The following is a 71,573-nucleotide window of genomic DNA, read 5'->3' as shown; positions in this document are numbered from 1 at the left end:
CCCGGCCCCTGCCCAGGCTGCTGGAGAGGCTGGGTTCTCTGGGCACTCTGCCTCTGACTGGGTTGGGTAAACTCCATTCCTGGCATGAACTAAAGGAAGATCCTTTTGGGGCTTGTCTGCCATGCTGTGGCTCTAATTCGCCTTTGCCTGTATGGAATTAGACAGTACATTTACCTCCCAGCCGCAGAGTCTACTTCCTTCCTGGTTCAGAGTTGGGCGGGAGAGTGTGAGTCACACACTTTTGAAACCCCAGCAACCACGTGGAATTCACTCACCACTGTCCTCTGCAACCTGCCACACCTGCAGGGAGCCACCTGGAGGGCCACTGGTCACCAGCAACCTGTTTGGAATGTACAGAAAATCTCAGTCCCCTCGGTGCGGAGCTCGCCCACACAGCCCAACAACTTTCCGGGATCTGTCTTGGGATCTGTCCATTCCCCATACCATGAAATCATAGTGCAGGATCAAGACCAGCTGCTGCCATTTAACAGATGAGCAGGCCCACAGCTCAGAGAGGACCGCAGGCCTGAGACTAGGTTTCCAGGTACCATGACCGTCACCCCACGGGGACGTGGCGGGGAGCCTACGCACAGCCTGATCCAGGCGCTTGGCTCCTCCCGAGTGGTGTCAGCAGAGTGTCTACCGCCAGCTCTCTGAGCGATTAAGGATGGCCTATCCTGAATCTTGTCCCTGGAACAACTCCAGGGACCCATTGGTTATATTAATGAAAACAAATATGGAGACCATGGATTTCTTAGTGGTATCGGGAATGCAACCCAGGGAGGCTCTGCCAAAATGAGCTACACAACCCAGCCCTATTTTAGAGATTTATTTATTCCCCCCACCAGCTTATTTATTTATTTATTTTATTTATTTGGTGGTACTGGGGTTCCTGGAAACCCTTCTACCTCCGAGCTACACTCCCAGACCTATTTTTATACTTTATTTGGAAACAGGGTTTCTTAAGCCAGCGCAGCTGGCTTCGAACCTGCGCGATCCTTCTGTCTCCGCCTCCCAAGCACGGGGATTACAAGTGAGCGCCACCACGCCCGGCTGCATTTTTTATTTTAAAACAAGGTATTACTAAGTTACCACCCAGGCCTGTAATCTGAGATCGTCCTGTCTCAGCCTCCCAAATAATGGGATTACCGGAGTGCACCATGGTGCTCTGTAAATGGTTTTATATTCTAAATGTGTATGTGTGTGTGTGTGTGTACACTCACATATGTCTGTGTGCTGAGGGAAGGGAGTAGTGACAAAGAGGCAGGGCACCGCCCTGAGTGGGAGGTCTGGCTCAAAATTGTAGAATTGGGCTGGGTGTGGTGACACAGTCTTGTAATCCCAGCACTCAGGAGGTGGAGATTGGAGGATCATGGTTCGTGGACAGCCTCAGCTACTTAGCGAGGCCTTTTGCAACTCAAGTGAGACCCTGTTTCAAAAAAAATTAAGAGAGCCGGGCATGGTGGCGCATGCCTGCAATCCCCACGCTTAGAAGGCAGAGACAGGAGGATCACACAGGCTTAAGAGACCTTGTTTCCAAATAAAATATAAAAAATAGGTCTGGGAGTGTAGCACGGAGGTAGAAGAAGGGTTCTATCCCCAATACCACCAAAAAAAAAAAAAAAAAAGAAAAGAGAAACTATAAAAAATAGGACTGGGGGTGTAACTCAGAGGTAGAATGCCCCTGGGTTCCATCATTAGTACTGCAAAAAAAAAAAAAAAAAAAATCTGAAAATTGTAGAATTGGCCATACCTGGTGTCTGGCACATGCTTTAGAGCAAAGACAGGTCTGTCTGAAAATCCTCCATGGCGCACTTTGAAATCTCTTTCTGGGAATAAGCCCTAAAATAGAAACAGGTAGCAAATCAGATAGAGCCAGATAGTTAATTATTTATTTATTTGCTTAGTTATTTATTTTCGGTAGTGGGGATTGAACCCAGAGCCATTCTACCTCTGAGCTACATCCCAGCCCTATATTTTTATTCTCTATTTTGAAACAGGGGCTGAGCTGCAGAGGCTAGCCATGAACCTGCGATCCTCCTGTCTCAGGCTCCCCAACACTGGGATTACAGGCGTGCGCCACCGCGCCTGGCTCCTCTTCATCTTCATACACTACACACTCATTCTGTGTGACCGGAACCATTCTAAAGGCTTCAACAACCCTCACACCCTAATGGTTCCCTAAATCTTTTTTTTTTTTTTTGGTCCTGGGGATTGAGTCTAGAGGCATTCTACCTCCAAGCTACATCCCCATCACCCAATATTATTTATTTGAAAACAGGGTATCACCAAGTTGCTGAGAGCCTAAGTTACCAAGGCTGGCTTTGAACTGGCCATCCTCCTGTCTCCGCCTCCCAAATACTGGGATTACAGGTGTGCGCCACCACATGCAGCTAAGTCTATTTTTAATAAAGAAAAGTATTTTTAATCAAAGAATGCTGACCTCTTCTGCTAGTAGTCCTCTGAAAATCACAAAATGTTCTACAGCATTTATTTCTATGCATACCTGCCTTCCTGTTAGACTCTAAGGACACGCTCAGTGCATCTCTCTCTATATCCAGGATAATACCTGGTAGGTAACAGGAACTCTCATTTTTTATTTTACCCTGGTACTGGAGATTGAACCCAGAGACATTCTACCTTAGAGCTACATCCCCAGCCCTATTTTATTTTTATTTTGAAACAGGGTCTTGCTAAGTTGATGAGAGTCTTACTATTGCTGAGGCTGTCTCTGAACCTGCCACCCTCCTGTCTCAGCCTCCAAAGTACTGGGATTACAGGTGTGTGCCACCAGGCCTGGCTCTCAAAAATTTTTTTTTTTTTTGGTTCTGGGGATGGAACCCAGATGCTTTCTACCTTTGGGCTACACTCCCAGACCTATTCTCTATTTTATTTGCAAATGGTCTCACTAAGTTGCTGAGAGCCTCACTACGTAGCTGAGGCTGGCTTCGAACCTGCACAAACCTCCTGTGTCGGCCTCCCAAGTACTGGGATTACAAGCATGTACTACCACGCCTGGCTTCAAATGTTTAATAAACAAAAGTCAACACATATACTCAGCAATAAAAAAATTACCTGGTTTTCCTTTGCAGAAAGTCTGACAGGTAGTTCCAGATGGAGAATCTCATTTTTTTTCTGGCTTTCAGAGCCAGCAACAAAGACTCCTGGGGCGGGGGGAAGCAGCTGTGACTATTCCTTAGAAAGACTGTTGATCATGGCTAGATTTATTAACTCCTGTCAAATCCCCCAAAGCATGCAGCACTATATGGCTTGCATCAGGGGATAGGACATCTTTTTTTTTTTTTTTTTTTTTTTTTTTTGAGGGTTTGGGGATGGAACCCAGGGGCATTCGACCTCCGAGCTACACCCTCTGCCCTATTTTTTATTCTTTATTTTGAAACAAGGTCTCACTAAGTTACAGAGTGGCTAAGTAGCTGAGGCTGTCTGCAAACCGCCATCCTCCTGTCTCAGCCTCTGGAATGCTGGGATTACAAGCATGGGTCACCATGCCCAGCTGGGACAGGGCATCTTAATAAAAGGAATATAAGTACTGACAGGGCACCAGATTGCAAAAGTGACCAGGAGGTCCGTAGGTTCCCAGAAGAGCAGGCCGGGATCCTCTAGGCTGAGCCCCTGACACCCAGCCTGAGGACAGGGATTCCATCACTTTTCGGGTCAAGAGAACGCATCACCTTTGTCACCAATCCATTCAAGGACTCGAGTGGCTTCTGAGAGGTCAAACGCATGGAAATCCTGGTACCTGCACGATAGGGACACAAAACCACTCAGTGCCCGGCACCACACAAACGGACAGGGTTCGGTGACTAGGGGCCCGGGTGCTGGAGTCAGGCAGACACAGGACTGAGGCTTGGTTCACATTTTGTGTCTGGGACTAAGACAATAACCAGGCCTGAGTTCCGGCTTTTGTCTGTAGAACTCCCAAAGTATCTAGGTTTCCCTAAGTTGATGTGAGGAATTCTCATCTCATCTGAGCTCAGGGTTTAACTTTGTGTGTGTGGTACTGGGCATAGAACCCAGAGGCATTCTACCTCCGAGATACACCCCCAGCCCCATTTTATTTTGAAATACTGTTAAACTAAGTTGGGAGGGCCTAAGTTGACTATCGCGAACCTGTGATCCTACTGCCTCGGCCTCCCACAAGCACTAGGCCTCCCAAGTACCACGTCTGGCCAGGCTAGGTTTGAATCTCCCTACATTGCTGAGGGTGTCCTCAAACCTGAGATCCTTCTGCTTCAGCCTCCTAAGCACTGGCTTTACAGGCGTGCGCCACCACGCCCAGCTGAGGGTTAACTTGAGGCTGGCGCCAAATAACGGGTCACTTTTGTCACTGTTATCTTTACCAGCATGGCTCTCGTCCTTTGCACGCGTAGGGACAAGCCACTCACGGAAGGGGAGGCCGAGGCCCAGCCCCATTCTCCGCCCCGGCCAGCGCACACCGGGCCTCCCCACTGCCCCGCGGCCCTCTGCCCACCAGGCCCGCTCCCCGTGGGCCCCGCAGCCCAGCCCCCGCACGATTTACAAGCGTAAGGACTCCACCAGCCAGTCCTCGGCAGGCTCCATGGCAACGGTCGCTTCCGGTCCCGCACTTCCGCTTTCGAGCTTTCCTGAGCGGAAGCGGCTTCTCGCGAGGAGTGGGCGTGGCCACGCGAGGGCGGGGCTAGCGGTTCTGGGTCCCGAGCTGGCGGGTCCGAGGTTCCAAAAACTCAGGAAAGAGACAGAAAGTCAGGAATTCTCCCCGGGCTTAGAGACCTGCCGCTGCAGGACCAGCGATTTGCAGCCCAAGAAAGGGCGGTCAGTGTCCCGACTAGACACGGTGAACCGGTTAAACTGAAATCGCAGATAAACAATGAATAACTTTTTTTTTTTGGTATGACTATATGAAATTTTAGAAAGTGTCCTTTTTTTTCTTTTTTGCGGTACTGGGGATGGAACCCAGGGGCATTCTGCCCCCGAGCCACACCCCAGCCCTATTTTTTATTCTTTATTTTGAAACTGGGTATTACTGAGTTGCAAAGGGCCTAAGTAGTAGCTGAGGCTGTCCGGGAACCACGATCCTCCTGTATCAGCCTCCGAAATGCTGGGATTACAAGTGTGAGCCACCATGCATGGCTGAAAGTTTTTTTGTTTTTTTTTTCTTTTTGTGGAACTGGGGATTGAACCCTGTGGCATTCTATCTCTGAACTACACCTCCAGCCCTATTTTATTTTTGAAACGGTCTTACTATGTTGTGGAGGGTCTCGCTAAACTGTTGAGGCTGGCGGTGAACATGAGCTCCTCTTGCCTCGGTCTCCCAAATACTGGGATTACAGGCTTGTGCCACCATGCCTGGCTCGCATGCAGTTATTTAGGGGTATTTTATATGAAAAAATACTGTTTATCTGAAATCCGAATTCAGCCGTGTTTTATTTGCTGATTCTGGCAACATTACATAAGTCCCAAAAGATAGTGAACGGACAGTGGGGTCTGGATGCCCGCGCAGCGGTCCCCTGTAAGCGCCAGGCACTCTCCTGGAAGCGGGGTTTAGAGGTGCAATGACATGAGGTGAGTAAACCCTCTAGTGTAGGCGCCGTTACGGGAGGAAGCTTGGCCAGACTGTGCCAGCAGGTGGCAGAGGGGAGAGCAGGGCCCTGCACCTGGCAGGGGACCCCGTGTCTGGAAGGCATCGGGCGCCTACTTGCTGAATGCAGAGTAAGAGTTGAGAGTCAGTGCCAGGCTGGTGCCACCTCAGGGAATATTCCAGGCTTTCTGGGACCTGCCCCATCTCCCTTTTCTCCCCACTCTCCAACAGCCTTTCTTGGCTCTTTTCCTAAAGCACAGCTGAAAGGAGAGGACCAGACAGAGATTCTATGTAAAGAGCAGGGTTTTATTCACAACTTCACCAGGGAAGCAAGAAATACAGCAGGAACATATGTGTGTCTGCATCCACACCATTCCTGGTGATCCAACCAGAAACCACAGTGATGGAGTAACAGATCTGAGCTCAGGATTTACACCCAGACGGGGCTGCGACTCGGGTTCCCTCCGGCAACTTTCCTGGGTGGGCACGATCGAGGCCACGTTGGGTCCATCCGGTTTCAGGCCTCGCTTCTGCAGTGTTTGCACCAGCAGCCTCCGGTACCGAAGGACTGACCTGGGGAGTGGGGGAGAAGGGCAGGCCTGGGTGGGAGGACGGGATGCTGCCATCCTAAGTGCTAGGTGTCTGCAGCCCAGGCAGCCCCCCCCCTCCCTGGACATCCTGGGAAGAGTCAGGGGCAGGGGCGTTCTCAGGACGCAGCAGCTCCAACTGCAGTGCAGTTAGGACAATCAAAGGGGATCGCGAAGTCGAGTACAAGTACTGGGCCAGCATCCGTTTCCTTGCTTCCCCTCCTCAGTCCTGCCCTCACCTCACCCTGTCTCCCTGACCGCAGGGAGGCACTGTGTCCTCAGATTCTCTAGTTAGTCTGCAAGCTCCAGGCCTTTTGTCTCCTTTCAGACTCAGCAGCCCAAGCTCCTATCCCTGACACCGGAGGTCCTGGGGGCTAGGGATCATCAAGGATGTTGGCTGAGGCTCGGGCTGAAACTGCTCTAGGGAATGCCCCGCTTCTTACAGCGTGCACACACTACGTGCTAGGCACAGCAGGATACAACAGCAACAGGTACTGTCCAGGAGCCCTGCTTACTGAGGACTTTCAGTGCCCAGCACCGTGCTGCTCATGGTCTCATGTAGTGGGGGAAGGGCCTGTTATCACTTCCCCTTCATGGATGAGGAAGATGAGGCCTGGAGTGGTGAGGCGACATTTCTAGGGCCACAGAGCTACTGAGTAACTGGGTCCTAAGCCCAGCACTGTCACCAGAGCCCACACTCTCCCACATCACATGGCCACAGTGCAGGGAGGGTGGTGTGCGGGGGACCAGCCCCAGGAGCAGGAGGTGGTGGGAGAGCCGCCACCAACCAGGCGACACTAAGGCTGGCTCAGCTCCAGCTTGACGGCCCCGAGCCCTGCAGGCCAGTGGTTTACAACCAGGAGTGATGTGCGCCTCCCCCAAGACATCTGGTGATATCTAGGGGCATTTTCTTGCTTTTAGAGACAAGGCCTTGCTATGTCGCTCAGGCTGGCCTCAAACTCCTGGATCTTCCTGCTTCAGCCTCCCGAGTAGCTGGGAGGTGAGTGAGTCATCATGCCTGACTTGAAGGCAATTCTGGTTGTCACAACTTGGGGAGGAGAGGGAAGACGCTACCGGCATCTCCTGGTAGAAACCAGGATACTGCTAAACATCCTACAATGCACAGGACACCCCACAACAACGACCCAGCCTCGACTGTCCAGAGGGCTGAGGCTGATGAATGCTGCCACTGGTCAGGGAGGCAGAGGGGGAATGGAAAGAGCACTGGCAAGCTGAGCGAGGTCCGGGCTCTCTCGACCGCCGACTTCTCTTCCCTCCCCCTGGTTCTCAGCATCACAACTGGTGCCACAAGCTCACTCAGGACGCAGCAGAGGTGGACCTGGCTAATGCAGTGGGGGCCGGCAGGGTGGACGGGCTGTGTGGACTAGGGGAGAAAGGACCTGCTGTAATGGGCCAGGTGATCCTAGCGGAGACTTTAGACTGGGAGATGGGGAACCTCTTTCCCTACTTCTTGCTCCACTGGGTCTGCTAGGAAGGTCACCTTCCTTTCTTTTGAGTTCTTCCTCTGAGCCCTGGGACACAAGGAGGGCCTGGAGTCTTGATTTTCTGAGGTCCACACCCATTATGCCCAGGTGGGCGGTCACACCTAAACCCAATGTTGGGTGGTAATTTGTCCATGCTGGACTCAAGCTGGCATTAGCTAAGCCCTCCTGGTACAGGGGTAGGGACCAGCTCACCTGGGTGTGGGGTGCTGGGCCACTGAGGCTCATGCCCAGAGCTTTCTTCAGCAGGAGGCTCCTGAGCAGATCATGACTCAGCTGCAGTCTCTGGTCCCTCAGGGAAGTGCCGGGAGCTGTCCCCAGTGGGGACGGGCTGAGGGGCTCCAGACTCTTCTTGCCCATGAAGTGACCTAGAAAGGAGGTGCCAAAGCACATGGAAGTCAGAGTGAGGATCCTGCCAGGCAGGAAGTGCCCCATTTCTCCCACCTTTCAGTTCTCAGGGAAGGAGGCTGACATCTCCCTCCTCACCAAGGAGCCACAGGGATTTTGGGTGGTGACAGAGCCTGCCACCCCGGCTCTCAGAACAGGTGGAGGGGCGACAGAACGGCTGGAAGGAGGGTGGGGCAGCCTGGGGCCAGGGAGAAACTCTGCCAGTCATGCCGCCTGCTGGATGAGGAGCAGGGAAGAAGTGGGGACGCAGGGGTGCCTGGGAGATGGACCCGCAAGGAGGTTAGAAGATTGGGCAGTCTTGCCTAAGGGAAGGGCAATTCGGTCCCAGCGCTGCCTCAAACGTGCTAAGCGATCTTAGTCAAGTCCCCATCTATTAAGCAGGATGAGCCCTGGGTTCCCCACGTGTTCGGACACTAGGGGCAAGCAGGAAACCTGGGTCCGCTTAGAAAGACTTACCGGTGGCCCAGAGGTTGCCCCGAGGGTGCACCCGGATCTTGCTGGCACGGCTGCGGGGCTCCGAGAGGTCCCAGCTGAGCGGGGCGACGCGGGCGGCGAGCAGCGCGCAGAGCAGGAGGCCGCCGAGCAGCCGCGCGCCCCCCACGCGCAGGGCCATGGCCAGGCCAGTCCTCTCGCTCCGGCTGAGCTCGCGGCGCCCGCCTTCCCTCCTTTAAACCCGCGCCCGGGGCGGGGCTTCGGCCGGAGGCCCCGCCCCACGCAAGGCCCCGCCCCGTGCAAGGTGGAGACCCGCCCGAGCCGCACCGGAGACCCCGCTGGCCCTCGCAGCCGCAGAGTAGCCGCTTCAGCCCGACCCTCTTCAGGAGGCTGAAAGCCGGCGAGGAAATCCTCCTCCTGCAGACGCGCACCCCCCGGTGCCCAGCCGCGTGCAGGGCGAATCCCGCACCCTCCCGCGGGGCGCCTGGCTCGGCCTGGTCCTCAGTGCCCACCACAGCTCGAGAGGGGACCCGGAGTGCGGAGGGCGGGCCCCGCAGGAGGGCTCGGCAGACCTCGGCGGCCCGGAGGTCCCTCCCACACAAGCGGTCTGACCTCCCTGAACCTCACTGTCTTCAAGGGTGAGAAGTGGAAATAAACACGTGGTCTTATCTAAATATTTGCATTTTCAAGCCCCACTGTTTGGTGGCAGGGAGCAGCAGTCTTACAGGACCCGCTCTCCCACACAGCACTGTCCTCCTAGAGCTGTCCCCGCTCGTCTTGAGAGGAACTCCTGGATCAGGGGCCTCGCGGCAATGAGCAGACACTGCTGCACGATAACCCTCTTGTTTTTGCTTAAACCTTTCCTAGTAACACCCGCATCAGACTCCGATGGGAGCAGCAGCAGCAGGGGTGACGTTTCCTGCACCAGCGGGGCTGATGGAGGAGTGGGGGCTGATGGAGGAGTGGGGGGCACAGCCCACCCCGCCCCCGCCCCAGAGCAAACCTCCTCCAGTCCGGCCCAGTAATGGCACCTGCTATTATTACTCTTGCCCCGGCATTCACACCTCTTTGCTTCTTGTCACAGCTACCCAAGAGCCTACAGACAAGGCTCTTACCACCTCCCATAATAATCATTCCCTCTGGGACCTCCCCCACCTCTGCATCTATCACGCTGCCATCCTCTCTTTTCTGGTCCATGGATGTAGAAACTAGTGGGAACCAGCATTTAGTGAGTGCTGCCCCACTTAAATGCTTAAAAGAACTTGTTTTTGTAAGTTTCCCTCCCCCCATTTTATTGGAGGAAAGAGGCTGACATCTCACTGAAACCAGGCATCTGGTCCGTGGGTATCAGGTCCCAAAGCAGTGAGGGCAGATACTGCTCTCCTAAACCGCACCTGCCCCACTCTACCATCCCATTTCAAAACCAAGTTAGGTTTCTATTTCTTTCTTTTCTTCTTTTTAAAAAAATTTTTTGGTACTGGGGATTGAGCTCAGAGGCATACCTCTGAGTCATACCCCCAGCCTTATTTTATTCTTTTATTTTAAAACAGGGTCTAAGTTGTGGAGGCTGGCCGTAAACCTGTGATCCTCCCGTCTCTGCCTCCCAAGTATTGGGATTACAGGATTGTGCCCACCATGCCTGGGTTATTTTTTGTTTTTGAAACAAGGTCTTGCTAGGTTGCCGAGAGTCTAAGTTGCTGAAACTGTCCTTGGAACCTGTGATTCTCCTGTCTCAACCTCCCTAGTACTGGGATTACAGGTGTCTGCACCACACTTACATTAAGTTGAAATATTTCAAGTCATGCCTTTTCATAAGCCGGTCTTTTTGTGTGTGTGTGCACTACTAAAGGTTGACCCTGTGGGTCCTGCTCTTTAGTTCTAGGATTGAGAAGAGGTGATAAGATCAGGAAGAGAGCAGGACCTTTAAGGAAGAGGAAAGGAAAACTGAGTTTATCTGGAAACCCTGAAGTGAGCAGGAGTTGAGAGGGATTACAGCTGTAGCATTAGCATGAGGGGGATCTTTTAAGTTGGACGTCCACATGCCTACACCCTCGCCGCTTGGAGGCTCAGGCAGGAGGACTGCATGTTTGAGGCCAGCCTAGGCAACCTAGCCAGACTCTGTCTCAAAATAAAAAATAAAAAAAGGCTGGGCGTGGTGGCGCACCCCTATAATCCCAGCATTTGGGAGGCTGAGACCGGAGGATCGCGGTTCATGGACAGCCTCAGCTACTGAGTCTCAAAATAAAGAATAAAAAATACGGCAGGAGGTGTAGCTCGGAGGTCAAATGCCCCTGGGTTCCATCCCCAGACCCACACACACAAAATAAAATAAAATAAAATAAAAATAAAAAAATAAAAAAGGAATGGGAATGTAGCTCAGTGGTAGTGCTCCCCTGGGTTCAATTCCCAGTATGAGGGGGAGATAGTTCAGAAACTGAAACTGCCAGAATACAAAAATGTCTTGTCTTAATGGCAAGAAGACAAGAAAGGAAGAGATCTAAATCTGATGAAAAGAAGCTAAGAAGCTGCGGCTCAGCTAAAACGGCACCAGACCTCAGAAATGCCATGAAAACGGGAGAACCTGAAAAGCCCCAGGGCAGCATACAAAATCACTAGCATGTGATATTCATGTATTCAACAAGACATTTCCAGAGCTGAGCATGATGGCACGTGCCTGTGATCCCAGTTGCTTGGGAGGCTGACAGGAGGAACGCAGGTTCAAGGGCAGCCTCAGGAAGTAGTGAGACTCAGCAACCTAGTAAGACCCTGCCTCTAATTAAAAACAAAACAGGGCTGGGGTGTAGCTCAGAGATAGGATGTCCCTAGATGAATCCCCAGTGTATACACACAACACACACACACACACACACACACACACACACACACACTCCATAACTGAAATAAACACTCCAGTTCCAAAGAGGTTTAAATGCTTGGAAATCTAATAGAGAACATCAGTATTTCTAGGAGACTTAATAATCTGAGCAAATCCGAGGAGGAAAGACCTACAGCCTGTACAGTGTCCCCAAGGCCTTTCTAATCAGGTTTCAGGGTAACTGCGTCTAGAAGGATTGGGTCACGACAGCCAGCATGGCGAAGTGGTCAAAGCAACACCTCAGTCTAGCCCTGCCCTGCACAGACCCCAAGATGGGCACAGGGTAAATTTTTTACCTGGTTTCTCTTTTGTAGACTGGAGGTAACTTTGAAGATTACTAAATTAAAGTAAAATTTTGTTATAAATTATAAAGCACTTAGCAGAGCATCTGACACATTCTTTTTTTTATTTTTGGTGGTACTGGGGATGGAACCCAGGGGCTTTCTACCTCTGGGCTATACTCCCAGACCTATTTTATATTTTATTTGGAAACAGGGTCTCACTAAGTTGCTGAGCGCCTCACTAAGCAGCTGAGGCTGGCTTTGAACCTGTGCGATCCTCCTGTCTCAGCCTCCCATGCATGGGGATTACAGGCGTGCGCCACCGCGCCCGGCTGCATCTGGCACATTCTAAGTACTCTGTTAATTAGCTGGATCCTAGGAAGCCCACTGCAGGGGGAACACTCACTCACTCACAGTGAAGGCTACAGTGCAGGCACAGGGAGCAGCCCTGGCAACCTGCCCCTGGTATCTTAAGTCTTTTGATAAAGCAAAATGCCAGCACTGCTACCTTGACTCTTGACCAATTCCAAGAAGAAAATTCTCTACCCAGCATCCTCTCTTTTGGCTTAAATAAGTTGGCCAGGCTGAGAACTTCAATCGAAGCTTCATGCTAGCTGATTTAATTACTTGCCTGACATTAAGTCCTGAGAATAAATTCTTCTAACTGGACTCCTGGAATCCAGTTCACTAAACAGACCAGCCAATTAAAGCAATGGCTTTAGAGAAATTATTCTTAATTGAGAGTAAGTAGCACTCAAGAAACCCCTAAGACTGGTAGAGCGAGGACAGGATATAGACTTTGAAGGTCATATTCGATGTAGTAATACAACTGTGATTGAATCCAGGGGCACTCTACCTCTGAGCTAAATTAAGGATTTAATTTAAGCTAAATTAAGGACCCCCAGTCCTTTAACAATTTTATTTTGAAACAGGTCTCCCTAAGTTCCTAAGGCTGGCTACAAACCTTCGATCCTTCTGTCTCAACCTCCCAAGTACTGGGATAACAAGTGTGCACTACCATATCTGGCTGCCATAGGTTTTTTAGAAAATAACAAAACAAGCCCAGTGTGGTGGCGCACGCTTATAATCCTAGCATTTGGAGGCTGCGACAGGAGGATCCCGGTTCACAAACAGCCTCAGCTACTTAGTGAGGCCCTTTGCAACTCATTGAGACCTGTTTCAAAATAAAGAATAAAAAATAGGGCTGGGAGTGTAGCTTGGAGGTAAAATGCCCCTGGGTTCCATCCCTAGTACCGCCATAATAAATAAACAAACAAGCAAACAAACAAATAACTGTTCTACAGTAAAGTTGAAGATTCCTGGCTGATTAGATGAGGTAGCTTTGTGCAAAGGTTGCCAGACTATACCTATACCAAGGAACTGTGAAATAGTTCCATGAAAATTTTTGGGTGTGATGGTACACGCCTGTTATCCCAGTACATGGGAAGCAGAGACAGGGGGATCACAGGTTTGAGGACAGCCTCAGCAAGTAGTGAGACTCTCATCAGCCTAGCAAGACTTTAAGACTGTGTGAGCAAATACAGGGACGACTCCAAAGCTGGTCCTGTCTCTCGTCTTAAAGGAATGGCCTCCCTCTGGGGAGGGAGGTGCCAGGAAGCAGGGAGTTGGGGTGAGGACCAAGCAGAGGGCAGTCCCAAGCAGGAAGCATGCACACACCTGAGAGCGTAGTCAAGATCAGGAACACCCCTTTGGGAGGCTCTCTGTGCCTCTATTATTACACATGAGATTCGGTGTGGAAGATCTGTCTGCACGTGTTGTTCCCACTGAGGCAGAGTTCCAGGTGGGCATAGTGGTACAGGCCTATAATCCCAGTACTTGGGAGGTCCTCCTACAGGAAGGCCATGGGTTCAAAGCCAGCCTCAGCAACTTGATGAGACCTTGTTTCCAAATAAAAAAAAAAAAAAAAAAAAAAAATAAGGCTGAGGTGTAGACCAGAGGTAGGGTTCCTGGCAGGAGGCCTAGACAGGAGGATCACAAATTTGTGACCAGCCTCAGCTACTTAGTGAGACTTTGTTTCAAAATAAAGAACAAAAAACAGGGCTGGGGGGTGTAGCTCAGGTAGAATGCCCCTGAATTCAATCCCAATTACATTAAAAAAAAAAAAATCAGACGGGCGTGGTGGCCCACACTTGTAATCCCAGCATTTGGGAGGCTGAGACAGGAGGATTGCCATTTGTGGACGGCCTCAGCTACTCTGTGAGACCCTCTGTAACTTAGTGGGACCCTGTTCCAAAATAAAGAATAAAAAATAGGGCAGGGGGTGTAGGTTGGATGTCGAATGCCCCTGGGTTCCATCCCCAGACCCACAAAAAACAAACAAACAAAAACTAGGCCAATACTCATTCACAAAACGTGAAAACTGGAAGGAAAGTTTGAGAGAATCACTGTGAACTTGAGTTTGAAGAGGACAAGGCCGAAGTATCCCCTGGGAACAGAGAGAAGGGCCTAGGACTGAGGACAGGCACCTGGAAGTAACACGAGGAGTAGCTAGCTAGTTATGAGTCGATGAGTAACAGCAAAAGGTAACCCCACTATCAAATGCTTGCTTAAAGTTTTATCAGTTCTCATACTCTTCCAATTCCCTTTGTCCATTCAATCACTAAAGTAAGCCTCTTGGCCGGTCTTTCTCTCTCTCCTTTCTCTCTCCCCCGTCCCCTCTCCCTCCCTCCCTCTCTCTCTCCTCTCTGGTACTGGGGTTCCTGGAAGCCCTTCTACCTCCAGGCTACACTCCCAGACCTATTATTTTATATTTTTATTTGGAAACAGGGTCTCCTAAGCCAACGCGCGCGGCTGGCTTCGAACCTGCGCGATCCTCCTGTCTCCGCCTCCCAAGCGCGGGGATTACAAGCGTGCGCCACCACGCCCGGCTAGCCCTGTTTTTTGTTCTTTATTTTGAAACAGGGTCTCACTAAACAGCTGAAGCTGGCTGCGGACCTGTGGATCTCTTGTCTCAGCCTCCCAAGTAATGGGATTATAAGCGTGCGCCACCATGCCAGGTTGCCTCTTGGCATTTCTTACTCAAGGAACATTTAAAATGTATTTACTGCCGGGCATGGTGGCGTATGCTTGGTATCCCAGTGCTTTGGAGGCTGAGACAGGAGGATCACGCAAGTTCAAAGCCAGCCTCAGCTACTTAGTGAGGCTCTCAGCAACTTAGTGAGATGCTGTTTCCAAATAAGGTATAAAATAGGCCTGGGAGTATAGCCCAGAGGTAGAGATTCTGCCCCTGGGTTCCACCACCAGTGAGAGACACACACACACACACACACACACACACACACACACACACACTACATAAATAAAATGTATTTACTAGCTGGGATTGGTGAGCACACTTAATACCAGTATTTAGGAGGCTGAGACAGGAGATTGCAGGTTCACAGCCAGTCTCAGCAAGTAGTGAGACTAGACTGTTTCAAGATAAAATAGGGCTAGGGGTGTGGCTTGGAGGTAGAATGCCCCTGGATTCAATCTCCAGCAAAACACACACACACACACACACACACACACACACACACACCATATTTACTAATAAAATTGCATAGTTTTATGTCTTATGTTTTAGTGCTAAACTAGACAATATAAAAATTGGGAACATAATATCTCATCCCCAAATAATCTTTTTATTTTTGGCTAATGAAATGACTCAACTGTGTTTTCAGAGAAATCCAGCCATTGCTTGTGATAGAAGCAACCAGCAGAGAAGGAAGAGTGGTACTTTGACAGAACTGGATGTGAAAATACACACCTGACCAAGTTCTTGTTTTCCTCCTGATGAGTGTGTAGGGCAGAGAATTATGGACAGATAAAGACACAAGTCCAGGGAGCGCACAGTCAGACTAGCTAGGGTGGCAGAAGCCAGCAGGGCACGCCGCACCTCCCCCAGAGAGGCGGGTGTGAACACCCAGCCAGTGCATGAGCAGGGGCAGTCGGCCCTCTCCTTCACAGGTGGTAGGAGGGAGGGAGGAACAAAGCAGAAGCAGCTGCCGATCCAAACAGTCCCGGCTCATGACAAAATACAGGCACTAGATAAGCCTCTCAGACTGGATCAAAATAGCATATGTCAGCAGTGATTTGCTAAGCTTCATACTGTCGGGACCATTAAACAACCATGTCCACAGTGTGAAGGCTAGAGCCAGTGAAGAGACCTGGGGTTACAGGAGCCTCCCGGGGAGAGCCAAGGAGTGGGTCTCCATTCTCACCCCATTAGCATCACGGCAGGACCGACTCCCACCCCGTGGAACAACACCTTCATCAGAGAGCCCCACGACGGATTCTCCGATACAGAATGAAGAGCACTTCATACTGAAAACACATGGGCTCACACACTCCCCGTCTCCCTGCCGGCCCTGATATTAAAAGAAAAAACACAACTGCGTTCAGCAGCCGCTACTAGAAACTCTGCCTTCCTCAATCCACACTGCAGAGGAGCAAAGCTAGGCACTTAAAAGAACAGGTTCAGGCAAATTAGAATTTAAAGACAAGGGAAACGCTTGCTCTGGGCACCTCTACCCGGCCCCAGACACCAGCACCCTCCCTGCAGGCAGTGCTGGGAAGGCGTAGAAAGCCGAGTGTTTAGAGCAAAGCCAGATTTTCCTGAACCTCTCCAACACCAGCTGGGTTCATCGCATCTGAGTCATGCCCTAGTGAAGGGTCAATTTTGTGACTAAGACTCTTTATTTCTTTCTTTCCTTTTCTTTCTTTCTTTCTTTCTTTCTTTCTTTCTTTTTTTAATGGAACTGGGTTCCTGGAAACCCTTCTACCTCTGGGCTACACTCCCAGACACCTATTTTTTATATTTTTATTTGGAAACAGGGTCTCTTAAGCCAGCAAGGCTGGCTTTGAATCTGCACGATCCTCCTGTCTCCGCCACCATGCCTGGCTCGTTTTTTGTGTGTGTGGTGCTAGGTATTGAACCTAGGGGCATTCTACCCCCAAGCTACATCCCCAGCCCTAATTTTGTTTTGTTTTGTTTTTTCCAGATCTGAGGATAGAACCCAGGGGCCTTCGCCCTCTGAACAACACCCCCTCCCCTATATTTTATTAGTTAATTTTGAAACAGGGTCTTACTAAGTTGCAGAGGGACTAAGTAGCTGAGGCGGTCTGCGAACCTCCGGTCTCAGCCTCCCAAATGCTGGGATTACAAGTGTGCACCATCATGCCTGGCCAGAACCCTTTTTTTTATTCTTTATTTTGAAACAGAGATTCACTCAGTTGTGGAGGGTCTCACTAAGTAGCTACAGTTGGCCTCAAACCTGTGATCCTCCTGTCTCAGTCTCCTAAATACTGGGATTACAAGCGTGTGCCACAACACCTGGCTTGACTAAGATTTTTCCATAGTTTTTTTTTTTTTTTTTTTTGGCGGGTCTGGGGATGGAACCCAGGGCATTCGATATCCGAGCTATACCCCCTCCCCTATTTTTATTCTTTATTTTGAAACAGGGTCTGTTACGGAGGGCCTCACTAAGTAGCTGAGGCTGTGTGCGAACCACGGTCCTATCTCAGCCTCCCAAATGCTGGGATTACAAGCGTGCGCCACCATGCCTGTCTTGTGGTTACCTTTGCTCCACAAAAATAAAACAAAACAATAACTGTTAGTACTAGGGCAACCTTCTTGGCTGAAGAAGTGCTCACACCAAAGCCTTTCTCCCCCAAGGGCACTGACACTCGTCCACGGAGGCACACTGCAGGAGCTTTCTGGACAAACACAATTCAGGGATAAGGGGTTCAATATGCAAAGTCTTTTATTTAAAAATTTGAAAAGTTAAGACTTCCAACCACCTCAGCACGTGTCATTCCCATTATAAGGAGGAATGACAGCTTCAAACTCGTGCAGAGCTGCATTTCATGTACAGAACTCTGGAGGCACTTTAGAAGTGAAGCCTGGCTTCAAAATACAAACACTGGGGGCTTTGGCTCAACCTTTTAATATAAAAAATTCACTGATGTACAAAAATGTGAAGGTGTGACAATGACAACACGTGAAATGCCGTGCCGGGAAGTCCCCGCGCGCACTCCGCGGTGCACAGACGCCCGCCCACAGACTCGCCAGGACATAAACCAACGCAAACCGGTGCTGCCGAGAAGCGCCAGCGTGTGTTCTCCACTCCGCCCGCAGACCGTCCACTCCACACACTAGGTGACAAAAGAACGGCACCTTCCCAGGAGCGGCAGGCAGGCCCCTTACTCACGGTGGACCAGCACGAATAGCCCCAGCAAAAAGAGCACTGCATACTAGAAAACAGACAGAAACATAGTCAGAGAAGCTCCTGAGAGTTCTAAGCCCTCAGAGTCAATAGATAGAGTGGCCTTTGTGACCTTGATAAATTACTGATTTATTTATTTATTTATTTATTTATTTATTTATTTATTTATTTATTGGTGGCACTGGGGTTCCTGGAAACTCTTCTACCTCCGGGTTACACTCCCAGACCTATTTTTTTTTTTTTAATATTTTTTATTTGGAAACAGGGTCTCATAAGCCAGTGCTGCTGGCTTCGAACCTGAGCGATCCTCCTGTCTCCACCTCCCAAGTGCGGGGATTACAAGCGTGCGCCACCACGCCCAGCTTCTTTTATGTTTTAACTGTAATCTATTTAACAGTTTCCAAAATTAAGCAACAGATCAAGTTTTGGAGGGAACTGAACTCTGCATTTGCCACGCATATTCACACTGAGCCCAAGATCACATTTTGTTGTGTGCTTGTTTGTGGGACTGGTGATTAAACCCAGGAGCATTCTACCTCCAAGCTATACCCCAGCCCTATTTTATTTACTATTTTGAAACAGGGTCTCACTAAGTTACTTATGGCCTTGCTAAGTTGATGAGGCTGGCTTCAAACCTGCCATCCTCCTGTCTCAGCCTCCCAAGTACTGGGATCACAGGTGTGTGCCACCAGGCCCAGCTTTGAGATCACATTTTTAATGAAACATATGGTATAAGCTCTCACCTTAAATTTAGGATAGTCATTCATGAGGATTGTCACAATTCCGATATAAGGAACAAACCTAAAACAAACAAAAAGCTGATCACCACAGAATTTCCCAGGCAAAGCAGCTGTTATCACTTGAGTATTACTGGCATCTTTGCAGCATATTACTTTTCAGTGCACAAAGCCCATTTGCATATATTATCCTATTTATTCCTTTCAACAGCCCATGATAGGGAAGTTAGATATATCACCATTTTATAGATGAGGAAACAGATGATCCTGCCCAAGCTACCCAGCTTCTGTGTGGCACACAGTACGGATCTGCGGTCTCTAGGCGGTGGGTTCACCACCACGTGCGGATGGGTGCTGGAGCTGGGTGTGTCCCCACAGCTCTAGGGGGCTGTCAATCTAGCTGGAGAGACAGGCAAGCCTAGCGGAGTATACAAGGAACTTGTCAGGTGGCCAAAAGTGAGTGTGAGAGCTCTAGCAGGGCATCACGTGGGATTTCACTGCCCGCTTCTTGCAAGCCAGGCTTGGCCCTCTCAATCTTGAAACTTTCTAGAACAATTCCAATAACACACGCAGCAAACTCACCTCAGCGTTCATCTTCCTTGATCTCTCTGCTGCTTTTGACTTATTTATTTATTGGTAACTGGGGACTGAACCCAGGAACGTTTTACCCCTTAGTAATACCCCCAGCCCTTTTTAATTTTTTTTTCATACAGGATCTTGCTAAATAACTGAGGGCCTCTCTTAATTGCTGAGGCTGGCCTCGAACCTGTGATCCTCCTGTCTCAGACTCCCAAACACTGAGATGATAGGCATGCGCCACCATGCCCCAGCAGCTTTGATGAGTACAAACTTGTCGTTGAAATCCTTCCCCCTTTGTTTCTGTAACACAAAACTCTACTTCTCACCTGCGTCTCTCTATGGAGGCCGCACCTTTCCCTCTCAGTGACTCTTTTTTCCTCTTGTTTCTCAAGCTTGTCCTCTCAAAGCTGGGCAAGACCACAGACTAAGTCATCTCACAGAACCTATTTCCTTTGAGGTCCTTAATCACTATTTATTTATTTATTTATTTATTTATTTAAGTATTGGGGATTGAACCCAGGGGCACTGTACCTCCAAGCTACACCCCCTGCCCTATTTTTTATTCTTTATTTTGAAATTGGGTCTCACTGAGTTGCAGAGGGCCTAAGTAGCTGAGGCTGTCCGCGAACCGCGATCCTCCAGGTCTCAGCCTCCCGAATGCTGGGATTACAAACGTGCGCCACCACGCCCGGCTTTTTTTTTTTTAATTTTTGAAACAGGGTCTCACTGAGTTGCGAAGGGCCTTGCTAAGTTGCTGAGGCTGTCCGTGAACCACGACTCTCCGGTCTCAGCCTCCCGAATGCTGGGATTACAAGCGTGCGCCACCACACCTGGCTCTTATCACAATTTAATTAAACAGTGTCTAATCCCAGTCCACTATGTGAATGTTTGAACGTCTGGGCTCTTCTTTTCACTTTCTGGGTAAAATCACATTCCCTCCCAGCCTTCAAATCTCAATGCAAGACTCCTAAACATCACAGGAATTCAGGGCAAAGCGAAACCTAGCAGCTAACAGCGCTGTGGCCGCCTGCAAACGCCCACCGCCTTTTTTCCTTTTCTGCTGCTGGGCTCCAGTGTGATGACTGAACTGTGCGGAGCCAGAGTCTGATCTTTGCCCACTTCAGAAAAGCCCACATATTTTACTTCAACACCCACAAACCTTTGCACCTTCACCCATAACAAGGCAGCAGAAAGAAACTGCCTCCTTGTGTGAACACCTAAACCGTCAAAGTCTGAGTGAATTTCAAGAGCACAGGGCCCCTGGTGCTCCCTCCGTCAGAAGAGCCCCCTCACTTCCTGGTCCCTGGCCTCACTCTTCCTGTCCCTCTCCTCTGTGGCAGCTTTAGCCACCCCAAACTCCCTCTCGACAGGTTGCTATTTCGTAAAACCTAGGACTAATTTGCCAGAACCACTCACATGGCTTATTATAAATGCAGAGCCTTCTATCTTCTTGATTTACTGAGTCAGGAAATCTCTGAAAGGTGGGCCCAAATGATGTGCCTGCACATTCAAGCTCAGGAAGCCTGGTTTCAGAGTGAAACAGATGTGTGGTAAAAACTGCACTGGTTCTCAGGGCCCAGGCTTAGTCTCAACTCCTGGTTCTGTAAGAGCTGAAAAGTGACAGTCTCTCTTCAGATGGCATTGCTAAGCTTTAGAAGTGGGGATGGAGGCTCTCTATATTTTTAATATACACATTTTTCTTTATAATGTAATAAATCTTTTGTCATTTTAACCCTTCTTAGAAGCAATCACTTTCAGTGGAGGTAAATCATCTAATTTAAGAATATAATAGCTGGATGTGGTGGCACATACCTATAATCCCAGTACTTGGGAGGCTGAGACAGGAGGATTGCAGGTTCAAGGACAGCCTCAGCAACTTTGTGAGACCCTATTTCAAAATAATAAACAAAATAGGGCTGGGGGAATAGCTCAGAGGTAGACCGTCCCTGAGTTTAATCCTCAGTAACACACACACACACACACGCAAATGCCTCTCAATAAAAGGCATATGAAGAGCTATAAAAAAGGCCGGGCGTGGTGGCGCACGTTGTAATCCCCGCACTTGGGAAGCTGAGACAGGAGGATCGCACGGGTTCGAAGCCAGCCTCAGTACTTAGTGAGGCTCTCAGCAACTGAGTGAGACCCTATTTCCAAGTAAAATAGAAAATAGGTCTGGGAGTATAGCCCAGAGGTAGAAAGCCTCTGGGTTCTACCCTCAGTTCCACCAAAAAAAAAAAAAAAAAAAAAAAAAAAAAAGCATCTTTTCCCCGGGCATGGAGGCGCACGCTTGGAATCCCCGCGCTTGGGAAGCAGAGACAGGAACCAGGAGGATCACGCTGGTTCGAAGCCAGCCTCGCTGGCTTAAGAGACCTTGTTTCCAAATAAAAAAGGTATAAAAATAGGTTTGGGAGTGTAGCCCGGAGGTAGAAGGGCTTCCAGGAACCCCAGTACCCCCCCCACCAAAAAAAGCATCTGCTTTCTATTCTCTTAAAACATCAAGCCAGATGTGGTGGTGCAGGCTTGTACTCCTAGTACTTGGGAGGCTGAGACAAGAGGATTACAGGTTCAAGGCCAGCCTTAGGAGCTAGTGAGATTCTCATTCACCTAGAGAGACCCTATTATAAAATCAATAAAATAAGGCTAAAGGTATACTTCAGAAGTAGAATGCTTCTGGATTCAATCCCCAACAACAACAACAACAACAAATCAAGCTGCCGATTCTGATGTGATGATCACTAAGTAGCCACTTCCACAGGAAGAGACTTTGCTACCTCCATGCAATGGTATTTAGGCCCAAAGAATCCTGACTCCCCAAACCACCTAACACGGTCTGCTTGGGAGAAATCCATTAAACTTTTTTTTTTTTTTGATATGGCGGATTGAATCCAGGGGAACCCGGCCTCTGAGCTAGCCCCAGCTCCATTTTGCCTTTTACTTTGAAACAGGAGCTCACTGAGTTGCTGAGGCTGGGATCCTCCGGTCTCAGTTTCCTAAGTACTGGGATTACAGGCGCGCTCTACGTCTGGCTGGAAACATTTTTTAAGGTTGGCTTTTCCTTGCCCACTATAGATGTAATGAAAATGACTTCATCTCTAGTAGTAATATAAGAAAAACTTAAGGCTGCCAGAATGACAAGGGAGCCCAGAGTCAAGGCTTGTGCCCTGCTTCCCTGCAGACACAGAGTTGATAGGAGGTGCATAATGCTATCATCAGTCATCTCAAATTCAAGTCGGTGGCCTTTCCCCTGTTCTGCTCAAGAAAACTCATATGCTAACAAACAATCGCTAATTAGCAGGACCAGGTTTAAAATACACGAAATGAATGCTCCCACAGAGCCAACTCCACATCAGCCTAGGATGCATTTCCTTAGAGTTCTTGGGATCAAAGGTGTTGCCAAGAAGTAGACTTCTGGGCTAATGTTTAGAAAAAAATTAATAGAGATTAGCTGAAAGACCAACGAGTAAAGAAAACACAGCACAAAAATTAAAAGGAGACCACAGTACAATTTTGTCAAATGTCAAAAGGGATGTTTAGCCAGGCGTGGTGGCACATGCCTATAATCCTAATATTTGGGAGGCAGAGACAGAAGGATTGTAGATTCCTGGCCAGCCTCAGCAACTTAATGAGAATCCCTTTAAAAATAAAAAATAGGCCAGGAGTGGGGTGCATGCTTATAATCCCAGCATTCGGGAGGCGGAGACTAGAGGATCGTGGTTTGCAGACAGCCTCAGCTATTTAGCGAGGCCCTTCGCAACTCAGTGAGACCCTGTTTCCAAAAAAAAAAAAAAAATCTAAAAATTAGGGCTGGGGGTATAGCTTGGAGGTACAAAGCCCCTGGTTTCCATCCCTGGTACTGCCTAAATAGATAGATAAATAAATAAATAAATAAATAAATAAATAAATAAATAAATAGGCTAGGGGTGTAGATCAGAGATAGAAGGCTCCTGGGTTCAATCTCCAGTATCACACACAAAAAAGTAGAGGTGTTTATCTAGCAAGTATGTATGGTAACAATAAGAGAATATGCAATGATCCAAAAGGGACCATCTTATTTATTTATTTATTTATTTATTTATTTATTGCAATACTGAGGATTGAACCCAGGGGCATTCTACCTCCAAGCTATTCTACCTCCTAGCCCTATTTTTCCTTCCTCCCTCCCTCCCTTCCTCCCTCCCTCCCTTCCTTTCTTTTTTGGTGGTACTGGGGTTCCTGGAAACCCTTCTACCTCCGGGCTATACTCCCAGGCCTATTTTTATACTTTTATTTGGAAACAGGGTCTCTGAAGCCAGACAGGCTGTCTGGCTTTGAACCTGTGTGAGGATCCTGTCTCTGCCTCCCAAGCGCGGGGATTACAAGTGTGCACCACCACGCCGGCTTTTCTTTATTTTTCAAACAGAATCTTACTAAATTGCAGAGGGCTTCACTAAGTAGCTGAGGCTGGCTGCAAACCTGCAATCCTCTCATCTCGGCCTCTCAAGTACTGAGATCACAAGCGTGTGCCACCACGCCTAAGAGCCTTACTTGTAAAACTAATTTCAGTCATCAGAGAGCTCATTCTATTCCTTCCTTATATTTTTTACTTACTTACTTACTTAATGTATTTATTAGTATTGGGGATGGAACCCAGGGGCATTCGACCTCTATGTGACCCCCCAGCCCTATTTCTTAATCTTTTATTTTGATGCAGGGTCTCACTGAGTTGCAAAGGGCCTCACTAAGCAGCTGAGGTTTTCCGCGAACTGCAATCTGTCTCAGCCGCCCAAATGCTGGGATTACAAGCGTGCACCACCACACCCAGCTTCTCAGCCCTATTTTTTATTCATTATTTTGAAAGAGGGTCTTACTAAGTTGTGGAGGGTCTTCATTAAGTACCTGAGGCTGGCCAAGGATCTGCAATCCTCCTGTCTTAGTCTCCCAAGTACTGGGATTACAAGCGTGGCCCACCATGCCCAGCTCTTATTTTTATTTTTGATTAGCATGTTAATACTTGTACAGTTTTGTGGGGTACAGTGTAAGATTTCAACACACATACAGGCTATACTAAGCAAATGCAAGTGACACTTGCATTTCTTTATGTTTGGAAGCTTCAAGGTCCTCTAGTCTTTCCCGTATTTTTCTTTTTCTTTTTGCCATTAGCACTTGTATGCCCTAATCTTCTGCCAGTGTTCCATCCATTTCTCTCGCTACTCTCTACTCTTTAGCTAAAAGATTCACTTGTGTTTTTCAGTTTCCTGAATGTAAAGAGTCACCTCTATTAAATGCCTAACTGGTTCAACATCGGTTTCACCTTCTAAAATTATTTTTACTACATGCGACAAGATGAATGAGCCTCGAAAACGAGAACAGGTGAAAGCAGCTAGACAAAGACCACAAACTGTACGTGTTCCATTTATATGAAATGTCCACAACAAGCAAAGCACAGGACAGAAAGTAGATTAGTGGTTGTCAGGAGCTACAGGGAAGCGGGAAGGGAGGTGACTGCTAATTAGCACGGAGTTTTATTTGGGGATTGGTGGAGCATTTCTGAATTAGACAATGGTTGTACAACCTATGAATATACTAAAATCCACTACACTGTACAGTAAAAATGGTAAATTTTATATCCCAATATATGTGTATTCTATCGCAATAAAATTTTTAATAATAACTTTGATTTGAGGCCTTAGGTCTCATGGCAGCTGTTAAAAATTTTTTCCTAAATGCCTGAAGATATTTGTACCTTAGTCACAGACTTGTCTACAAAAATGCTCTGTTCTTAAGATATGAGTACAGCCTGACTTTGAAATATCAGTTTAGTGTTTTTATAAATGCAATTTCCACAAAAGAAGGTGATATGTTATGTTACATGTCAAAGTGAGAGGTGGTATAATCCATAGAAAGTGAATTTGTACTGTTAATAGTCTGCCTTCCTGCTGTTCCTAACGCGCGCGCGCACGCGTGTGTGTGTGTGTGTGTGTGTGTGTGTGTGTGTGTGTGTGTGTTACTAGGGATCGCATCCGAGAGCATTCTTCCTCCAAGCTAAACTCCTAGCCCTATTTTACTTTTATTTTGAAATAGGGTCTCACTAGATTTCTAAGAATATCACTACTTGCTGAGGCTGTCCTCAAACCTGCAATCCTCCTGTCTCAGCCTCCTAAGTACAAAATTACAGGTAGCTGTGCCAGCACTCCTGACTTATCTGTTATGCTTTTTGTTTTCCTTTGCAGAACTGACAACTGAACCCAGGGGCATTCTACCTCTGAGCTACACCCTCAACTTTTTAAATTTTTTTTGGTGGTACTAGGGGTGGAACCCAGGGGCTTTCTACTTCCGGGCTATACTCCCAGACCTATTTTCTATTTTATTTGGAAACAGGGTCTAAGTTACTGAGAGCCTCACTAAGTAGTGAGGCTGGCTTCGAACCTGTGCGATCCTCCTGTCTCAGCCTCCCAAGTATGCGCGCCACCACACCCAGCTAACCTTATTTTTTATTCTTTATTTTGAAACAGGGTCTCACTAAGTTGTGGAGGGCCTCGCTAAGTAGCTGAGGCTGGCTGTGAATGTGACCCTCCAGACTCAGCCTCCCAAGTACTAGGATAACAAGCATGCGCCACCACATCCTGCTAGCCTTTCTTTTATAAAGTTAACTTAATTCAGAGAGTTCCAGACTGTTACTTTTATTTTCTTCAGTAAGACCCCCAAAAGGCCAAGTGTGGTGGCATGCACCAGTAATCCTAGTATTTGGGAGGCTGAGACAGAAGGGTTTCAAGTTTGAGGTCAGTCTCAGCAACTTAGTAAGACCCTGTTTAAAATAAAAAGGGCTGGGGGATAGCTTAATGATAGAGATCCCCTGGGTTCCACCTCCATTACTGGGGGGGTGTGGGAGCCAGGTGCAGGCTGGTACAGGCTTGTCATCCCAGCATTTGGAGGCTAAGACAGGAAGATGGTGGTTCAGGCAGCCTCAGCTACTTAGTGAGGTCCTTTGCAACTCAGTGAGACCCTGTTTCAAAATAAAGGGTAAAAAATAGGGCTGAGGGTGTAGCTTAGAGGTAGAATGTCCCTGGGTTCCATCCCCAGTACTGCCGAAAAAAAAAAAAAAGAAAAGAAAACAAAAAGAAAAAATAGCCAAAGGCTAGGCACAGTGACATATACCTAAAATCCCCGTACTTGAGAGGCTTGTTGATACAAGTTTAGGAATCAGGACAGCTGGTTAAGCCGGGCGTGGTGGCGCACACTTGTAATCCCAGCATCGGGAGGCTGAGACGGGAGGGTCATGGTTCACACATAGCCTCATTTACTTAGTGAGGCCCTTTCCAACTCATTGAGACCCTGTTTCAAAATAAAGAGTTAAAAAAATCAGGGCTGGGGGTGTCACTCGGAGGTAGAATGCCCCTGGGTTCCATCCCAGTACCTCAAAACAAACAAATAAGCAAACAAAAATAAAGACAGCTGGATATGGTGGTGTGACAGCACATGCCTGTAATCCCGGTACTTGGGAGGCTAAGACAGGAGGATCGAAGGTTCAAAGCCAGACTCACCAATTTGGCAAGGGTTTCAGCAACCTAGCGAGACTCTTTCCAAATAAAATATAGAACAGGGCTGGGGGTATATCTTACAGATAGAATCCTCCTGTTTCAATCCCCAATCTCCAGTATCACCAAAAAAAAAAAAAAAAAAAAAAAAAGTATCAAGATCCACATAAAGGGAACACTGCTATATTATTCACAATATATTGTTACTTGTTGACAATATACTGTTATAACAATATATTGTTACTTATTGTGAACAATATATACTGTTAATGATTTCAAAAAATTAGAAACAAGCTGGGCATGGTGCCAAGTGCTCATGGTCCCAGCTACTCAGGAAGCTGAGGCAGAAGGATCACTTGAGCCCAGAAGGTTAAGACAAGCCTAAGAAACAAAGCAAAACTCCATCTCAAACAAAAACAAAAACCCTAGTTGGAGGATGTACTTTTCTTTTTTTGTGGTACAGGGGATTGAACCCAGTGGCATTCTACCTCTGAGCTATATCCCCAGCCCATTTTTTATTCTTTATTTTTTTGGCAGTACTGGGGTTCCTGGAAGCCCTTCTACCTCTGGGCTATACTCCCAGACCTATTTTATATTTTTATTTGGAAACAGGGTCTCTTAAGCCCACGCGGCTGGCTTCGAACCTGCGCGATCCTCCTGTCTCCGCCTCCCAAGCGCAGGGATTACAAGTGTGCGCCACCCCGCCCGGCTTATTCTTTATTTTAAAACAGGGTCCCACAGCCGGGCGCATGCTTGTAATCCCCGTGCTTGGGAGGCGGAGACAGGAGGATCGCACAAGTTTGAAGCCAGCCGCGCTGGCCTAAGAGACTCTGTTTCAAAATATAAAATAGGTCTGGGAGTGTAGCCCGGAGGTAGAAGGGCTTCCAGGAACCCCAGTACTACCTACCTACCTAAATAAATAAATAAATAAGTAAGTAAATAAATAAATAAATAAATAAATAAATAAATAAATAAATAAAAGCAGGGTCCCACTAAGTTGTGGAGGGCTTCACTAAGTACCCGAGGCTGGCCGTGAACCTGAGATCCTCCTCTCTTAGCCTCCCAAGTACCAGGATTACAAGCATGTGCCACCATGCCCATTTTCTTTAGACATAAAAGAAAATAAACCAAAAGGTTAAAAGTAAGGTAGAAGCCGGGCGTGGTGGCACATGCTTGCAATCCCAGCATTTCGGAGGCTGAGACCTGGGATCGAGGTTCGCGGACAGCCTCAGCTACTTAGTGAGGCCCTCTGCAACTTAGTGAGACCCTGTTTCAAAATAAAGAATAAAAAATAGGGCAGGGGGTGTAGCTTGGAGGTAGAATGCCCCTGGGTTCTATCCCCAGACCCGCAAAAAAAAAAAGGTCGAAGAGGAGGACAGTGAAGTGACTTTGCTTTTTGATGACCTTTAGCTCCTTATGTTTCTACCTGTGTTTATTTTGGACATAAGTTCAAAATATTAGAGATATCTTCAAAACTGAAGGAGAGCCAAGACTGGTGGCATGCACTTGTAATCCTAGTACTTGGGAGGCTAAAAACAGGAGGACCACAGGTTTGAGGACAGCCTCAGCAAGTAGTGAGATTCTCATCAACCTAGAAAGACCGTTTCAAAATGAAAACAAAATAGGGCTAGGAGTGTAGTTTGCAGGTAGAAAGCCCTTGGATTCAATCTCTAGCACTACAAAACAAAAATCGAGGGACACAGGGACGACTATTTCTCAGAAACAACAATGATCTAATCTGGATTACATTTAGCTCCAAAGTAAGAAATGAAGTTCACCTGAAGTAGGGACACATGTCATGTGCACAATCACACACACGTGCACACACATAGACACACAACAGCTCCGCAGAGGACAAAACTAAACGCGCTGGTACTTGTTCTAATCCAATCTCTTTGGCTCCAAAGTGAACATCTCCTGTGTATAACGGAGGCAATTTTTCCTTAGCCATTTGTACTTCCTTCCGTACAAAATAGTTTCTCCATGTATGGCCTGCTGCTAGGGCAGAAGAACCAGAAGTTCTGACAGGAGTGCCAGGAGGCATCCTAACAGAACCAGCAATGGCCCACTTCAGAAATGTCAGGCCAGTAATTCTGATGTGATGATTAAGAGGGTGGGCTCCTGTGTTTCCTCATCTGTAGAATGGGAGTATTAGGGTTGTTGAGGTTAAAATGAGGTAATACTTACAAAGCACATACAACGAGTCTCTGATAACTAGTAAGTCTTAGCAAAGGTGAGTTGTTAATACTATTAATAACATTGTGGTAGTAATAATTCCATACTTCCTTACACCAGCAGCTTACAATTCCTGTCCTCCACTGATTTGTTCACCTGATAAAAATCTGAAATAAACAGGCTTAATTTTTAAATTTCATTTAACCTCATCAAATTCAAGACTAGAAATAAGTCAGTATGAAATAAATGAATGATAACATTTTAAGTTGCTGACACAGTAATTCCCTAAGAAATTAAGTGCCATGAAGCAAAATTAACCCTCTCTGGATCCTCACTGCTTACCAAGTACAGACAGGAGAGCACGTGAAAGTGCCCAATAACACGTCCTGAGTGAACTGAATAAACACAGTATTTTTTTAAGCTGTCACATCGAACTCACAATTTCACTACATATATTCTATTCTTTCACTGTATCCTAGCTCATCCCCTCTATGGTAGAACACCTGAAAATCTAGGTATATTTTAAGAAGCATACTTTTTAAAGGACACAGAGGTGATGTGGTGGAACCAGGAACAAACTTGTCATGTGTTCAACTGTGAATGCTCAGCTAATGCAAATGATCAGGCCACAGCTCCAGTCATCTAAAAGACTCAGAGAGTAATACTTACCCCCGGGCTCGCCCCACAACATCTTTTTTCTCTAGCCAATGTTGTCCTTGCTTATAGAGGCCTCGGTCATCAACAGCATTATTATCTCCTTTGGTCAAAAACTTGATATGTCCATTTTGCCTTAAAAGAGTAAGGGAAACTCAAGTCATCAAATACCTTCGTGGCATTTGAAACATAAAATTTGCTCATTAACCAAAATATCCTGTAGCAATTAGACTCCTTTATCATCATTGATAGTATTAAAATAATTCTCTATTTAGTTAAAAGGATGTTCATAGCTATATTGATTATCACAGGTAAAGATTAAAAACAAACTTAAAGTCCAACATTAAGGTGTTAAAATGTTGAGCTTAAGATCGCTGTTGTGCCAGGTGTGGTGGTGCACACTTGTAATCCCAGTACTTGGTAGGGTGAGACAAGAGAATAGTAGGTTCATGGTCGGCCTCAGCAACTTCACAAGGCCCTCGGCAACTTAGTGAGACTGTTTCAAAATCAAAAATAAAATAGCCTGGGAATATATTTCAGAGGTAGTATGCCCCTTGGGTCAATCCCAGCATCACAGACACACACAAAAGAACAGTGTTATAAAGTAATATTTAATGGCATCTGAAAGAAAAGATTACAAAATAGTACAGGATAACCTCATTTTTAAATTAAAATATATACAACCAACCAATTTCCTAAAAAAAAAAAAAAAGGAAATTATTAAATTAAATTACCCCTCAGGATATTAACTGGTAAAATGCTGACTATGGAAAACTACAGTAACCCAGCAAATTCCAAAAAATAAAAGCTACAGAAGGTCTTTAAATAAAATAAGAAAGTTGTTGCCACCACACTTGTAATCCTAGTAGTTGGGATGCTAAGACAGGAGGATAGCAGGTTTGAAACCAGTCTCAAGAACTTATTGAGGCCCTCAGCAACTTAGTGAGGCCCTGTCTCCAAAAGGGGTGGGGCGTATCTTGGAGGTAGAATGCCCTTAGGCTCAATCTTCAAGTACAAAAGTAAAAAAAAGTTATGACATACTTGGGACTTTGGAAACTTAATAAAACTAAGGAATTACTGTTTTGTGTTTCTTTTTAGTATAACTGAGGTAGGATAGAATAAAGATAGGTGGAAGACGAAAAGGAAGGAAAAAATATGATTATAGCCATAAATCTAAAAGCTCATGATGCTGGATATAGTGGCACGTGCATATAATCCCGGCATTTGGGAGGCTGATACAAGAGGATCGCAGTTCACGACAGCCTCAGCTACTCAGTGAGGCCCTCTGCAACTCAGGGGGACCCTGTTTCAAAATAAAGAATAAGGCCGGGTGTGGTGGCGCACGCTTGTAATCCCCGTGCTTGGGAGGCTGAGACAGGAGGATCGCACAGGTTCGAAGCCAGCCTCAGCTACTTAGTGAGGCTTTCAGCAACTTAGTTAGACTCTGTTTCCAAATAAAATTTATACAGATATATAAAAAAAAAGGTCTGGGAGTATAGCCAGGAGGTAGAAAGCCTCTGGGTTCCACCCCCAGTACCACCAAAATAAAGAATAAAATAAAAAATAGGGCTAGGGGGTGTAGATCAGAGGTAGAATGCCCCTGGGTTCCATCCCTAGTACCACAAAATAAAATAAAATAAAAGCCCCATGATCAGGCTTACTCCCCAGATCTGCCCCCCCATCCCCCCAAGGCCTATCACTCTCAAACTTCTGTGAAATTTACAAATCTGAGCCGGGCGTGGTGGCACACACTTGTAATCCCTGCGCTTGGGAGGCAGAGACAGGAGGATCGTGCAGGTTCGAAGCCAGCTGTGTGCGCTGGCTTAGGAGACCCTGCCCCCCCCCCCCCCGCCGGCCAAAAAAAGTAAAAATAGGTCTGGGAGTGTAGCCCAGAGGTAGAAGAGCTTCCAGGAACCCCAGTACCACCAAAAAAAAAAAAAAAAAAAAAAAAAAAAAGAAATTTACAAATCTGTTTTTGTAAATTCACTCAAGTGTGAAAACTTGCCTCATTTGATTAGAATATTGTAATCCTACACAATATACTTTCAGACTAGGTAAAACAAAGGTTTCTTTTTTTTTCTTTTCTATTTTCTATTTTATTTGAAAACAGGGTCTCACTAAGTTGCTGAGAGCCTCACTCAGTAGCTGAGGCTGGCTTTGAACCTGTGTGATCCTCCTGTCTCAGCCTCCCAAGCAGAGGAATTACAAGCATGTGCCACCATGGCCGGCCAAAACAAAGGTTTCTATTTAAGAAACCTATACTATAGGCACATTCCAAACGTTACCTACTTAGAAGACACGCCAATCCGGAGCTCCTGAAGAGGATCAGATGACCGTAGATGACTTATGATCTATAACCAAAGAACTGCTGCCTGTCACAGGCACTCCTTGCTCTCCAGAGAGCATTCAGAATGCCTAGATTCCCCTCCCTCCTGCCCTTCCTTTATGCTGAGGATTGAGTCCAGAGCTGATCTACCTCTGAGCTACACCCAACCCTATTTTATTTTTATTTTGAAATAAGGTCTTGCTAAGTTGCTCAGGATCTCACTAAATTGCTGAGGCTGGCCTGCAATCTGTGATCCTCCTGCCTCAGTCTCCCAAGTACTGCGATAACAGGTTGTACCACCATGCCCAGCTTCACCTTTCACTTACTAAAGAAGCCCTTCAGAGTCTGTGGTGGGCCAAAAGCATGGAAGGAGCTGAACTCTCAGTAACCTAGGAAGCCCCTGCTTTTAAACAAACAAAAAAATAAAACAGGGTCACAAACATAGCTCGGAGGTAGCGAGCCCCTGGGCTCAACCCCCAGCACCAAAATAAAAGCATCTTGCATGATCAAAAAACTATTAATTTAATTCTACCAGTAATTTAAAATTTAATGAAAAAACAAGGCCTATTTTACAACCTAAAATTAATTCAAGTGTAAGGTTATCCACTATACTAGAAAGAAGGAAATCAGATTTGGATTCCTACTGACTAATAGTTACTTTGATTCTAAGTCACAAACTGGCTCACTAGACACTAAAGCTGCAGATGAAACTAAATTGAGAGGTGTTGTAAACACCAAAGACAGTTAAGTGTAAATCTCACATTAAAAATGGGATTCCAGATAGAAAAAAATGCAAATATATACAGAGAAAATAAATCTGTTAGCTAACAATTCAGCAAGTGAAAGAATGTCTGAGAAATCCTGAGGGGCAGAGGACAGGTGCCAGGAGGAGCTGGCTTGCAAGAGGGAAAGTCAGGAGCAGTAGGAGGAAGAGGCAGGCCAACCAGGAAAACCTGTCACCCCACAGATGCACAGAAGTGAAATCAGATTCGAGAGAAAAAACAGGAAATGGGAATGTCCCTGGAGACTGGAAGGAATGTTACAGATCTGGGCTATTTCCAAACACTTGATTTGTCAGCAAAACAATCACAAACAAATGAACCCTCTTTAACCCTACTGGACCGTTAAAAGAAGAGATCACTATAGCTTTTTTGAAAAAGCATAGATATCCTTCATCTACTTAATGGAGAAACAAATATTCTCTGGTGGCAACCAGCTCTCACTGGACCTATTAGGACCTACTCCAGCCCCTCACAACTCACAGCTCACAATGCGGACTGGAGGCACATTACATGGGCCTTCTCCCTTGCTAGCACAGAGATCAAATATTTAATATTATCTACCTCCAAGGAGCTCAAAGCACTTAAAGTTTAATTAATCTACACAATACTGTGACATTAGGAAGCAGGAAGTAACCATATCACAGATAAGAAAAAATAAGACCTAAAAAACAATACGGGGGAGAATAATCTGTTTGCAAAGGGAAAGCAAAGCTAAGGGTTTAATCACCCCAGTGACAAAACTTCCTCCAAACACTGGAGCATGCACCAGTGTTCAGTGTTATCAAATACACCTGAATCCCGAAGCCAGCCCTTCCCTTGGCTAATGCAGCTGTCCACCATCTTTATGTATAATCCTTTGAACTTCAGAGAGGTCTGTAGACTTTACTTTAAAGCAGCTCACTTTCAGGGCAAATTCACTGACAAATAATATATTAATTATAGGTTCCTTAAATTTTAGAAATAAATTTTATCAGAATTCTGAAGATTTTAATATGTATAATACTTGTAAATCCAGGGTTTTAATGATTTTAGAGTGTGTGTGTGTGTGTGTGTGTGTGTGTGTGTGTGTGTGTGTGCGCGGTGCTGGGTACTAAGCCCAGTAGCATTCTACCTCTGAGATACACTTCCAGCCCTATTACTATTATTATTATTATTATTATTATCATTATTATCATTATTATCTTGAAACATGGTTTTTTTCTGGGCATCCTGGTGCAAACAGGAGGATCATAGGTTTGCAGCCAGCCTCAGCTACTTACTGAGGGCCTCTGCGCCCTGTTTCAATGAAGAATAAAAAATAGGGCTTGGGCTATAGCTTGGAGGGAAAATGCCCCGGGTTCAATCCTCAGTACCATATTGAAAGAAAGAAAGAAAGAAAGAAAGAAAGAAAGAAAGAAAGAAAGAAAGAAAGAAAGAAAGAGAGAGAAAGGAAAGAAAGAAAAGAAAGGAAAGGAAAGAAAGGAAGAAAAGAAGAAACAAACAGAAAACAGGGTCTCACTACACTGCTAACAGCCTTACTAAAAGTTGCTGAGGCTGGCTTCAAACCTACAATCTTCCCTCTCAGCCTCCCATGTCCAAGAGATTACTGAAGTGTGCCAACACACCTGGCTTATTTAAGACTCTAGAGATAGTGTCAAATTGTAAGCTTGCTTAAGTAAGCACCTATTAATTTTCAGAAGTTTTTCATTTTATTTTTTCTTTTGGGGAGATTGAAATACCTGACTAAAATTCTGTTTCTCTTTCCTATTTTTTGGTGGTGGGATTATCATTTGGCTTAATAGTCTTAAAATTATTCTGTGTGTGTTACTAGGGATTGAACCCAGAGGCATCTAATTTTCAATCTTCAGCTCCAGCCCAATTTTATACCTTATTTGGAAACATGGTCTCCCTAGGTTGATGAGAATCTTACTTGTTGTCCTCAAACTTGTGATCCTCCTGGATCAGCTTCCCAAGTACTGGGATTACAGGTATGTGCCACCACACCTAGCAGCATTATTCTTTCTTTCTTTTTTTTTTTTTGCGGGTCTGAGGGATGGAACCCAGGGGCATCTGACCTCTGAGCTTGCCCTGTTTTATATTCTTTATTTTGAAACAGGGTCTCACTAAGTTGTGGAGGGCCTCACTAAGTAGATGAGGCTGTCTGTGAACTGCGATTTTCTGGTCTCAGCCTCCCAAATGCTGGGATTAAAAGCGTGCGCCACCACGCCTGGCTAGCATTATTCTTAAATATGAGACCAGCCAGGCATGGTGGTACACACCCATAACCCCATACTTGGGTGACTGACAGAGAAGGACTGCAGATTTGAGGACAACCTCAGTAACTTATCGAGACCCTGTTTCAAAAACTAAAATAGGGCTGGGGTATAGCTCAGAGGTAGAATGCCCCTGGGTTTAATCCCAGTACCAAAATAAAAGGGGGGAGGGATAGGGGTGTAGGTCAGAGGTAGAATAACCTGGATTCAATTCCCACTACCTCCCTCCCCACAAATCCACTGTGAGAATCTGAAAAACACTAACTGGACTGAAAAAAATCTACAATTCCAAAATAAATTTATCAGCTGGGTGTGGTGGCACATGCTTGTGATCCCAGCATTTGGGAGGCTGAGACAGGAGGATGGTGCAGGTTCGAAGTCAGCCTCAGCTACTTAGTGAGGCCCTTTGCAACTCAGTGAGACCCTGTTTCAAAAAATAAAAAATAAAAAATAGGGCTGGGGTGTCGCTCAGAGGTAGAATGCCCCTGGGTTCCATCCCCAGTAATAAAATAAAATAAAATTATAAAAATTTAAGTTATGCCAGGCGTGGTGGTACATGCTTGTAACCCCGCGTTGGGGAGGCTGAGGCAGGAGAATTACACAGGTTCAAAGCCAGCCTCAGCTACTTAGTGAGGCTCTCAGCAACTTAGTGAGACCCTGTTTCCAAATAAAGTATAAAATAGGTCTGAGAGTATAGTTTGGGGTTAGAAAGGCCCTGGGTTCCACCCCAGTACCACCAAAAAAAAAAAAAGAAAAAAAAAAGAAAATTAAGTTATTCCTTCCCACACAAAATAGTGTCATTTTAAATTATAATCTTCAGAGCCGGGTGTGGCGCACTTGTAATCCCAGCATTCAGGAGGCTGAGACTGGAACATCGCGGTTTGCGGGCAGCCTCAACTACTTATTGAGGCCCTCCGCAACTCAGTGAGACCCTCTTTCAAATAAAGAATAAATATTTTTACCTAAAGATGTCTCTTTTTGGTAATGACAAACGTGTTTTAAAAAAAAAAAAAGCCTGTTTTTTCTCAATACACCTTTAAAGGTTTTTTTTTTCTTTTCTTTTTTTTTTTGGTGGTACTGGGGTTCCTGGAAGCCCTTCTACCTCCGGGCTACACTCCCAGACCTATTTTATATTTTTGAAACAGGGTCTCTTACGCCAGCGCGGCTGGCTTCGAACCTGCGCGATCCTCCTGTCTCCGCCTCCCAAGCGCGGGGATTACAAGCGTGCGCCACCACGCCCGGCTAAAGGTTTTTAAATTGTTTCATATCTGGTCAAGTTGAGATTTTTAAGAACTTCATTTTTAATTTGTAATAAAAGTTTACAACTTGATTTTTTCAAAAAAGTCAACAAACTGCAAGCATCTGTTAATAAAGGTCTTAAATAATTGTCAAAAAAAACAAAAAACAAATAAAGAATAAAAAATAGGGCTTGGGGGGATATGTTGGCGATAGAATGTTCCTGGGTTCAATCCCCAGCACCACAAGAAATATATAAATAAATTATAATCTTGCCGGGCGTGGTGGCGCACGCTTGTAATTCCCGCACTTGGGAGGCAGAGACAGGAGGATCGCGCAGGTTCGAAGCCAGCCCCGCGCGCTGGCTTAGGAGACCCTGTTTCCAAATAAAAATGTAAAAATAGGTCTGGGAGTGTAGCCCGGAGGTAGAAGGGCTTCCAGGAACCCCAGTACCACCAAAAAAAAAAAATAATAATAAATAAATAAATAAATTATAATCTTTCTAAATAAATAGTGGGGTCTAACAACAACAGAAAAAGAGCAGTTATAACCTGACTTCATCAATGAAAAAAAAACCTCTTACAATGTTTACCAGGATTTAAAAAAAATGATTGACAGTCCTCCCCTCCCAGTACTTTTTTAAGAGACAGGGTTTCGGTGTTTTCCAATTGGCCCCATACTCCTAAGCATGAGTGATCCTCCCACCGCAAGCCGTCAGAGTAGCTGGGACACAGGCACATGTCACCTTGCAGGCTCCTCTGCCTCAACTGGGGAAAATAAACTACTTTCTAAGGTGGTAAAAAGATAATACTTATTTCAGGTTTCTTCCTATTCAAGAGCCATTCTCCACCATTTCTCTCCCTCTCTGTGTCCTCCAGGACTCCCCTCCTCTCTTTTTTCTTTTTTATGGCATTGGAGATTAAACCCAGAGGCATTATACCTCTTAGCTAAACCTCCAGCCCGATTTTATTTCTTATTTAGAAACTGGTCTCACTAAGTTGCAGAGGTCCTCGCTAAATTGTCGAGGCTGAATTTGAACCTGTGATCCTCTTGTCTCAGTCTCCCAACTACTGGGATTACAAGCAGCACCACCATGCCCAGCTTAACATCTCCCCTTCCTGACGTTCCTTTCCTTCCCTTGTTTTCCTAAACTAAAAATGCTATAGATTTCGCAGAAAAGTTTGCCTTAACTAGAAATACTATAAAATTTTCAGGGAGGGATGTAAAGTATGTAGCTGGACAAGGATCATAGACTCAAATCTTATCATTAACACTCTTGCCCTCCTTATATTACAGATAAGCAAAATGAGACCCTGAGATGTAAAAACAATTTTTAAGGTACTAGAGACAGAACCCAGGGGCATTCTACCTCCAAGCTACACCCCTTGCCCTATTTTTTATTCTTTATTTTGAAACAGGATCTCACTGAGTTGTAAAGGGCCTCATTAAGTAGCTGAGATTGTCCTCGAACCATGATCCTCCTGTCTCGGCCTCCCAAATGCTGGGATGCACCACCATGCCCGGCTGAGATGTAAAATTTTTTGCTTGCTGTTATGTGCCACCTCCACTAAAGTGTGATTCTAAAGATTTTATATATGTCCTTAATGGTTCTGAAACAAAGGCTATTTATTTATTGTTCATTTATTTTATTTATTTAGTGGTATTGGAGATAGAGCCCAGGGGCACTCTACCTCTGCACTACAAACCTCCAGCCCTATTATTTTTTTTTTAAACAAAATCAGTTGCAGAGGGCCTCATGAAGTTGCTGAGGCTGACAAGACTACATTTAGAGGGATACCTTAAGCCAGGCATGGTGGCTCATGTTTGTATTCCCAGTATTTGGGAGGCTGAGACAGGAGGATGGCAGGTTTGAGGCCAACCTCAGCAACTTAGTGAGACCCTGTTTCAAAATAAAAGAATAAAATTGGTCTGGGAGTGTAGCTTGCAGATAGAATGCTCCTGGGTTCCAGCCCCAGTACCACACACAAAATAAAGGGGGGGTGGCTCAGATTTCAGTGTGTATGTGTGTGTATGTGTGTGTACACCCAGAAGATTGAACCGAGGGACAATCTACCTCCAAGCTACACACAGCCTTATTTATTTTTTATTTGAAACCGGGTCTCATTAAATTGTGGAAGACCTGAGCTGGGTGTGGTGGTGCACACTTGTAATCCCAGCATCTGGGAGGCTGAGACGGAAGCATCACGGTTCAAAGACAGGCTCAGCTTCTACTTAGTAATGCCCTTTGCAACTCAGTGAAACCCTGTTTCAAAATAAAGAATAAAAAATAGGGCTGGAGGTGTAGCTCAGAGGGAGAATGCCACTGGGTTCAATCCTCAGTACCGGAAAAATAAATTAATTGTGGAAGACCTCACTAAATAGCTGACGCTAGCTATGAACCTGCGATCCTCCTGTCTCAGCCTCCAAGTACTGGGATTATAAATTTATGCCACCATGCCCAGCTATAAATTTTATTTTGAACTATCAAACGTTGATAAATTCAAGCTGGGCGTGGTGGCACACGCTTGTAATCCCAGCATTTGGGAGGCTGAGACAGGAGGATCTCAGTTCGAGGAAAGGCTCAGCTACTACTTAGTGAGGCCTTTTGCAACTTAGTGAGACCTTGTTTCAAAATAAAGACTAAAAAATAGGGCAGAGTATGTAGCTTGGAGGTTGAATGCCCCTGGGTTCCATCCCCAGAACCACACACACAAAAAAAGTTGATAAATTCATTCTTATTTGAAATGTCTGTTAGATTGCCTTACACAGTTTTTTTAAGATTATAACTACTACTTTATTCCATTATATCACAAGATTCTATTTAGGATTAATCTTTACATTATAGTTTTTTGGGAGATATATTCAGGCTTACTAACTAACAAGAAAGCAGAAAAAAAAAAACCAACAAAAAAATTTTGGGGGGGCCAGGCGTGGTGGCACACGCTTGTAATCCCTCCGCTTGGGAGGCAGGGACAGGAGGATCACGCAGGTTCGAAGCCAGCAGTGCTGGTTTAAGAGACCCTGTTTCCAAAAATAAAAAAGTCTAAAATAGGTCTGGGAGTGTAGCCTGGAGGTAGAAGGGCTTCTAGAAATCCCAGTACCACCAAAAAGAAAAAGAAAAAAAGAAATTTTTTCAGAAAATTCTTCAGGGAGCTGGGCATGGTGGTGCACACTTGTAATCCCAGTGTTCAGAGGCTGAGACCGGAGGATAGTGGTTCACGGACAACCTCAGCTACTTAATGAGGCCCTCTGTAACTTAGTGAGACCCTGTTTCAAAATAAAGAATAAAAAATAGGGCAAGGGGTGTAGCTCGGAGGTCGAATGCCCTTGGGTTCCATCTCTAGTACCGGGGAAAAAAAAACTTCAGGGGAACAAAATACGTTAATAAATAACTATTTACAGTTTCCCAAATGTTTACCAACCTTCCAACATTTATGAAAATGGACCTGCAGTAGAAGAAGGGTTTTGAGTTTCATGCTTTCACAAGCTTTATGCTATCAAAGTTAAACACCAACACAAAAAGAGTTTAAAATGAAGGAAATATAGTTTGCACATACTTTTCATGAATCTTCAAGACTCGGTGAACTATCGGAATCTCTCTTCCTTCTATCCTAAAAACAACAATTTCTCCCACTCGTATGGGATCTTCAACTCGATTTGTTAAAAAGAGAAGATCTCCTCTATGAAACGCAGGCTCCATGCTGCCACTAGGAGAGAGAAACGGAAGAGCAAAAGGGAAGCATGGCTCAGATTTAAAGTTAGACATTCAACAAAGTCATCAAAAGCATCACCTTGTAGTACATGCAACACCTAGACCACTGTATCACCAACATTAGTACTGGTCTCAAAGTATGTTCCCAAATTTTGCTGTACATTGCAAGCTCTTCAAATCTTAAGACATGATGCCTACAGGTGGGTACACTACTGGAATCTCAGTACTTTGGGAGGCTGAGACAGGAGAATCAAAAGTTTAAGGACAGCCTCAGCAACTTATCAAGACTTTGTTTCAAAATAAAAAATAAAGAGCCGGTGTGGTGGCACACGCTTGTAATCCCAGTACTTGGAAGGCTGAGGCAAAGAAGATTGCAGTTTCAAAGTCAGCCTCAGCAACTTTGTCAGTAACTTACTGAGACCATTTCCAAATAATAAAATTAAAAGGGCTGGGGGTGTCACATGGAGATAGCCTTGATTTATTTATTTATTTTTTGGTGGTACTGGGGTTCCTGGAAGCTCTTCTACCTCCGGGATACACTCCCACGGACTACACTCCCAGACCTATTTTTTAACATTTTTATGTGGAAACAGAGTCTCTTAAGCCAGCGAGGCTGGCTCCGAACCAGCGCGATCCTGTCTCCGCCTCCCAAGCGCGGGGATTGCAAGCGTGCGCCACCACGCCCAGCATGGAGATAGCCTTTAAATTCAATCCCTAGCACCACACACACACAAAATAAATAAATGAATGAATGGAGTCCAGGCATGGTGGTGCACTTGTAATCCCAGTACTTAGGAGGCTGAGACAGGAGGATAGCAGGTTCAAGGGCAGCCTCAATAACCTAATGAGCCTTTCAAAACCTAGCAAGACTGTTTCCAAACTAAGCCGGTTGTAGTGGGGCACTCCTGTAATAATAGTACTTGGGAGGAGGATCACAAGTTTGAGGACAGCCTCAGGAGGTAGTGAGGCTCTCATAAACCTAGAAAGACCCTGTTTTACAAGAGAAATAGGGCTGGGGGGCATAGCTTAGCGGTAGAATGCTTCTGGGTTCAATCCCTAATAACACACACACACACACACACACACACACACACACACACACACACACACACACACACCTCCCCCAAACAATAATAATAATACTGATGCCTGCCTCCTGGTTCCAGACATTCTGATGTAAATGGTCTGGCATTAGACTTTAGCATATGACCTTAGCATATGACCTGTTCTAATAAAGTTTTTTTTTAGTTATTAGCCTTCACTAACTAGTTCCATTTCAAGCATTACTATTCAAAGGAGCTTAAGCCTTGAAAAGGGCAGTGTTACTAATTCCTTAACCTTTTAAAATTTCAAGTGACAAACAAAAGAATGAACTTTAAAACACTGCCTAACACTCACTTCATCTGAAAACACTAAATATATTCAATTATTCAGATGAGAACTGGATCATCGGCTCTTGCCATTTATAAAGGTACAGACCAAGATGACCTTATGGGTTCAACCCACTGTGGAAGAAAACAGTTCAAGTCCAAGAACTGTCAGCCACAGAGATAACACTGTGTTATCAACTTACTTTTTAAAAGAAGAAAATTAAAATGAAGGACGAGAGCAGAATTTTGTGTTTGTTTTGTTTTTGGTGCAGGAGATTGAACCCAGGGGCATTCCACCTCCAGGCTACACCCTGAGCCCCCTTTACTGTTTTGTTTGGAAACAGGGTCTCACTAAGATAGCTGAGCGTCTCGCTAAATTGCTGAGGCTGTCCTCCAACCTGCAACCCTCATGTCTCAGCCTCCCAAGTGCTAGGATTACAGGCATTCGTCAGAGCAGAAATTTCACCTATGAATTTCAGAAATCAGAGCTTATTTATGGTAAAAAGCGAGAGGAGCTTACACAGAATGTCTTACCTCTCACCCGTTCTTTCCTGTACCAAGTTCTGAAAAGATCCTAAGATATTTGCAATAATTAATGAATCCTTCTCTATGAAGAAGTGGCCAATCAGTGTGTTTGCAGGAACACACGCTCCAGCTTTCAATTTCAATAACTTTTTAGTAAGAATAAAGTAGACAGGTGGGACGGGGCATGGTGGTGCACGCTCGTAATCCCAGTACTTGGGAAGCTGAGACAGGAGGATCACAGGTTCATGGCCAGCCTCTATTACTTAGTGACGCCTTCTGCAACTTAGTGAGAACCTGTTTCAAAGTAAAGAATAAAAAATAGGTCTGAGGGTGTAGCTCAGAGGTAGAATGCCGCTGAGTTAAATCCTCAGTACTGCAAAATAAATAAATAAATAAATAAATAAATAAATAGACATAAAATAAAATTCAGGGATTCAGGAGAGCAAGGCAAAAGGATCTCAAGTTCAAGACCAGCCTGGGCAACTCAGCAAGACCTTATATCAAAATAAAAACACCAGCAGTTGGGAGGCTGAGACAGGAAGATTACAGGTTCAACAGTTTTAGCCAGTACTGAGACTCTTGGGAACCTAGTGAGACCCTGTTTCAAAATAAAAATAAAACAGGGCTGGGAGTGTAGTTCAGAGGTAGAATGCCCCTGGGTTCAATCCCTATTCTCCCCTCCACAAAATAATAAAAATAAAAATGGCTGAGCATGTGGCTCAGTGGTAGAGTGGTAGAATGCAAAAAGAACGAAAGATTTTATCAAGTCATAGTATTTTTTTGTTTGTTGGTTGGTACTGGGGTAACAAGCTACACCCCCAGACCTATTTTATTTTTTATTTTGAAACAGGGTCTTGCTAGGTTGCTGAAAGTCTAAGCTGCTGAAGCTAGTTCTCAAAACTTTATCCTCCAATCTCGGCCTCCCAAATACTGGGATTACAAAGTGTGCCACTGGCTTGGCTCAAAAGACAGCCGAGCCAGGCATGGTGGCGCATGCTTGTAATCCCAGTACTTGGGAGGCTGAGATGGGAGGATCACAGGTCTGCAGCCAGTCTCAGCTACTTTCCTGAGGCCCTCAGCAATTTAGTGAGACACTGTTTCAAAATAAAAAGGGCTGCAGGTGTAGCTCAGAGGTAGAATGGCCCAAGTTCAATCCCAGTACCACCAAAAAAAAAAAAAAAAAAAAAAAAATCCTCTTTATAACCGGGGTAGTGGCACACACCTGTAGTACCAGCTACTCAGGAAACTGAGGCAGGAGGACTCAAAGTTCAAGGCCAGACCAGGCAGCTCAGTGAGACTCTGACTCACACACACACACACACACACGCGCGCACGCGCGTGCAATGTAACTGAGTGTTAGAGCACTTGCCTAGCATGTGCGAGACCCTGGGTTCAATCCCCAGTACCACCAAAACAAAACAAAACCCCACTTCTTTGTAAACATGGATATAGAACAAATAATAAGAAATAGAGAAAAAGATGTACATAGAAAATTACCTCAATCATGTAAAAAAGACACATGAAAAGAGACAAAATGTTAATGACAATTAACATCTAATTAATTAATTAATTAAAGAGGATCATTAAAAACATAAACTGGGAGGAACTTTTTAAACATTAATTACTAGAGTTTAGAGCAGGGCGTGGTGGTGCATGCTTGTAATCCCAGTATTTGTGAGGCTGAGAGAGAAGGATCACAGGTTCGAAGCCAGCCTCAGCAACTTAGCGGGACCCTGTTTCCAAATAAAATTTTAAAAAATAGGACTAGGGGTGTAGCCCAGAAGTACAATGCCTTTGGGTTCCACCTCCAGTACCACCAAAAATAAATAAATAAATAAATAAATAAGAATAAAATAGGGCTAAGGTAGTATAGCTCAGAAGTAGAATGCCCCTGGGTTCCACCCCCAGTACCCCTCCCACACACACAAAGATAAATTACTAGTAACTTTTTACTATTATCTGATTAAATTATACTTTTAAATTTAATACATGGATCATGATAAATTTTATTTTGAATTGACATAAAAATAGTACATACTTATAAGTACCATTTGATGTTTATGTTTATACTACATATATATATATATACACATACATACACACACACATATATATATAGTATAATGTTGAAATTAGAGTCAAGATATCTATCTCTTCAAACACTTATCATTTCTTTGTGGTGAAAACAATCAAAATCCATCTTGCTTTTTTTTTTTTTTGGTACTGGGGATTGAATCCAGAGGCATTCTACCTCCAAGCTGTACCCCCAGCCTGATTTTATTTCTTATTTGGAAATAGGGTTTCACTAGGTTGCTGAGAGCCTCACTAACTGCAATCTTCCTGTCTCAGCCTCCCAAGTACTAGGATTATTATATTTTTTTCCCTTTTTTCTTTTTGGTACTGAGAATTGAATCCAGGGGCACTCTGCCTCTGAACTACACCCCCAGCCCTATTTTTATACTTTTATATATTTATACTTATTTACTTTGCAGAACTGGGGATTGAACCCAGGGACATTCTACCTACAAGCTATGCCCCCAGTTCTATTTTTATTTATTTATTTATTTATTTATTTATTTATTTATTTATTTATTTTTTGGTGGTACTGGGGGTGAAACCTAGAGGCTTTCTACCTCCAGGCTATACTCCCAGACCTTTTTTATACTTTATTTGGAAACAGGGTCTCACTAAGTTGCTGAGAGCCTCACTAAATAGCTGAGGCTGGCTTCGAACCCATGCGATCCTCCTGTCTCAGCCTTCCAAGCGCAGGCATTACAAGCATGCACCACCACGCCCGGCCCCCAGTTCTATTTTATATTTTTATTTTGAAATAGGGTCTCACTAAGTTGCAGAGAGCCTCATTAAGTAGCTGAGGCTGGTCGCAAACCTGTGATCCTCCTGTCTCAGCCTCCCAAGTATTAGGATTACAAATGTGTGCCACCATGCCCAGCCCTTCTTGCTTTTAAAAAAGTACACAGTACAGCCAGGCATGGTGGCTCATGCCTGTAATCCAAGCATTCAGGAGGCTGAGAAAGGAGGATCTCAGTTCTTGGACAGGCTCAGCTACTACTTAGTGAGGCCCCTTGCAACTCAGTGAGACCCTGTATCAAAATAATGAATTAAAAAATAGTGCTGGGAGCCGGGCGCAGTGGTGCACACTTGTAATCCCAGCATTGGGGAGGCTGAGCCCGGAGGATCATGGTTCACAGACAGCCTCAGCTACTTAATGAGGCCCTCCGTAACTTAGTGAGAACCTATTTCAAAATAAAGAATAAAAAATTAGGGCTGGGGGTGTATCTTGGAGGTCAAATGTCCATCCCCAGTACTGTAAAAACAATACCACCAATAACAAAAAAGGACATTATCATTATCTACAGTCACACTACTGTAAATAGAACTTACTTCTCCTAAGTGTAAGTTAGCACCATGGATCAATCTTACCCTTACCCCTCCTTCTATTCTCCCCGGCCTCTGGTATCCAGGATTCTACTTTCGACTCCCGTGAGATCAACTTTTCTGGGTTTTACCCAAGTGTGAGATTCTACAGTTTTTGTCTTTCTGCACCTGATTATTTCATCATCCAGTTCCATCTATAGTGTTGCTAATGAAAAGATTCCATCTTTTTTACGGATGAACAGGATCCCCTGTGTACATGTACCACATTTTCTGTATCCACTTGTCAGCTGCTGGACACTGAGGCTGTTTCCATTCCTTGGCTCTTGTGAACAGCACTGGGAATGTTAATAAACAATGGGAACGCAGCTGACTCAACATACTGATTTCATTTCCTTTGGACATACACCCAGTACTGGGGTTGCTAGATCATGTAGTTCTGTTTTGGGTGCTGGAAGAACCATTCCTAAAAATTTTAAGCCTATCTTTTTTATTTTTAACCCATTTTTAAAGAAATAGGTTAATCTGGGCATGGTGGCACACACTTGTATTCTCAGTATTTGAGAGGCTGAGACAGGATTGAAGGTTTGAGGACAGTCTCAGCAAGTAGTGAAGACTCTTATTATCTAGTGAAAGCCTGTTTCAATATAAAAAATAAATAGGGCTGGGGGTGCAGCTTAGAGGTAGAATGCCCCTGGGTTCAATCCCTTAGTGCCACAAAAAAAGTTAATATTTTTAACAAAGTTTAGCTCTATAAATGGATAAAGATCAGTTTTGAATATGACCTAAGTTTTTGGTTAATAAATATTAAAGTGTTTGTCTTTACTCCCAAGGCATCACAAAAAGATTCTCAGTTGGCCTGAGTCCACTGAGGCATATTTGGTTCTAGGTACAAATTATATTCTTTGAAGTTCTATAAGGTAAAACCCAATCATACAAATTACCTTATCTACTGATTATTCCTCTTCCAGTCTTGACCTCATTCTATTCTAATACAACCTGAACTCTCTTAATTTTTTTTCTTAACCCCATAATGGTAACTATTATCATACAAATATTCTGCCTTTCAAATAAGTTAGTCCAAGCATTACGTTTTTTGTTTTTTAGTACTGTAGATTGAACACAGATGCATTCTACCTCCAGATACACCCCCAGCCCTATTTTTAACCTTCTATTTTGAAACAGGGTCTCATTGAGTTGCAAAGCGCTTAAGTAGCTAAGGCTGTCCACAAACCATGATCCTCTGGTTTCCGTCTCCTGAATGCTGGGATTACAGGCATGTGCCACCACGCCTGGCCAGGCATCACTTTTAAGTACCAAATCACATTACAAATTTTGCAGCTATTGCAGGAGTAAGATACTTTTGGGATGACCATTTTTTTGAGCAATTGTTTTATTGTAACCTCCTCAGTTGAGAGAAGAACCGTCCTTAAATATCTCCACTGAAGGGAACTAAATATGAAATAATCCCAGAAGAATGTCTAAAAGAAGCCTCCTGAGGCCCTCTCTACATCTTTTCCCCAGAGTGCCAATCAGCATGGCTTGTCTTTCTGTTAGTGCTTGAATGTTTCACAAACTGAAGCTCTCTACTGAATTGAAGACTGGGAATTACGCCGGGCCTGGTGATGCACACTTGTAATCCCAGTACTTGAAAAGCTGAGATAGGAGGATTGCAGGTTCGAAGCCAGCCTCAGCAACTTAGTATGGCTGGCAGCAATTTAGCAAGACCTTGTTTCAAAGTTAAAAATTAAAAGCAGGGCGTGGCAGCACACGCTTGTAATCCAATTCGGGAGGCTGAGATTAGAGGATTGTGGTTCGAGGACAGCCTCGGCTACTTAGGCTCTCCGCAACTTAGTGAGACCCTGTTTCAAAATAAAGAATAAAAAATAGGGCAGAGGTCGAAGGCCCCTGGGTTCCATCCCTAAACCCGCAAAAAAATAAAATAAAATAAAAATAGAAAAAATAGAGCTGGGGGACCAGGTGTGGTGGTGCAACCTTGTAATCCAACATTTGGAAGGCTAAAACAGGAAGATCTGGGTTTGCGAACAGCCTCAGCTACTTAGTGATAAATAAATAAATAAAATCACTAAGCTTTTTTTTTGAAGATCTGGGGATAGAACCCAGGGGAGCATTTGAACTCCGAGCTACACTCCCTGGCTTATTTTTTATTCTTTATTTTGAGACAGGGTCTCACTAAGTTGTAGAAGGCCTCACTAAGTAGCTGAGGCTGTTAGCGAACCACAATCCTCCAGGCTCAGCCTCCCGAATGCTGGGATTACAAGTATACGCCACCATGTCTGGCTTATCACTAAGCATTTAAGTACAAACACAGCAAAGATAGCAGACAGAAAAAAAATTCAGTGCTACTTGTCATCTTAGGAGATGGTTTTAATAGCCTCAAATTCCTGAAGTCTAGTTTAGAAGTGATATTTAAAGGTCAACAGAAAACAAGGAAATAGTGATGCTTCTGTACTGACACTGAGAACATGCTGTAGAAAAACTCTAATTTGTGGAGGTACTATAAAATCTAATGCACTAACTACTAAATATCAGGCCTGATGTAACAAAGTGCGGAAGAAAGAAGACAGAAGAATTTCAGGAAAATAAAGCATAGTAAAACTTTAAGGGACGTGCCCAAAGTAACAATGCTTAAATCATAACCATTTTAGAGAGGGCATGAGCCCCTTGGGGTTCTGAATGGGAACACCTAACAAGGAGAGAAGTTCTCACTATTGAGAAGTGGTAACTAATTTTCTTCCAAACCCTTTTCTGGGAAAGAGTAGTTTTTTTTTGTTTGTTTGTTTGTTTGTTTGTTGGTGGTACTGGGGTTCCTGGAAGCCCTTCTACCTCCGGGCTACACTCCCAGATACCTATTTTTATATTTTTATTTGGAAACAGGGTCTCTTAAGCCAGCGAGGCTGGCTCCGAACGAGCACGGTCCTCCTGTCTCCACCTCCCAAGCGCGGGGATTACAAGCGTGCGCCCCACGCCCGGCAAGAGTAGCTTTAGCTTCTAAGGGACTTAAAGTACCAGTTATTCAGTATCTCAATTTTTCTCCCAAGTAAAGCCATGCGATACCATGCCTTGAAAAGAAAAATTAATTGTTACCTGAGCACCACTACAATTGGACTTTCACTTCCAGTTATTACCATTAACCCCTTCCAGATCATTAGTGCCGAGGAGACAATCATTCCAAAATTTAGGACTTGATAATACAGCTGTAAGAACAAAAGAAAAGAAATCAGATCCACTATTATCCCCACTAAGGAAAGCAACTGAGAGTAGTAACAATTTAAAAGTTTTGTGTAGTACTATTAGGGCAGCTTTAGTCCTGAGACAGGCTTAAAATACTACAATTAAACCATCAGCATCCCAGGCGGCCCTCCTCCTCTCAGCCAAAGCACCTGGTTCCATTTTATTTGCTAAAGTACCAGTTATATTTATGTAATAATGCAGCATTTTCATAACCTTTCACGTAAATTATTTAATTTGTCCTTCATAATCATTCAGCTTAAGCTCAGTAACAAGCTGGGCATGGGAGTTGCATACCTGTAATTCCAGTCCTTGAGAGGCTAAGACAGGAGGATCACAGGTTCAAATCCAGCCTCAAGTACATAAAGACTGTCACAAATCTAGCAAGACCCTGCTTCCAATAAAAAAAATAAAAAAGGGCTGAGGCTGTAGGTGAGGCAGAATGTCCCTGGTTCAATTCCCCAGTAAACACACACACACACACACACACACACACACACACACACACACCTCAGTAACAACCATGCTATATATGAACTGAGAGTAAAGTTATCTCTGCTTCTCAATTCCTCTAGTACTTTAACATTTCTTGTGTGTGTTGGGGTGGTGGGTACTGGGGATGAACCCTGGGGCATTCTACCTCCAAGCTACACCCTAGTCAGATTTTACTTTTTACTTTGAAATAGGGTCTTGCTGGGGTGATGAGAGCTTGCTGAAGCTGTCCTTGAACCTGCAATCCTCCTGTCTCAGCCTCCCAAGTAGTGGGCTTATAGGCATGCACTACCACACTTGGCATAAATAATTTTAAAAGGTCTGTGGTTGAGCAGAGTGTGGTGGTGCACATTTGTAATCCCAGCATTTGGGAGGCTGAGACAGGAAGACTACAGTTCGAGGACAGTCTCAACTACTTAGTGAGACTCTTTGCAACTCAGTGAGACCTTGTTTCAAAATAAAGGATAATAATAGAAGCCAGGTGTGGTGGCACACGCTTGTAATCCCAGCATTTAGGAGGCTGAGACAGGAGAATCTGGGTTCACAAACAGCCTCAGTTACTTAGTGAGTGAGGCCCTTTGCAACTCAGTGAGACCCTGTTTCAAAATAAAGAATAAAAAATAGGGCTGGGGGTATAGCTTGGAGGTAGAATGCCCCTGGGTTCCATCCCCAGTACTGGAAAAAAAAAAAAAAAAAAAGAATAAAAAATAGGGCTGGGGGGTATACCTCGGAGGTAGAATGCCCCTGGGTTCCATCCCCAGTAACACACATACATGGCTGTGGTTGTCAGGCTGAGACAGGAGGATTAGAGGTTTAAAGCCAATCTTGGCAACTTAGCAAGGCTCTTAGCAACCTAGTGAGACCCTGTTTCCAAATAAGAAATAAAATTGGGCTGGGGGTATAACTAGAGATAAAATGCTTCTAGGTTCAATCTCTAGTACCAAAAAATAAAGAGATGAAAAAGAAGAGTTATATTATAATCACTATTTCTGCTTAAGTGGAGTTCATCTCAGATCTTTATTTGAAGGCCATCTGTGGTTAAAACATGTGTGGAGCCAGGCGTGGTGGTGCACGCTTGTAATTCCAGTACTTGGGAGGCTGAGATAGGATGATTGCAGGTTCACAGCCAGCCTCAGTTACTTAGTGAGGTCCTTTGCAACTTAGCGAGACCATGTTTCAAAATAAAGAATAAAATATAGGGCCGGGGGTGTAGCTTAGAGGTTCAATTCCCACTATGGGGGAAAAAAAAAGGTGACGTATGTGAAGTCGACAAAGGTAGATCATGGCACCTCTGTACTTTGTTAACTCGGCTAAGCTAAAACTAGGTTTCCCCAAGTCCTCTACCATGCATGGTTTTGGGTTAAGGTCGACCAAAAACAAATCTGCCAGAGATCTACAAGGTCAAAGTGAAGCTGCTGTGATCATGCTGAAGGTCACTGGGGCTAGAGGCGGGAGAGACAAACACTTATGGCCGGGCACGATTGATGTCCTTACTTCTTGGGTTCAGCCCCTCGGGTAACAAGACGGCAAATCCCAGCAGCAGCCTTCCAGGGGACTCTGCACGGGCTCCCAATGCGGCCTCTCCGGAGGGAGGCCGGCCAGCCTGTACCAGTGAGTCAGATGGTAGTGGTATCTGATTCTCTGCTTCTACTTTCAGACTCTTACTTACCCAGCTCCTTCCACAATTGTGAAAGGTCTTACTCCTATAAGAAATCTCTTATCCCATAATATTCACATTAGTTCTTCCCAAACTATACCATGACTGCTAACCTATGTTTTTCTTTTTTTGTGGTGGTGGTGCTGGGGATTGAACCAAGGGGCATTCGACCTCCGAGCTACATCCCAGCCCTAGTGGCACCACCATACCCAGCTTTATATTTATTTATTCATTCATTCATTTATTGTGGTACTGGGGTGGAACCCAGGGGCTTTCCTACCTCCAGGCTATACTCCCAGACCTATTTTATATTTTATTTGGAAACAGGGTCTCACTAAGTTGCTGAGAGCCTCACTAAGTAGCTGAGGCTGGCTTCAAACCTGTGCATTCCTTCTGTCTCAGCCTCTCAAGTACTGGGATTATAAGCGTGCACCACCACGCCTGGCTCCATACCCAGCTTTAAACCATGTTTTTCAAAGCTTTCTGTTCTTGCAGATGCCTTCTTTGTTTGGATTCTATTTTTCGGGGGCGGGGGCGATGCAGAGGATAGAACGTAGTGGTGGTCTACCTCTAAGCTACACTCCCAGCCATATTTTATTTTTCATTTTGAAACAGGGTCTCACTAAGTTGCTGAGGCTGGCCTGAAACCTATGATCCTCCTGTCTCTGTCCCCCAAGTACTGGGATTACAGGTGTGTGCCACCATGCCCAGCTCTATCCTCCTCCTTTGAAGTCAGAAGACAATCCTTTTGTCAGGAGTTGTGGCACACACCTGTAATCCCAGCTACTCTGGAGGTTGAAGCAGGAGGATAGAAAGTTCAAGGACGGCCGGGCATGGTGGCGCACGCTTGTAATCCCCGCGCTTGGGAGGCAGAGACAGGAGGATCGCGCAGGTTCGAAGCTAGCCGCGCGCGCTGGCTTAGGAGACCCTGTTTCCAAATAAAAATGTAAAAATAGGTCTGGGAGTGTAGCCCGGAGATAGAAGGGCTTCCAGGAACCCCAGTACCACCAAAAAAAAAAAAAGAAAGAAAGTTCAAGGACGGCCTGGGCAACTGAGACCCCATTTCAAAATAAAAATGGGCGAGGTTGTGGCTCTGTGGTAGAATGCCTCTGAGTCCAATCCCTAGTACTACAATCTCCCCCCTCCCAAATTTAGGTGATCCTAAGAAATGTGAAGATACAAAAAGAATGAAAAATTCCATCAAGTATTTCTTTCTGTTTTATGGTACTGGGGGATTGAACACTATGGCATTCTACCACCAAGCTATACCCTCAGATGTATTTTATTTTTTATTTTGAAACAGGGTCTCGCTAGGTTGCTGAAAGTCTAAGATGCTGAAGCCGGTTCTCAAAACTATCCTCCAATCTCAGCCTCCCAAATACTGGGATTACAAAGTGTGCCACTGGCTTGGCTCAAAAGACAGCCAAGCCAGGCATGGTGGTGCATGCTTGTAATCCCAGTACTTGGGAGGCTGAGACAGGAGGATCACAGGTTCACTGCCAGCCTCAGCTACTTTCATGAGGCCCTCAGCAATTTAGTGAGACACTGTTTCAAAATAAAAAATAAAACAGGGCTGGAGGTGCAACTCTGAGGTAGAATGCTCTGTTTCAATCCCCAGTACCGAAAAGAAAACCCTGCAATCCTCCTGTCTCAGCCTCTCAAGTACTAGGATTACAAGAGTGCCCTACCATTCCCAGCTTAATACGTTATTTGTTTGTTTGTTTGTTTATTTGTTTAAACTGGGGACTGAACCCAGGGGCATTATACCTCCGAGCTGCAACCCCAGCCCTATTTTTTATTCTTTATTTTGAAACAGGGTGTCACTGAGTTGAGGAAGGCTAAGTAACTGAGGCTGGCCGCAAACCTGAGATCCTCCTGGCTCAGCCTTCCCAAGTACTGGGATTATCAGCATGCATCACCATGCCTGGCCTAATACTCAATTTTATCAGCTAAAATGTATGTGTTTTTAGGCCAGGCGTGGTGGCACATGCTTGTAATCCCTGTGCTTGGGAGGCTGAGCCAGGAGGATCGCACAGGTTCAAAGCCAGCCTCAGCTACTTAGTGAGGCTCTCAGCAACTTAGTGAGACCCTGTTTCCAAATAAAATATAAAATAGGTCTGGGAGTATGGCCCAGAGGTAGAAAAGCCTCTGGGTTCCACCTCCAATACCACAAAATAAAAAATAAAATAAAATGTATGTGTTTATTTTAGGGCCTTGCCAGTGCTAACCCAGTGCTCTACCACTGAGCTATTCCCCAGCCTGGCAAAAGCTAAATTTACTATATTCTTAAGCTGAGCATGGTGATGCATGCCTTTGACATTTCCAGTACTTTGGAGGCTGAGGATTTCAGGTTTGAGGTCAGCCTTAGCAACTTAGTAAGACCCTGTTTCAAACTAAAAAATAAAATAGGGCTGGGGTGTAACTCACAGAGAAAATACCCCTGGGTTCAATCACCAGTACCCCCTCCCCACACACATAAAATCAGTACAAGCTGGGCATGGTGGTGCATGCTTGTAGTCCCAGTACTTGGGAAGGTGACAGGAGGATCACAGGTTCGTGGCCAGTCTTAGCAACTTGGTGAGGCTTTCCACAACTTTAGAATGTTGCTGGGTTCCATCCTCAGTACCACAAAAAGATTACATACATACACACACACACACACACACACACACACACACACACCAGTACAAGCTGGTATTGGTGGTATACACCTGTAATCCTAGTACTTGGGAAGCTGAGACAGGAGGTTTTCAGGTTCAAGGACAGCCTCAGAAAGTAGCAAGAACCTGTTTCCAAATAAAAACATAATAGGGCTGGGGGTATAGCTAGGAGGTAGAATGCCCTGGGGCTTAATTCCCAGTACCACAAAATAAATAAATATAAAAATAAAAATAGCCAGGAAGTGTAGCTTGGAAGTAGAATGACCCTGTATTCAATTCCCATTACATAAATAAATTAATTAATAAATAAATAAGGAACGGTGACTTGTTCGTTACTATAGCAAAAGAGCCACACTGCAGACAAAGGCAAGGGGACAAAAGAGCATGTAATAGCTTAGAGACCTTAGAGATCACTTGACATCCTAAGACAACCCCAAGACTAAAAGAATACAAGGGAGCGTCATTAAAAATCAACTAATGAGGGTCTCTTCCGCTTCCGGAGTCCTCCATAACCAAGGCCGCTGCCGCCGCCGCTGATGCTGGGGAGCCCGTCCCCGACGAACTGCTCCCGAAAGCGATGCGGAGAAGACGGAGGAGCAGCTGGAAGAGGACGAAGAGGACAAGCTGCATAAGTCTCTTTCGAAAAGACTCTGGGGTTTGATGGAGATGTTTCCAGAGAAGGTCCGATCCGCAGCCGGAGCCACTTTTGATCTCTGCCTCTTTGTGGCTAAAAAAATGTACAGATTTTCCAGGGCAGCTGTATGGATCAGAACCACTTCCTTTATGATCCTGGTTCTGCTTGTTGTCTTTGAGACTGAGAAGTTGCAAATGGAGCGGCAGCGGGGCTGCCAGGAGGAATGCCAGGGGCTCTACCTTCACCTCCTGGCAAGACCTAGACTGTGACTGCTAGATTTGAGCTATCTTATTGGGAGAGGTTTGAAATTCAATTATGTTTGAACTGCTAATTTGGAAGATTTCTTTAAACATTGGCACAGTTATCTAAACCTGGTAGGAAGAATTCCCCCCTTTTCTTAACGGAGACCTCCCCAGCTGGCAGCTGGGCCCTCCACTGCCGACCTGGCCATTCCTCTGTCTGTGCTCTGATACAGAGTTCGGTGATGTTGACAGTTCGTTCAGCTCTGGCCACTATGCACCTTTCATAAGCTCCTTACTTGACGATCTCACCATCCCATTGTTGGGTGGAAACTGATGCCAGTGGAGGGAAGGGCCCCTGACCATTAATGACTTTTTTTAAAAAAGAATGGAAATGTTGAGCCAGGCGTAGTGGCACACGCTTGTAATCCCAGTACTTGGGAGGCTGAGATAGGAGGTTGTAGTTCGTGGACAGCCTCAGCTGCTCAGTGAGGCCTTCTACAATTTAGTGAGACCCTGTTTCAAAATAAAGAATAAAAGACAGGGCTGAGGGTATAGCTCAGAGGTAGAATGCCCCTGGGTCCCATCCAAAGAAGGAGGGGGAGGGGAAGGAGAGAAGGAGAAGGAGGGGGAGGAAGGGGCAGAGGAGGAGGAGGAGGAGTAAATGTTGGGGTTGGGGCATACACACAGTATAAAACTGACCAAGTGCATAAGCTCCAGAAATCTCTACTGTATGTTGGAGAGGAGAAGCTGGCTACAGCTTTAGCCACAAGATGAGGATGGTGAGGACTGTGGAGGACAGAGCAGGGGCTCATTTCCCCTGTGCATTTTGGCTGTTAGAGCTGTATATAAAAGAAATGTCAATGCTCATTTTTTGTATTTAAGTATTCAAAATGATTCTAACTAAAAAATAAAAAAAAACTAATTAGCCGGGTGTGGTGGCACATGCTTGTAATCCCCCCAATTGGGAGGCTGAGACAGGAGGATCGCACAGGTTTGAAGCCAGCCTCAGCTACTTACTTAGGCTCTCAGCAACTTAGTGAGACCCTGTTTCCAAATAAAAAATAAAAATAGGTCTGGGAGTGTAGCCTAGAGGTAGAAGGCCTCCCAGAGGTAGAAAAGCCCCTGGGTTCCACCCTCAGTACCACACACAAAAAAAAATCAACTAATTAAAAAGACTAAAATGGCTGAAATGCAGAACACTGACAACACCCATGCCAGTGCACTCACATTCACTGCAGGTGGGAATGCAGTTTCTTACAAAATTAAACACACTCTTACCATGCAACCCAGCAATCCCACACCTTGGCATTTACTGAGTTGGAAACTTATGTTGATACAAAACCTGAACACTGATGTACATGGCAACTTTATCCATAGTTGCCAAAATTTGGAAGTAACCAAAATGTCCTTTAAAAGGTGAACAGATAAAAATATTACTCAGCATTAAAGAGAAATGAGTTGCTAAGCCATTAGAAGAAATGGAAGGTCCTTAAATACAGAGTACAAAATAAAAGAAGCCAGTATGAAAAGGCTCTTTATGATTCCAACTGTAAAACATTCTGGAAAATACAGAACTATGGAGACAATCAGTGGCTGCCAGGGTTTGGGTATGGAAGGGTGATGAACACGCAAAGGGTAGTGAAAAAATAAGTTTTTAAGCACTGGAGACTGAACCCAGGGACAGTCTACCTCCAGGCTACACCCCCAGCCCTATTTTTTATTTTGAAACAGGATCTCACTAAGTTGCAGAAGGCCTAGTAGCTGAGGCTGGCTTCAAATCTGATCCTCCTGTCTCAGCCTCCTGAGTACTGGGATTACAAGCGTGCACCACTACACCTGGCCTTGAAAATATTCTTACATGATACTCATCATGCATTTGTCCAAACCCACAGACTGTACTATATCACCTCTGAACCTTAAACTATGGACTTTACTTGATTATGATGTATCAGTGTAGGTTTATCAAATGTAACATATGGTAGGGATATTAATAAAAGTAGAAGGTAGGCATGCCACAGGACAATATGGGAAATTCTATACCCTCTCAATTTTTGCCATGAACCTAAAACTCTTCTAAAAGAAAAAAGTATCTTTTTCAAGGGAGAGAAGGTACCATAGTAGGGACTGAAACCAGGGAATTTTACCTCCACAATACACCCCAGACCTTTGTATTTTTTCTTTTGAAATAGGGTCTTTCTAAATAGCTGAGGCTAGTCTAAATAAAACTTGCAATTTTCCAGTCTCAGCCTTCCAAATACTGGGATTACAGCTATGCACTACCACACCTAGAAAAATCCAAGTCTTAAAAAAATTAAATAGAGGCCAGACAGTGGTACAAACCTGTAATCCAGGCCAACCTGAACAATTTAAGATTCTGTTTCAAAGTAAAATTTTAGGAACCAGATACAGTAGCATATGCCTGTAGTCCCAGTACTCAGGAGGCTGAAACTGGAGGATCATGGGCTTGAGGGCAGCTTCCATAAACTCTGGAGACTCTCAGTAATTTAATGAGACCATTTCCAAATAAAATGAAACTAAATAAAATAAATAAAATAGGGATGAGGGTATAGATCAGAGCACCACTAAATAAATAAATACATAAATAAGGATCTGGGTGTAGTGGTACACACTTGTAATCTCAGTACTTGGAAGGTGACAAGAGCATCACAGGTTTGCGGTCAGTCCCAGCAACTTAGTGAGACTCTGTTTCAAAACAAAATAATAAAATAAGGCTGGAGGTGTAACTCAGAGGCAGAATGCCACTGGGTTCCATCCTCAATAACACACACCCACACCCACACACACACACACACACACACGCGCGCGCGCACGTATGAGAATATGGCTCAGTAGTAGAGCACCTGCCTAGTATGCACAAGACCCTAGTTCAATCCTCAGTACAAAAAAAAAGAAAAAAATCAATTAAAACTTAGTAAGTAAATAATCAATGATTCCATTTATATACAAAATGCAAACCCACTCTACTGACAAAAGTAAATCAGTGGTTGCTTGAGGCTATGGGAAGAAATGAACTATAAAGGGGCACAAAAGGGTCTTCTGGAAGCAAGTATAGTGGCGCACGCCTGTAATCTCAGTACTTGAGAAGGTGAGCAGAAAGACTGCAGATTCCAGGAGAGCTTCAGCAAGTAGTGAGACTTTTATCCACCTAGCAAGACCTGTTTCCAAATAAAAAATAAAACACGGCTGGGGGTGTAGTGTGGAGGTAGAATGCCCCTGGATTCCATCCCCATTCCCCCCTCCACACACACAAAGGATCTTGTGGATACAGAAACATTCTGTATCTTGACTGTGACAGGTGCACATAACTCTTTTAAACTTATCAAATAGTGTATTTTTCTCAAATGTACTGTGTGTGTGTGTGTGTGTGTGTGTGTGTGTGTGTGTGTGTGTGGTACTGGGGATTGAATTCAGGGGCATTCTATCGCTAAGTTATACTCCCAGTCCTACTTTTTTCTGGGGGGTGGTACTGGGCTTCCTGGAAACACTATTTGGAAAGAGGGTCTCTTAAGCCACTGCGGCTGGCTTCGAACCTGTGCGATCCTCCTGTCTCTGCCTCCCAAGTGCAGGGATTCCAAGCGTGTGCCACCACACCCGGCTCTTTTTTATTTTGAAACAGGGTTTCACTAAGTTATGAAGGGCCTACGTTGCTGAGGCTGGCTGTGAACTTGTAATGACGTCTCAGCTACTGGGATTACATCCATGTGCCACAATGCCTGGCTCAAGTGTATTTTTTTCTCTTTTGTGATACTGGAGATGGAACCCAGGGGCATTCTACCAACAAGCTACACCACCAGCCCCATTTTTTATTCTTTTTTTTTTTTTTTTTTTGTGGTACCTGGGATGGAACCCAGTGGCACTGTACCTCTGAGCTGCACCCCCAGTCCTATTTTTTAGTATTTTTATTTTTTGCAACTGGGTCTCACTGAGTTGTGAAGGGCCTCGATAAGTAGCTGAGGCTGTTCTTGAACTGCGAGTTCTCTGCCTCGCGAATGCTGAGATTACAAGCATGTGCCACCATGCCCCACCTATTCTTTATTTTGAAACAGGGTCTCACTGACTTGTGAAGGGCTCGCTAAGTAGCTGAAGCTGTCAGAGAAGCGCTGTCTGGTGTCCGCCTCCAAATGCTGGGATTACAAGCATGCGCCACCACGCCCGGCTCCAAACGTACAGTTTTTTAAAGGACAGTTTATTTACTAATATTATCCTCTATGAACCTTGTAATAAAAAAACTAAAAGTGAAACAAAATAATCAGACATGTGATTTGTGTATAATGCATAATTAAGTATAAACAGAAATTGTGCAAATCATAGTTTCTAGAAGAGTAAGACCAAAATCCTAGTTTCCCTCATTTGATTATTAACATTCAGTATCTACAGATAAAATCTCAATTCATAACTCCCCTCACATTATCCTCATGCTATCCAGTCAATCCACGATTCCTAGCAACCTCTGAGATGTTAGGGAGTAAACTGAATGCAACAGATTCCAAGCCACAGTCACTGTGCACTAGGGACACAGAAGGGTAGGGTAGACTTCTCATTCTCTCACAACATTCCCATTCTCTCTGTCCATAGTTTTACTATAGTAATTACCACACTGTTCTATAATAGTGGGTGGTTTTGTTTCTCTTTTAGACTGGTAAACTTTTTTTTTCTGGTACTGGGATTGAATCAAGGGGCATCATTCTACCTCTGAGCTCCAGAGCACTTTTTGTTTTGAGACAAGGTTGCTGAGAATCTTGCTTAGACTGGTAACATTACAGGCAAAAAATGTGCCTTCTACATCTTTGTAGCCTGTCACATAAGGAGGTCTGCAAGTGTGCAGTGACTGCTCTTCCTCCCCCCCCCCTTTTTGGTGTGTGTGTGTGTGTGTGTGTGTGTGTGTGTGTGTTAATGGTGGGGACAGAACCTAGAGGCACTCTATCTTAGCCTTACAACCCCAGACTTTTTTTTTGGCCAGTCTGGGGATGGAACCCAGGGGCATTTGACTTCCAAGCTACACCTGCCCTACATTTTATTCTTTATTTTGAAACAGGGTCTCACTAAGTTGCAGAGGGCCTCACTAAGTAGCTGAGGCTGTTCATAAACCACAATCCTCCAGTGTCAGACTCCCTAATGTTGGGATTACAAGCGTGCGCCACCACACCTGGCCCCAGCCCAATTTTTTAATTTATTTGGACACAAGGTCTCAGTAAGTTGATGAGTGTCCCATTATTTGCTGAGGCTGTCCTTGAACCTGAGATCCTCCTGTCTCAACCTCCCAAGTTTTTGAGATTATAGGCATTTGCCACCTTGCCCAGCTCTCATCTTGAATTAACCAAATGCTAAACAACCCACAAAAATGATGCTTCTAAGAAATTTCTTTTAAAAAAAATTCCCTCCTTTTTTTGTACTGGAGACTAAATCCAAGGGCATTCTACCTTGGAGGTACATCCCCAGCCCTTTTATTTTTTTTTTAATTTTGAAACAGGGTCCACTAAATTGCTAAGCCTGGCCTCAAACCTAGGACCCTCCGGTGTCAGCCTCCCAAGTACTAGGATTACAGGCATGCACCACTGTGCCCAGCTCTATTAAGGTATTTCAAGGCAAGGAATGTAGCTCAAAAGTAGAGGCACACTTTGCATGTGTGAGGCCCTAGGTTAAACCTTCCAAACAAAACAAAACAAAAAAAGGTCTTTCTAACTCCAGCTTAAATGTCAGTTCCTCTTTTTTTTCAATGGGTAATTCTTTTATGGGGGGGGCAGTTACTGGGAATTGAATTCAGGGGCATTCTACCTCCGAGCTACTCCACCAGCCTTTTTATTTTGAAATAAGTTCTACCTAAATTGCTGAGAATGGCCTCCATCCTGGGATCCTCCTGTCTCAGTCTCAATTACTGGAATTACAGGCATGCACCACCACATAGGCTAGGGATGATTCTTAACACGTCGAAATACTGCAAAAAGGATGATTGCAATTAAAAGTAAACTACACACACTTGCTGCCGAAGACAAAAAAAAAAGGGGGGGGCCAATGTTTTTGTAATAACTATAATTACACAAGTATTCTTAGTACCTTTTGGGCTACCATTCAGCAGATCAAGACAGAGTAACAATTAAGTACAAAACCGGGAGACCTACGTTTTGAGATCCCTGTGTCTCGGATGGTAAAACATGGGATTCGAGGGCTGCCCCTTACTAAGAGGCTCGGGCGCGGAGTGACCGGTTCAGCTCCGACCTCGAGTGGTCCAAGTAAGTCCGCGCGGCCCGCCGGGGCCCAGCAGGGCTAGAGGGGAAGTGGCGAAACGAAAGCTGCAAAATGGCTTTGGGGGGCCCACACTCGCCTTCCCGAGCGCCCCCGGAAGCCGGAGTAGCGGTGAACCTCGTCTCTCTGGACCCGGCGGGAGCAGCTTCGATCGGTGAACCCGCCAGTTGCCCGCCTTAAGGATGCCCCAAACAATGAGCGACCCCAACTCCCACGACGGCCCTGCGCCGCGCGGGGAGCACAAGAGGACGCGGCCCCGCTCGGCCCGCACAGGCCGGGGCGGCGCGGGCTCCACCCGCGCGGAGCGAGCGCCTCGGGCCGGCCACCTCACCTGCCTCTTGTTCATCCGCCGCACATCGTCCAGAAAGTCCAGAGACAGCATGGCGGGGCCGGCGAGCGGGACACCGGCAGCGGAGAGGCGCGACGACACCACCGGGCGGAACGGCTGGCGCGCGGGCCGGGCTCACGGCGGACGGGGCACGCGGCCGCACTTCCGCTTCCGGGGCGGAAGCCCGGGCGGCCCGCCCCTCGCGCGGAGCCGACGGCGGGCGGGCGGGCGCCCTCCGCTCCCTCGGCCGCCGGGCTGGCGGGTCGTGGGGCCGTCCCGCCTCGGCCTCCGTCCGCTGAGCCCCCACCCGGCCCTGCGGCCGCGGCGACCTCCGGGAGGCGGGCCTCGGGCGCGCCGGCCCAGTCCGAAGCCGAGCCCGCTCCTGGGCGCCGGAGCCCGCGGGCCGGCGGGGCCGGGGTGTGGCTCGCGACGTGTCGCCCCGCGGTTTGCTCGCAACCTGCGGCGGGCGGTGCAACTGGAGGCTGACGACCGAGCGGGACCTGAGTTCTTTTCGCCTAAGGTAGCCGGCAGGAGACTTTCAAAGCACTCTCTGAACTGAACATCCCGGGATTTATCGTCCGGTTGGAGAGAAAACAGCCCGGTGCAACTAGAAAACTACCAAGTGGAGCCGCAGAGTGATAGCCCAGCAGTGGTGCGGCTGGTATGGGGTTCCTTCCGCCCGGGTCTTGACCCTTGCTTACGGAACCTGGCTTTGTCGCTCTGAGCTCCACCTTCTGACACCTGGTGTGGCCTCTTCTCGCTGCCTTCTGTCTCCTTTCTATGTAAACAGCCTTTGTTTTGGCTCCTGGAAGCTCCTAATGCCAAACTCATCCTAAGATTTTGTTTTTCAAAATACTGGTATCCAGCCGGGCGTGGTGATGCACGCTTGTAATCCCAGTATTTGGGAGGCTGAGAGGGGAGGATCGAACGTTCGCGGCCAACTTGGGCTACTAAGAGAGGCCCTTTGCAACTTAGTGAGACCCTGTTTCAAAATAAAGAATACAGAATAGGGCTAGAGGTATCTCAGAGGTAGAACGCCCCTGGGTTCGATCCACAGTACCACAAGAGTGTAACTTGGAGGTAGAATGCTCTGGGGTTCGCGCACGCGCGCGAGAAAACACACACACACACACACACACACACACACACACACACACACACAGTAATTCAGCTGAGCGAGGTGGCATACGCTGTAATCCCCGTACTTGGGAAGCTGAGACAGAAAGGTGGAAGATTCGAGAACAGCCTCAACAAATAGTAGAACCTAGGGGCATTCTACCTCCTGGCTGCACCCCAGCCCTATTTTTTATTCATTCATTTATTTATTTATTATTTTTTGGTGGTACTGGGGTTCCTGGAAACCCTTCTACCTCCGGACTACACTCCCAGACCTATTTTATATTTTAATTTGGAAACAGGGTCTCTTAAGCCAGCGAGGCAGGATTTGAACCTGCGCGATCCTCCTGTCTCCGCCTCCCAAGTGCTGGGATTACAAGTGTGCGCCACCACGCCCGGCTTTATTATTTTGAAACAGTCTCACTGATTTGCAGAGCCTAAAGTAGCTGAGGCTGTCCCCAAACCTGGATCCTCCCGTCTCAAATCCCAGCTTCCCAAATGCTGGGATTACAAGCGTGTGCCACCACACTGGGCCCTATTTTTTGCTTTTATTTTGAAACAATCTCACTGGGTTGCTCAAAGTCTCACTACTTGATGAGGCTGTTCTTGAACCTTTGATCCTCCTGGCTCAGCTTCCCAAGTACCCGGATTACAAGTGCCAGCCACCATGCCCGGCTTGCTTGCAATTCTTTAAATGAAAAATTATAGCTGGACCTTGTGGCACATGCCTATAATCCCAGTACTTCGGAAGCTGAGACAGAAGGGTCTCAGGTTTAAGGACAGCCTCAGCAACATGGTGAGATTCAGCAACCAAGGAAGACTGTTTCCAAACAAAAACTGAAAAAAAGGGCTAGCATGTAGTTGGGAGGTAGAATGCCCCTGTTCAATCTCCATTACTACAAAATAAATAAAGTCCAAAAATATATTGAGTCATGGCTATGATTTAAAAAAACATAAGTTTGGGAGAGGCGGTGGGGAAATTGGAACTCTCATACAAGACTGATGGGAATGTAAAATATTTCAGCCACTTTGGGAAACAGCTGCAGTTCTTCAGAAGGTCGAATACAGAGTTAACCTTATTAGCCAGCTGTTCCACTACTAGGTGTATACCCAAGAGAATCTAAAACATTTGTCCAACAAAAACTTACATGAATGTTTGCAGCAGAAAATAAATAACCTAAATGTTCATCAACTGATAAAGAGATAAAGAAAAGGTGGCCTCTCCATACAATGGGCTGATTTAGCAATAAAGAAAACAGTACAAAATAGATGAACCTTGTAAACAGTATGCTTAGTATGCAAGAAGCCAATCATGAAAGACTGTTATATGTTTCTATTTATCTAAAATGTCCAGAGCTGGGCATGGTGGCTCACTCCTATAATCTCAATACTTGAGAGGCTGAGACGGGAGGATCACAGATTCAGAGCTGGCCTCAGCAACTCAGTAAGTCTCATATCAACTCAGCAAGACACTGTTTCCAAGTAAAAAATAGAATAGGCCTGGGGGTGTAGTATAGCTTGGTGGTAGAATGCTCTTGGGTTCAATCCCCAGCACACACAAAGTCCAAAAGCCAGATAGAATGGCACATACCTTTAATCCCTGTTCTTGAGAGGCTGAGAGCTGGAGATTACAGGCTCAAGGTCAGTCTCAGCAATTTACAAGAGACCCTGTTTCAAAATAAGGGCTGGGTATAAATTCTGGTTAGTAGAACCCTTGACTTATATTTGCTAATGTCGAATTCAATCTAAAGGTACACTTCAACAACCATTTAAGTGGCTATGTGCTTTTGTCTGCTTCTTGTATTATGGGGAGTCCTGAGAAGCAGAGTCCTATGGGTCTTTGGGCATAGAAGAGATGAAATTAGTTGGGGAGCTTTAAAGGGCCTCAGATGGGAGAAAACATTTGAGATTTGAGTAAAATTCATATGCTATATGGCCGACAAAAGATACCCTAAATGAGGGGAATTGTAGGAATAAAGGTGCAGAGTCAGGAAACTGGAAAATATATCTGAATAATTTAGTTTGATTTTCCAACCTTGCCCATGCCTTGAGGGGCCGGGCTAGTGGCCTGCAGGTGTTCTCTGGCCGCTGAGAGGACATGAGCAAGCCTGAAACATCACTTGTTGGAGACAATTTCCACCCATCCCCATATACGAGTGCTGCTCTGCGCTGAAACCTTATGCTCTCCTAACTCACCTGGTTATTTCCTTTTTGTTTCTCTGTATATTTAAGTTGTACAATTACACATGAGTATATTCTTATTGCTAAAGATTAAAACAAGATAAGTAGGTAGGGTGCAGTGGCACACACCTTTAGTCCCTAGCTACTTGGGAGGCTGAGGCAGGAGGATCTCTTGAGCCCAGATCAATACCAGACTGGGAAACAGCAAAACCCAGTCTCGGTCCGGGCCCCTGGCCCCGACCCTGGGCGGGTGGGCAGGCGCTGGTGGGGCACCCTTAGGCGATCCCCTCCCCACCCGACAGGGCCCTGTGGTCCGGGACCCTGGCCCCGACCCTGGGTGGGTGGGCAGGCGCTGGCGGGGCACCCCTAGGCGACCCCCTCCCCACCCGGAAGGACCCTGTGGTCTGGGCCTCTGGTCCCAAACCTGGGCGGGTGGGCAGGCGCTGGCGGGGCACCCTTAGGCGACCCCCTCCCCACCTGGAAGGACCCTGTGGTCTGGGCCTCTGGTCCCAAAGGTGGGCAGGCGCTGGCGGGGCACCCTTTGGCGACCCCCTCCCCACCTGGAAGGACCCTTGGTCCGGGCCTCTGGCTCCAACCCTGGGCGGGTGGGCAGGCGCTGGTGGGGCACCCTTCGGCGACCCCCTTTCCACCCGGAAGGACCCTGTGGTCGGGACCCTGGCCCCAACCCTGGGCAGGTGGGCAGGTGCTGGCCAGGGCACCCCTAGGCGATCCCCTTTCCACCCGGAAGGACCCTGTAGTCCGGGACCCTGGCCCCAACCCTGGGCGGGTGGGCAGGTGCTGGCGGGGCACCCCTAGGCGAACCCCTTTCCACCCGGAAGGCCAGGCCACAACTGGGGCCATCAAGAGTGGGATCGGTATTTGCAACGCGGCATGCACAGAGAAATATCGCAGAAAATTAAAACCAGATGCTTCCCCTAATCAGCAATAATTAGGAGGAAAGGAGCAACAGGAAGTGGTCGAGCTATAGAAAGGGCCCTATAGTGAAGCAATTAAGGTGACCAATCAGAGGGTATGGAATAAGGGAGGGTGGAGCCTCTTTAAAAAGCAGGAGGTACATAAACATATGTATCAAAGTTAATCACCAAACAAGCATGGGATCAAGGGAGGGGGAGGGAATGGGATGGGGACTGGATGAGGGCTAATTGGATGATGTGTGCTTGTATATCCTCTCAAGTCTTGTATTCCAATGTGATGTATGATTACAATGCACCAAAAAAAAATAATAATAATTTTAAAAAACCCAGTCTCAAGCCAGGCATGGTGGCTCACACTTGTAATCCCAGTACTTGAGAAGTTGAGACAGGAAGATCACAGGTTCAAATCCACCCTCAGCAACTTAATGAGGCAGTCTGAAACTTAGACCTTGTTTCCAAGAAAAGAATAAAATAGGTCTAATCTCAGAAGTAGAATGCCCCTGAATTCCATCTCCAATAGCACTCACACACAAAAGGAAAAAAACCCAGTTTCAAAAACAAAACAAAACCAACAATAAAAAAGCAGTCCAACAGTTCCACTTCTGGTTATATTTCCAAAAGAATTGAAATTTAAAATTTAAAAACATATTTGTATATCTATGTTCATAGCAACACATTTAAAGTCGTCAAAAGATGGAAACAACTGGGTATAGTGGTGCACAACTGCAGTCCCAGAAATTCAGGAAGCTGAGACAGGAGGACGACAAGTTTAAGATGTAGGCAGAGGATGATGCTCACTGGTAGAGCATCAACTGAGTTCTGTCCCTAGTACCAAAAAATAATAAATGGAAGCATCCCAAATGTCCATTGAGAGATGAGTGAATAAGCAAAATACGGATCTGACTGTGCTAGGGGCTGGGTAATCATAAGTGTCAGGTTTTCTGATGAGTAACTGAAAATAAAAAGTGCTAATAGCAAATAGAGTAGGCCCCTAAGAAGCAAGCTCTGTTAAACTTGTGATCTAGCTGGGCGTGGTAGTGCACGTTTGTAATCCCAGCATTTGGAAGTACTACAAGGAAGGAAGGGAGGGAGGGAAAAAGAAGAAAAGAAGGCAGGCGATCTCTTCTTTTATTCCTGTGTCCATGAAAGCATTCCTGTCCAGTCTGAAGTAGATGGTTTCACTACCAAAGCTATCTCTTCTGCCTCTTTGTAGTTTGTTATCCCTCAATTATTCCTTCTCGCCTCAGCTTCTCCCCCAAACTTTCTCTTTTTCTAGCACATAATTGTGTTCTAATGTTCAAATATTTCTTTTTGTGCGTGAGTGGTGTGTGTATTTGTGTGTGGTAATAGGGATCGAACCTGGGGCATTTTACCTCTGAGTATACCCCCAGCCCTTTTTAAATTTTTTTAAATTAAATTAAATTAAATTTTATTGGTACTGGAGATTGAACCTAGAAGTATTCTACCTCCAAACTAGGCTCCCAGGCCCATTTTATTTCTTTATTTGGAAACAGGGTCTCACTAGGCTTCTGAGAGCCTTGCTATGTTGTCGAGACTGGCTTTTTTTTTTTTTTTTTGTGGTACTGGGGGTGGAACCCAGGGGCTTTTCTACCTCTGGGCTATACTCCCAGACCTATTTTATACTTTTTTGGAAACAGGGTCTCACCAAGTTGCTGAGCCTCACTAAGTAGCTGAGGCTGGCTTCAAACCTGTGAGATCCTCCTGTCTCAGCCTCCCAAGCCCTGGGATTACAAAGCATGCACCACCACCCCCAGCTTTTTTTTTTTTTAAACAGAGTCTTATTAAGTTGCTGAGGGCTTCACTAAGTTGCTGACACTAGCCTCAAACCTACAATCCTCTTGTTTCAGCCTCCCAAATACTGAGATTACAGGTGTGGGCCACCATGCCCAGCTTCAATAGTTCTGTGTGTGTGTGTGTGTGTGATGGTATGTGTATGATGGTGTGTGTGTGTGTGTGTGTGTGTGTGTGTGTGTGTGGTAGTGGGGATTGAACCCAGGGGCATTCTACCTCTGAGCTACACCCCCAGCCCGATTTTTTATTCTTTATTTTGAAACAGGGTCTCACTGAGTTGTGGAGGGCCTCACTAAGTAACTGAAGCTGGCTATGAACCCAGATCCTCCTGGCTCAGCCTCCCAGGTACTGGGATTATACGCATGCGCCACCACGCCCGGCTCAAATATTTCTTATAAAATGTTTATGCTGGGTGATTTACTGAGGTATAATTTACATAGAGTAAAATGCATAAATGAAGCTGAGTGTGGCGGCACGTGCCTATAATCCCAGTACTTGGGAGGCTGAGACAGGAGGCCACACACAGGAACTTGGCGAGGCCCTGTTCCAATAATAAGTATAATAAATAGGGCTGAGGGTGTAGCTCAGAGAACACTTCTGGGTCCAGTCTCCAGTACCACAAAAAAGAAAAGGAATAACGGGATGAAGAGTGCGTTCAGGACGAGGAGAGGTGTACGAACCGGGAGGCCGTGGGAAGCTGAATGAGGCTCCTGCAGGGTCCTGCTGGGTAGAGTGCCTTTCATGAAAATAATTCAGATATTTAGGACAGGTGATCCCAGGCTAGAAAAAGATGTAAAGCTTAAGGCATTACAATCTCCACATGTGAGGCTCCGGCATGCTATTTTCTCCGCTGACTGGATGCCAGTCTTCCTGATGCATACACCTTTTGGACCCTATCAATCACAACGGCATGTCTGGCATTTCCCTCCCTATGGAGCCTGCTGCCTGCCTAAGGATGAAATCTGACTCACTTGGCTTTGAAACACAGATTATTTGGGGTCAATCAGTTAACTTTTTTTTTTTTTTTTTTTTTGGTTACTAGAAACTAAACTGAGAGACAGTCTACCTCCAAGCTAATTCTAAGCCATTTTTATTTATTTTTATTTTTTGCGGTAATGGGGATTTGAACCCAGGGGCATATTACCTCTGAGCTACACTCCCAGCCCTATTATTTATTTATTTATTCATTTTTGTGATACTGGGGATGGAACCCAGGGGCATTCTACCTCCGAGTGACACCCCCAGTCCTATTTTTATTCTTTATTTTGAAACAGAGTCTCACTGAGTTGCAAAGGACCTCACTAAGTAGCTGAGGCTGGCTTTGAGCCTGTGCCATCCTCCTGTCTCAACCTCCCAAATGCTGGGATTACATGCGTGCACCACCACGCCTGGCTTTATTTTTTATTTTGTTTATATTATTATTATTATTATTATTATTATTATTATTATTATTATTACTTTGTACTAGGGGTGGAACCCAGGGACTTTTCTACCTCCAGGCTATACGCCCAGACCTATTTTATACTTTATTTGGAAACAGGGTCTCACTAAGTTACTGAGAGCCTCACTAAGTAGCTGAGGCTGGATTCAAACATGTACAATCCTCCTGTCTCAGCCTCCCAAGCACTGGGATTACAAGTGTGCACCACCATGTCCGGCTTTATTTTTTATTTTTATTATTTATTTATTTATTTGTTTGTTTTTGTGGGTCTGGGGGTGGAACCCAGGGGCATTCCACCTCCGAGCTACATCTCCTGCCCTATTTTTTTATTCTTTATTTTGAAACTGGGTCTCACTGAGTTGCAGAGGGAATAAGTAGCTGAGGCTGTCCATGAACCACAATCCTCCAGTCTCAGCCTCCTGAATGCTCCTACAAGCATGCACCACCACGCCCGGCTTTTATTTTTTATTTTGAAACAGGGTCTCACTAAGTTGCAGAGGGCCTCACTACTGCAATCCTCCTGTCTCAGACTCCCAGGTACTAGGATTAACAGGCCTGTGCCACCACGCCTGGCTCAGTTAACTCTTTTTCATGCTCAATTTTCTGGTGTGTAAAGTAGGAACAATAAAGAATTTTCATAATTTGAGAGCCAAGCATGGTGGCGCACAGTTGTAATCCCAGTACTTGGGAGGCTGAGATAAAATGTCACAGGTGAGACTCTCTTTCAAAATAAAAGGAAAAAAAATAGGGCTGGGGGTGTAGCTAGGAGGTAGAATACCCCTGGGTTCAATCCCCAGTACCACACACACACAAATTACATCATTTGAGAATGAAACAAGATAATACATGTAAACATGTCTACAAGCAGAAGCAAAGTTGATTCTATTAGCCAGGCATAGTGGTGCAAGCTTGTAATCCCAATACTTGAGAGGCTGACACAGGATCACAGGTTTGAAGCCAGCCTCAGCAACAAAGCGAGGTTTACAGCAATTTAGCAAGACCCTGCTTCCAAATAAAAATAAAATAGGGGCGAGGGGTGTAACTCAGAGATAGGATACCCCTTGGTTCAATCCCCCCAGCACTATACACACACACACACACACACACACACTTTATTCTACCCCAGCATGGTGGCACACACTTGTAATCCTAGTATTTGGGAGGATGAGACAGAAGAATCTCAGGTTTGCTGCCAGCCTTGGCTAATTAGTGAGATCCTTTTTCAAAAAAAGGAATTAAAATATAGGACTATGGGGTCTGGACGTGGTGGCACACACTTGTAATCCCAGTACTTTAGAGGCTGAGACAAGAGGATCGCAGGTTCGAAGCCAGCCTCAGCAGTTTAGTGAGGCTCTCAGCAACTTAGTGAGACCCTGTTTTTTTCTTTTCTTTTCTTTCTTTCTTTTTTTTTTTTTTGGTGGTACTGGGGTTCCTGGAAGCCCTTCTACCTCCAGGCTACACTCCCAGACCTATTTTTAAATTTTTATTTGGAAACAGGGTCTCCTAAACCAGCGTGCGCGGCTGGCTTTGAACCTGCGCGATCCTCCGGTCTCTGCCTCCCAAGTGCGGGGATTACAAGCGTGCGCCACCATGCCCAGCTAGTGAGACCCTGTTTCTAAAAAAATACATAAAAATAAGTCTGGGGGTGCCGCCTGGATGTAAAAGGCCCCTGGCTTCCATCCCCATTACAACATACACAAAAAAAAGAAAAAGAACAAAAGAAAAAAAGAAACTATTCAGCCAGGCAGGGTGGCAAGGTCTGTAATCCCAGTACTTGGGAGTTTGAGACAGGAGGATTGCTGGTTTGCAGCCAGACTCAGGAATTTAGCAAGACCCTGTTTCCAAATAAAAAATAAAATAGGTCTGGGGGTGTAGCTCAGAGTTAGAAGGTCCCTTGGTTCAATCCTCAGTACCATAAAAAAAAAAAATCTCTATCCAAAAATTACAATCTTGGAACTAGGGACTGAGCTCCATGGTAGAGAGTTTGGTTAGCATGCACGGGGCACTGGGTTCAATCTCCAGCACCAAAATAAATGAATAACTCTAATCTCCCCAGGTTCTGCTTTGCTTTCTCAATGAAGGAAGTGGTGGGTGGAAAGAGAAAGCACCTCCTACCACCCAGGAAAGGAAGTGGCCAGGCACACAGCGAGCAGTACGGAGGGCCCTGGAGACCTGGCTCTTCGCTGTGCCATCTCCCCGAGGCTTTCTCTGGGTTTGCTAGGAGCTGCCCATGCCACCTCTGGGAGCTCAGTCAGGGGCTGCCAAAATGGGACTTGCTGCTCACTGCCTTGGGGGCTGTGGAATCAGAGACCTAGATATTAAAAGATACAGCTGCTCTGAACAGCGTGAGGCGTCGGAAAGGGAGCTCGCTCCCCAAATCAAAGGCGCCTTCTGTGCAGAGAGATTATCGGAGCCACTCAAGTGTGTCTGGAAGGTTTTCGGAGAGCCTTCTCTAAGAGTCCAGACAGCTGCAAGGGCAGCTGGGAGAAGGACTTTTGGCCTTCTCCTGCATCATACACACACACACACACACACACACACACACACCCGGGGGAGGGGCATGCACTGCTTTCCTGCTTGGCTGTGCTGCTTCTGCTAAAGAAGGGGCCTCAGCTTCTGTTTATAAGTTCTTAGAGAACTATTCTTAAAGAATTCTTGTGAATGTGGAAGTCCTACAGGTACAGACCTGAGTGTGGACAACCTCAGCCGCCTCTCCCCCCTCTAGCTGAAGCTCACATCCCCCCCACCTCTGTTTCTCTCTCTCTCTCTCTCTCTCTCTCTCCCTCTCTCTCTCTCTCTCTCTCTTTTCAAGGTGTTGGGGCCATGAACATTCTACTTCCAAGCTATTCTCTCAGCCGTATTTAATTTTTTATTTGAAAACAGGGTCTTGCTAAGTTGCCGAGGCTGGCTGGCTAGGAGCCTGTGATTCTCCTGATTCAGCCTCCCAAGTACTGAGATTACAGGTGTGTGCCACCACGCCCAGGGTAAGCTCTAGAATCTTACAGCTCATGGCAGGGAATTGACTCCTGATATTACTAGCTGAAGGGATCTTATAGAAACCTGTTCACTTAATGAATCACCAGAGGGAATGGGGCTCGTATAAATCTGAACACGAATATAATGTTATGTTAATGCGACCACATTCGAAGATTAGCAATCATTTATATACACTCAATAATAAAAGTTATTTACCTAAGGGCTACCTGCCATAGCCTGTCTTCAAGGTGCTCCTGCCAAACTGTGGCATTTGGCCCTGACGCCTGTATTCCTCATTGGTTTGATAGCTGATATTCCTTGCCAACTCCTTACCCTACAATCCAGACAGACCCAACCTACTTATGGCCCCAGGATATGGCGGAGGGGTAATGAAGGAGCCCTGGAGCCAAGCCACTCCAGCCTGTGCAGGTGTGCAGC

The 71,573-nt window shown here is 45.6% G+C and overlaps 3 protein-coding genes across 6 annotated transcripts in view; all 3 read right to left on the bottom strand.

The window, feature by feature from the left end:
* Positions 1 to 4,581, bottom strand: part of WDR73 (WD repeat domain 73) — a gene marked incomplete at both ends in the record, with an annotated part of 13,571 nt that extends 8,990 nt beyond the window's left edge. The window contains 5 exons of the mRNA XM_080691828.1: positions 276 to 340; positions 1,754 to 1,842; positions 3,076 to 3,164; positions 3,693 to 3,760; positions 4,541 to 4,581. Coding sequence (XP_080547954.1) covers positions 276 to 340; positions 1,754 to 1,842; positions 3,076 to 3,164; positions 3,693 to 3,760; positions 4,541 to 4,581 — 352 coding nt within the window. The remainder of the gene's footprint in view (positions 1 to 275; positions 341 to 1,753; positions 1,843 to 3,075; positions 3,165 to 3,692; positions 3,761 to 4,540) is intronic.
* Positions 4,582 to 6,001: 1,420 nt separating this feature from the next.
* NMB (neuromedin B) lies at positions 6,002 to 8,688 on the bottom strand (the record flags this gene model as incomplete). Its single annotated transcript, XM_080693365.1, has 3 exons — positions 6,002 to 6,133; positions 7,863 to 8,035; positions 8,532 to 8,688. The coding sequence occupies 3 exons, from the start codon at positions 8,686 to 8,688 to the stop codon at positions 6,002 to 6,004; spliced, it is 462 nt and encodes a 153-aa protein (XP_080549491.1).
* Positions 8,689 to 17,867: 9,179 nt separating this feature from the next.
* SEC11A (SEC11 homolog A, signal peptidase complex subunit) lies at positions 17,868 to 60,728 on the bottom strand (the record flags this gene model as incomplete). 4 transcript variants are annotated; one of them, XM_080690452.1, is made up of 6 exons in its annotated part: positions 17,868 to 17,918; positions 18,634 to 18,691; positions 29,565 to 29,684; positions 39,703 to 39,852; positions 48,254 to 48,363; positions 60,678 to 60,728. In XM_080690452.1, 6 exons carry the CDS (start codon positions 60,726 to 60,728, stop codon positions 17,868 to 17,870), a joined length of 540 nt encoding a protein of 179 aa, XP_080546578.1. The 4 variants fall into 4 exon arrangements, with proteins under 4 accessions (XP_080546578.1, XP_080546579.1, XP_080546580.1 ...); XM_080690453.1 differs by lacking the exon at positions 29,565 to 29,684; XM_080690454.1 differs by lacking the exon at positions 39,703 to 39,852.
* Positions 60,729 to 71,573: the final 10,845 nt, after the last annotated feature.

Source organism: Muscardinus avellanarius, assembly GCF_963383645.1.
Source record: "Muscardinus avellanarius genome assembly, chromosome: 3".
Taxonomy (NCBI): Eukaryota; Metazoa; Chordata; class Mammalia; order Rodentia; family Gliridae; genus Muscardinus; species Muscardinus avellanarius.
The sequence above is the reverse complement of the archived record's forward strand: the minus strand, read 5'-3'. Positions and strand labels throughout refer to the sequence as shown.